Below are 70,878 nucleotides of genomic sequence, written 5' to 3'. Positions count from 1 at the left end.
GCGAGATGAGGCCCATTTCCGCTGAGGCTTATCGAGGCTAATCACATATAACCACTGTAACTTCCAAAGGGTCCTTCACACCCTTGCTGCAACTCAAGAAGTTCCCCGACATACCCGTCTCCACTCGAGAGGAAGCACGTGGGGTCCCGCACACATCCAGGGGAGCCCCGTTTCCGCCTCCTAGCTCGAGATGAGGGATCCTTTCCCTGTTTCGTAGGGAAAGAATTCCCGGCATTCCCGTCGCATCTCAAGAGGAGGCGCTCTCCACAGGAAAGGCGAGAGGAACTCCAGGGTCGTGCCACCATTCCAAGAGTCCCCCAGATGTGTCAGTCCATTCCAGAGGAACCTGTTTTCCCTGCACTGCCTTGACGTTCAAGCCGAGGATCGACTCCCACCACGTGTGCACGTGGGACAGCCCTGTGGGAAAGCCTCGTGGGAAAGCCTCGTGGGAAAGACTCGAGGGAAAACCATAGATCCTTTGATCCACGCGGCGGACTGCGTGACACTGCTGCTACCGCTCTGGAGGAAAGCGCAAGTGCATGCCCGCATTCGAGACGAGGACTGACTCCCCTGGGGAGACTCCAGAAGTACCCCAAGATCCATGTCAGCACTGGAGAGGAATCCTCAGGTTTCGGCCCCGACTCCACACAAGGTCTTAGGCCCCGGCATCGAAGGGAGAGGAATCCCGAGAGGCCCCCGAGGAACTCGCATGGGGACTGGCCTTTCCTGAGGTCACCAGAGCGGGTCCCTGAGGTCCCCGTCGTAAGTCGAGAGCACATGCCGCAGCTCGAGAAAATCCAAGAGGTTTTGCCCTCCAGGCGAGATGAGGCCCATTTCCGCTGAGGCTTCTCGAGGCTAATCACATCTAACCACTGGAACTTCCAAAGGGTCCTTCACACCCTTGCTGCAACTCTAGAAGTTCCCCGACATACCCGTCTCCACTCAAGAGGAAGCACGAGGGTCCCTCACACATCCAGGGGAGTCCCGTTTCGGCCTCCTAGCTCGAGATGAGGGATCCTTTCCCTGTTTCGTAGGGAAAGAATTCCCGGCGTTCCCGTCGCATCTCAAGAGGAGGCGCTCCCACAGAAAAGGCGTGAGGAACTCCAGGGTCGTGCGACCATTTCAAGAGACCCCAGATGTGTCTGTCCATTACAGAGGAACCTGTTTTCCCTGCACTGCCTTGATGTTCAAGCCGAGGATCGACTCCCAACACGTGTGCTCGTTGGACAGCCCAGTGGGAAAGCCTCGTGGGAAAGCCTCGTGGGAAAGACTCGAGGGAAAACCATAGATCCTTTGATCCACGCGGCGGACTGTGTGACACTGCTGCTACCGCTCTGGAGGAAAGCGCAAGTGCATGCCCACATTCGAGACGAGGACTGACTCCCCTGGGGAGACTCCAGAAGTACCCCAAGATCCATGTCAGCACTGGAGAGGAATCCTCAGGTTCCGGCCCCGACTCCACACAAGGTCTTAGGCCCCGGCATCGACGGGAGAGGAATGCCGAGAGGCCCCCGAGGAACTCGCATGGGGACTGGCCTTTCCTGAGGCCACCAGAGCGGGTCCCTGAGGTCCCCGTCGTAAGTCGAGAGCACCTGCCGCAACTCGAGAAAATCCAGGAGGTTTTGCCCTCCAGGCGAGATGAGGCCCATTTCCGCTGAGGCTTCTCGAGGCCAATCACGTCTAACCACTGGAACTTCCAAAGGGTCCTTCACACCCTTGCTGCAACTCAAGAAGTTCCCAGACATACCCGTCTCCACTCGAGAGGAAGCACGTGGGGTCCCGCACACATCCAGGGGAGCCCCGTTTCCGCCTCCTAGCTCGAGATGAGGGATCCTTTCCCTGTTTCGTAGGGAAAGAATTCCCGGCGTTCCCGTCGCATCTCAAGAGGAGGCGCTCTCCACAGGAAAGGCGAGAGGAACTCCAGGGTCGTGCCACCATTCCAAGAGTCCCCCAGATGTGTCAGTCCATTCCAGAGGAACGTGTTTTCCCTGCACTGCCTTGACGTTCAAGCCGAGGATCGACTCCCACCACGTGTGCACGTGGGACAGCCCTGTGGGAAAGCCTCGTGGGAAAGCCTCGTGGGAAAGTCTCGAGGGAAAACCATAGATCCTTTGATCCACGCGGCGGACTGAGTTACACTGCTGCTACCGCTCTGGAGGAAAGCGCAAGTGCATGACCGCATTCGAGACGAGGACTGACTCCCCTGGGGAGACTCCAGAAGTACCCCAAGATCCATGTCAGCACTGGAGAGGAATCCTCAGGTTCCGGCCCCGACTCCACACAAGGTCTTAGGCCCCGGCATCGACGGGAGAGGAATCCCGAGAGGCCCCCGAGGAACTCGCATGGGGACTGGCCTTTCCTGAGGCCACCAGAGCGGGTCCCTGAGGTCCCCGTCGTAAGTCGAGAGCACCTGCCGCAACTCGAGAAAATCCAGGAAGTTTTGCCCTCCAGGCGAGATGAGGCCCATTTCCGCTGAGGCTTCTCGAGCCTAATCACGTCTAACCACTGGAACTTCCAAAGGGTCCTTCACACCCTTGCTGCAACTCAAGAAGTTCCCCGACATACCCGTCTCCACTCGAGAGGAAGCACGTGGGGTCCCGCACACATCCAGGGGAGCCCCGTTTCTGCCTCCTAGCTCGAGATGAGGGATCCTTTCCCTGTTTCGTAGGGAAAGAATTCCCGGCGTTCCCGTCGCATCTCAAGAGGAGGCGCTCTCCACAGGAAAGGCGAGAGGAACTCCAGGGTCGTGCCACCATTCCAAGAGTCCCCCAGATGTGTCAGTCCATTCCAGAGGAACCTGTTTTCCCTGCACTGCCTTGACGTTCAAGCCGAGGATCGACTCCCACCACGTGTGCACGTGGGACAGCCCTGTGGGAAAGCCTCGTGGGAAAGCCTCGTGGGAAAGACTCGAGGGAAAACCATAGATCCTTTGATCCACGCGGCGGACTGCGTGACACTGCTGCTACCGCTCTGGAGGAAAGCGCAAGTGCATGCCCGCATTCGAGACGAGGACTGACTCCCCTGGGGAGACTCCAGAAGTACCCCAAGATCCATGTCAGCACTGGAGAGGAATCCTCAGGTTCCGGCCCCGACTCCACACAAGGTCTTAGGCCCCGGCATCGACGGGAGAGGAATCCCGAGAGGCCCCCGAAGAACTCGCATGGGGACTGGCCTTTCCTGAGGCCACCAGAGCGGGTCCCTGAGGTCCCCGTCGTAAGTCGAGAGCACCTGCCGCAACTCGAGAAAATCCAGGAGGTTTTGCCCTCCAGGCGAGATGAGGCCCATTTCCGCTGAGGCTTCTCGTGGCTAATCACATCTAACCACTGGAACTTCCAAAGGGTCCTTCACACCCTTGCTGCAACTGAAGCAGATCCGCGACATACCCGTCTCCACTCGAGAGGAAGCACGTGGGGTCCCGCACACATCCAGGGGAGCCCCTTTTCCGCCTCCTAGCTCGAGATGAGGGATCCTTTCCCTGTTTCGTAGGGAACGAATTCCCGGCGTTCCCGTCGCATCTCAAGAGGAGGCGCTCTCCACAGGAAAGGCGAGAGGAACTCCAGGGTCGTGCCACCATTCCAAGAGTCCCCCAGATGTGTCAGTCCATTCCAGAGGAACCTGTTTTCCCTGCACTGCCTTGACGTTCAAGCCGAGGATCGACTCCCACCACGTGTGCACGTGGGACAGCCCTGTGGGAAAGCCTCGTGGGAAAGCCTCGTGGGAAAGACTCGAGGGAAAACCATAGATCCTTTGATCCACGCGGCGGACTGCGTGACACTGCTGCTACCGCTCTGGAGGAAAGCGCAAGTGCATGCCCGCATTCGAGACGAGGACTGACTCCCCTGGGGAGACTCCAGAAGTACCCCAAGATCCATGTCAGCACTGGAGAGGAATCCTCAGGTTCCGGCGCCGACTCCACACAAGGTCTTAGGCCCTGGCATCGACGGGAGAGGAATCCCGAGAGGCCACCGAGGAACTCGCATGGGGACTGGCCTTTCCTGAGGCCACCAGAGTGGGTCCCTGAGGTCCCCGTCGTAAGTCGAGAGCACCTGCCGCAACTCGAGAAAATCAAGGAGGTTTTGCCCTCCAGGCGAGATGAGGCCCATTTCCGCTGAGGCTTCTCGAGGCCAATCACGTCTAACCACTGGAACTTCCAAAGGGTCCTTCACACCCTTGCTGCAACTCAAGAAGTTCCCCGACATACCCGTCTCCACTCGAGAGGAAGCACGAGGGTCCCGCACACATCCAGGGGAGCCCCGTTTCCGCCTCCCAGCACGAGAAGAGGGATCCTTTCACTGTTTTGTAGGAAAAGATTTCCCGGCGTTCCCTTCGCATCTCAAGAGGAGGCGCTCTCCACAGGAAAGGCGAGAGGAACTCCAGGTCGTGCCACCATTCCAGGAGTCCCCCAGATATGTCAGTCCATTCCAGAGGAACCTGTTTTCCCTGCACTGCCTTGACGTTCAAGCCGAGGATCGACTCCCACCACGTGTGCACGTGGGACAGCCCTGTGGGAAAGCCTCGTGGGAAAGCCTCGTGGGAAAGACTCGAGGGAAAACGATAGATCCTTTGATCCAGGCGGCGGACTGCGTGACACTGCTGCTACTGCTCTGGAGGATAGCGCAAGTGCATGCCCGCATTCCAGACGAGGACTGACTCCCCTGGGGAGACTCCAGAAGTACCCCAAGACCCATGTCAGCACTGGAGAGGAATCCTCAGGTTCCGGCCCCGACTGCACACAAGGTCTTAGGCCCCGACATCGACGGGAGAGGAATCCCGAGAGGCCCCTGAGGAAGTCGCATGGGGACTGGCCTTTCCTGAGGCCACCAGAGCGGGTCCCTGAGGTCCCCGTCGTAAGTCGAGAGCACCTGCCGCAACTCGAGAAAATCCAGGAGGTTTTGCCCTCCAGGCGAGATGAGGCCCATTTCCGCTGAGGCTTATCGAGGCTAATCACATATAACCACTGTAACTTCCAAAGGGTCCTTCACACCCTTGCTGCAACTCAAGAAGTTCCCCGACATACCCGTCTCCACTCGAGAGGAAGCACGTGGGGTCCCGCACACATCCAGGGGAGCCCCGTTTCCGCCTCCTAGCTCGAGATAGGGATCCTTTCCCTGTTTCGTAGGGAAAGAATTCCCGGCGTTCCCGTCGCATCTCAAGAGGAGGCGCTCTCCACAGGAAAGGGGAGAGGAACTCCAGGGTCGTGGCACCATTCCAAGAGACCCCCAGATGTGTCAGTCCATTCCAGAGGAACCTGTTTTCCCTGCACTGCCTTGACGTTCAAGCCGAGGATCGACTCCCACCACGTGTGCACGTGGGACAGCCCTGTGGGAAAGCCTCGTGGGAAAGCCTCGTGGGAAAGACTCGAGGGAAAACCATAGATCCTTTGATCCAAGCGGCGGACTGCGTGCCACTTCTGCTACCGCTCTGGAGGAAAGCGCAAGTGCATGCCCGCATTCGAGACGAGGACTGACTCCCCTGGGGAGACTCCAGAAATACCCCAAGATCCATGTCAGCACTGGAGAGGAATCCTCAGGTTCCGGCCCCGACTCCACACAAGGTCTTAGGCCCCGGCATCGACGGGAGAGGAATCCCGAGAGGCCCCCGAGGAACTCGCATGGGGACTGGCCTTTCCTGAGGCCACCAGAGCGGGTCCCTGAGGTCCCCGTCGTAAGTCGAGAGCACCTGCCGCAACTCGAGAAAATCCAGGAGGTTTTGCCCTCCAGGCGAGATGAGGCCCATTTCCGCTGAGGCTTCTCGAGGCCAATCACGTCTAACCACTGGAACTTCCAAAGGGTCCTTCACACCCTTGCTGCAACTCAAGAAGTTCCCCGACATACCCGTCTCCACTCGAGAGGAAGCACGTGGGGTCCCGCACACATCCAGGGGAGCCCCGTTTCCGCCTCCTAGCTCGAGATGAGGGATCCTTTCCCTGTTTCGTAGGGAAAGAATTCCCGGCGTTCCCGTCGCATCTCAAGAGGAGGCGCTCTCCACAGGAAAGGCGAGAGGAACTCCAGGGTCGTGCCACCATTCCAAGAGTCCCCCAGATGTGTCAGTCCATTCCAGAGGAACCTGTTTTCCCTGCACTGCCTTGACTTTCAAGCCGAGGATCGACTCCCACCACGTGTGCACGTGGGACAGCCCTGTGGGAAAGCCTCGTGGGAAAGCCTCGTGGGAAAGACTCGAGGGAAAACCATAGATCCTTTGATCCACGCGGCGGACTGAGTTACACTGCTGCTACCGCTCTGGAGGAAAGCGCAAGTGCATGCCCGCATTCGAGACGAGGACTGACTCCCCTGGGGAGACTCCAGAAGTACCCCAAGATCCATGTCAGCACTGGAGAGGAATCCTCAGGTTCCGGCCCCGACTCCACACAAGGTGTTAGGCCCCGGCATCGACGGGAGAGGAATCCCGAGAGGCCCCCGAGGATCTCGCATGGGGACTGGCCTTTCCTGAGGCCACCAGAGCGGGTCCCTGAGGTCCCCGTCGTAAGTCGAGAGCACCTGCCGCAACTCGAGAAAATCCAGGAAGTTTTGCCCTCCAGGCGAGATGAGGCCCATTTCCGCTGAGGCTTCTCGAGCCTAATCACGTCTAACCACTGGAACTTCCAAAGGGTCCTTCACACCCTTGCTGCAACTCAAGAAGTTCCCCGACATACCCGTCTCCACTCGAGAGGAAGCACGTGGGGTCCCGCACACATCCAGGGGAGCCCCGTTTCCGCCTCCTAGCTCGAGATGAGGGATCCTTTCCCTGTTTCGTAGGGAAAGAATTCCCGGCGTTCCCGTCGCATCTCAAGAGGAGGCGCTCTCCACAGGAAAGGCGAGAGGAACTCCAGGGTCGTGCCACCATTCCAAGAGTCCCCCAGATGTGTCAGTCCATTCCAGAGGAACCTGTTTTCCCTGCACTGCCTTGACGTTCAAGCCGAGGATCGACTCCCACCACGTGTGCACGTGGGACAGCCCTGTGGGAAAGCCTCGTGGGAAAGCCTCGTGGGAAAGACTCGAGGGAAAACCATAGATCCTTTGATCCACGCGGCGGACTGCGTGACACTGCTGCTACCGCTCTGGAGGAAAGCGCAAGTGCATGCCCGCATTCGAGACGAGGACTGACTCCCCTGGGGAGACTCCAGAAGTACCCCAAGATCCATGTCAGCACTGGAGAGGAATCCTCAGGTTCCGGCCCCGACTCCACACAAGGTCTTAGGCCCCGGCATCGACGGGAGAGGAATCCCGAGAGGCCCCCTAGGAACTCGCATGGGGACTGGCCTTTCCTGAGGCCACCAGAGCGGGTCCCTGAGGTCCCCGTCGTAAGTCGAGAGCACCTGCCGCAACTCGAGAAAATCCAGGAGGTTTTGCCCTCCAGGCGAGATGAGGCCCATTTCCGCTGAGGCTTCTCGTGGCTAATCATATCTAACCACTGGAACTTCCAAAGGGTCCTTCACACCCTTGCTGCAACTGAAGCAGATCCGCGACATACCCGTCTCCACTCGAGAGGAAGCACGTGGGGTCCCGCACACATCCAGGGGAGCCCCTTTTCCGTCTCCTAGCTCGAGATGAGGGATCCTTTCCCTGTTTCGGAGGGAACGAATTCCCGGCGTTCCCGTCGCATCTCAAGAGGAGGCGCTCTCCACAGGAAAGGCGAGAGGAACTCCAGGGTCGTGACACCATTCCAAGAGTCCCCCAGATGTGTCAGTCCATTCCAGAGGAACGTGTTTTCCCTGCATTACCTTGACGTTCAAGCCGAGGATCGAGTCCCACCACGTGTGCACGTGGGACAGCCCTGTGGAAAGCCTCGTGGTAAAGCCTCGTGGGAAAGACTCGAGGGAAAACCATAGATCCTTTGATCCACGCGGCGGACTGCGTGACACTGCTGCTTCCGCTCTGGAGGAAAGCGCAAGTGCATGCCCGCATTCGAGACGAGGACTGACTCCCCTGGGGAGACTCCAGAAGTACCCCAAGATCCATGTCAGCACTGGAGAGGAATCCTCAGGTTCCGGCCCCGACTCCACACAAGGTCTTAGGCCCCGGCATCGACGGGAGAGGAATCCCGAGAGGCCCCCGAGGAACTCGCATGGGGACTGGCCTTTCCTGAGGCCACCAGAGCGGGTCCCTGAGGTCCCCGTCGTAAGTCGAGAGCACCTGCCGCAACTCGAGAAAATCCAGGAGGTTTTGCCCTCCAGGCGAGATGAGGCCCATTTCCGCTGAGGCTTCTCGAGGCCAATCACGTCTAACCACTGGAACTTCCAAAGGGTCCTTCACACCCTTGCTGCAACTCAAGAAGTTCCCCGACATACCCGTCTCCACTCGAGAGGAAGCACGTGGGGTCCCGCACACATCCAGGGGAGCCCCGTTTCCGCCTCCTAGCTCGAGATGAGGGATCCTTTCCCTGTTTCGTAGGGAAAGAATTCCCGGCGTTCCCGTCGCATCTCAAGAGGAGGCGCTCTCCACAGGAAAGGCGAGAGGAACTCCAGGGTCGTGCCACCATTCCAAGAGTCCCCCAGATGTGTCAGTCCATTCCAGAGGAACCTGTTTTCCCTGCACTGCCTTGACGTTCAAGCCGAGGATCGACTCCCACCACGTGTGCACGTGGGACAGCCCTGTGGGAAAGCCTCGTGGGAAAGCCTCGTGGGAAAGACTCGAGGGAAAACCATAGATCCTTTGATCCACGCGGCGGAATGAGTTACACTGCTGCTACCGCTCTGGAGGAAAGCGCAAGTGCATGCCCGCATTCGAGACGAGGACTGACTCCCCTGGGGAGACTCCAGAAGTACCCCAAGATCCATGTCAGCACTGGAGAGGAATCCTCAGGTTCCGGCCCCGACTCCACATAAGGTGTTAGGCCCCGGCATCGACGGGAGAGGAATCCCGAGAGGCCCCCGAGGAACTCGCATGGGGACTGGCCTTTCCTGAGGCCACCAGAGCGGGTCCCTGAGGTCCCCGTCGTAAGTCGATAGCACCTGCCGCAACTCGAGAAAATCCAGGAAGTTTTGCCCTCCAGGCGAGATGAGGCCCATTTCCGCTGAGGCTTCTCGAGCCTAATCACGTCTAACCACTGGAACTTCCAAAGGGTCCTTCACACCCTTGCTGCAACTCAAGAAGTTCCCCGACATACCCGTCTCCACTCGAGAGGAAGCAGGTGGGGTCCCGCACACATCCAGGGGAGCCCCGTTTCTGCCTCCTAGCTCGAGATGAGGGATCCTTTCCCTGTTTCGTAGGGAAAGAATTCCCGGCGTTCCCGTCGCATCTCAAGAGGAGGCGCTCTCCACAGGAAAGGCGAGAGGAACTCCAGGGTCGTGCCAACATTCCAAGAGTCCCCCAGATGTGTCAGTCCATTCCAGAGGAACCTGTTTTCCCTGCACTGCCTTGACGTTCAAGCCGAGGATCGACTCCCACCACGTGTGCACGTGGGACAGCCCTGTGGGAAAGCCTCGTGGGAAAGCCTCGTGGGAAAGACTCGAGGGAAAACCATAGATCCTTTGATCCACGCGGCGGACTGAGTTACACTGCTGCTACCACTCTGGAGGAAAGCGCAAGTGCATGCCCGCATTCGAGACGAGGACTGACTCCCCTGGGGAGACTCCAGAAGTACCCCAAGATCCATGTCAGCACTGGAGAGGAATCCTCAGGTTCCGGCCCCGACTCCACACAAGGTGTTAGGCCCCGGCATCGACGGGAGAGGAATCCCGAGAGGCCCCCGAGGAACTCGCATGGGGACTGGCCTTTCCTGAGGCCACCAGAGCGGGTCCCTGAGGTCCCCGTCGTAAGTCGAGAGCACCTGCCGCAACTCGAGAAAATCCAGGAAGTTTTGCCCTCCAGGCGAGATGAGGCCCATTTCCGCTGAGGCTTCTCGAGCCTAATCACGTCTAACCACTGGAACTTCCAAAGGGTCCTTCACACCCTTGCTGCAAATCAAGAAGTTCCCCGACATACCCGTCTCGACTCGAGAGGAAGCACGTGGGGTCCCGCACACATCCAGGGGAGCCCCGTTTCCGCCTCCTAGCTCGAGATGAGGGATCCTTTCCCTGTTTCGTAGGGAAAGAATTCCCGGCGTTCCCGTCGCATCTCAAGAGGAGGCGCTCTCCACAGGAAAGGCGAGAGGAACCCCAGGGTCGTGCCAACATTCCAAGAGTCCCCCAGATGTGTCAGTCCATTCCAGAGGAACCTGTTTTCCCTGCACTGCCTTGACGTTCAAGCCGAGGATCGACTCCCACCACGTGTGCACGTGGGACAGCCCTGTGGGAAAGCCTCGTGGGAAAGACTCGAGGGAAAACCATAGATACTTGAATCCACGCGGCGGACTGCGTGACACTGCTACTACCGCTCTGGAGGAAAGCGCAAGTGCATGCCCGCATTCGAGACGAGGACTGACTCCCCTGGGGAGACTCCAGAAGTACCCCAAGATCCATGTCAGCACTGGAGAGGAATCCTCAGGTTCCGGCCCCGACTCCACACAAGGTCTTAGGCCCCGGCATCGACGGGAGAGGAATCCCGAGAGGCCCCCGAGGAACTCGCATGGGGACTGGCCTTTCCTGAGGCCACCAGAGCGGGTCCCTGAGGTCCCCGTCGTAAGTCGAGAGCACCTGCCGCAACTCGAGAAAATCCAGGAGGTTTTGCCCTCCAGGCGAGATGAGGCCCATTTCCGCTGAGGCTTCTCGAGGCCAATCACGACTAACCACTGGAACTTCCAAAGGGTCCTTCACACCCTTGCTGCAACTCAAGAAGTTCCCCGACATACCCGTCTCCACTCGAGAGGAAGCACGTGGGGTCCCGCACACATCCAGGGGAGCCCCGTTTCCGCCTCCTAGCTCGAGATGAGGGATCCTTTCCCTGTTTCGTAGGGAGAGAATTCCCGGCGTTCACGTCGCATCTCAAGAGGAGGCGCTCTCCACAGGAAAGGCGAGAGGAACTGCAGGGTCGTGCCACCATTCCAAGTGTCCCCCAGATGTGTCAGTCCATTCCAGAGGAACCTGTTTTCCCTGCACTGCCTTGACGTTCAAGCCGAGGATCGACTCCCACCACGTGTGCACGTGGGACAGCCCTGTGGGAAAGCCTCTTGGGAAAGCCCCGTGGGAAAGACTCGAGGGACAACCATAGATCCTTTGATCCACGCGGCGGACTGCGTGACACTGCTGCTACCGCTCTGGAGGAAAGCGCAAGTGCATGCCCGCATTCGAGACGAGGACTGACTCCCCTGGGGAGACTCCAGAAGTACCCCAAGATCCATGTCAGCACTGGAGAGGAATCCTCAGGTTCCGGCCCCGACTCCACACAAGGTCTTAGGCCCCTCATCGACGGGAGAGGAATCCCGAGAGGCCCCCGAGGAACTCGCATGGGGACTGGCCTTTCCTGAGGCCACCAGAACGGGTCCCTGAGGTCCCCATCGTAAGTCGGGAGCACTTGCCGCAACTCGAGAACATCCAGGAGGATTTGCCCTCCAGGCGAGATGAGGCCCATTTCCGCTGAGGCTTCTCGAGGCTAATCATATCTAACCACTGGAACTTCCAAAGGGTCTTTCACACCCTTGCTGCAACTCAAGCAGTTCCGCGACATACCCGTCTCAACTCGAGAGGAAGCACGTGGGGTCCCGCACACATCCAGGGGAGCCCCGTTTCCGCCTCCTAGCTCGAGATGAGGGATCCTTTCCCTGTTTCTTAGGGAAAGAATTCCCGGCGTTCCCGTCGCAACTCAAGAGGTGGCGCTCTCCACAGGAAAGGCGAGAGGAACTCCAGGGTCGGGGCACCATTCCAAGAGACCCCCAGATGTGTCAGTCCATTCCAGAGGAACCTGTTTTCCCTGCACTGCCTTGACGTTCAAGCCGAGGATCGACTCCCACCACGTGTGCACGTGGGACAGCCCTGTGGGAAAGCCTCGTGGGAAAGCCTCGTGGGAAAGACTCGAGGGAAAACCATAGATCCTTTGATCCACGCGGCGGACTGCGTGACACTGCTGCTACCGCTCTGGAGGAAAGCGCAAGTGCATGCCCGCATTCGAGACGAGGACTGACTCCCCTGGGGAGACTCCAGAAGTACCCCAAGATCCATGTCAGCACTGGAGAGGAATCCTCAGGTTCCGGCCCCGACTCCACACAAGGTCTTAGGCCCCGGCATCGACGGGAGAGGAATGCCGAGAGGCCCCCGAGGAACTCGCATGGGGACTGGCCTTTCCTGAGGCCACCAGAGCGGGTCCCTGAGGTCCCCGTCGTAAGTCGAGAGCACCTGCCGCAACTCGAGAAAATCCAGGAGGTTTTGCCCTCCAGGCGAGATGAGGCCCATTTCCGCTGAGGCTTCTCGAGGCCAATCACGTCTAACCACTGGAACTTCCAAAGGGTCCTTCACACCCTTGCTGCAACTCAAGAAGTTCCCCGACATACCCGTCTCCACTCGAGAGGAAGCACGAGTGTCCCGCACACATCCAGGGGAGCCCCGTTTCCGCCTCCCAGCACGAGAAGAGGGATCCTTTCACTGTTTTATAGGAAAAGATTTCCCGGCGTTCCCTTCGCATCTCAAGAGGAGGCGCTCTCCACAGGAAAGGCGAGAGGAACTCCAGGTCGTGCCACCATTCCAGGAGTCCCCCAGATATGTCAGTCCATTCCAGAGGAACCTGTTTTCCCTGCACTGCCTTGACGTTCAAGCCGAGGATCGACTCCCACCACGTGTGCACGTGGGACAGCCCTGTGGGAAAGCCTCGTGGGAAAGCCTCGTGGGAAAGACTCGAGGGAAAACGATAGATCCTTTGATCCAGGCGGCGGACTGCGTGACACTGCTGCTACTGCTCTGGAGGATAGCGCAAGTGCATGCCCGCATTCCAGACGAGGACTGACTCCCCTGGGGAGACTCCAGAAGTACCCCAAGACCCATGTCAGCACTGGAGAGGAATCCTCAGGTTCCGGCCCCGACTGCACACAAGGTCTTAGGCCCCGACATCGACGGGAGAGGAATCCCGAGAGGCCCCTGAGGAAGTCGCATGGGGACTGGCCTTTCCTGAGGCCACCAGAGCGGGTCCCTGAGGTCCCCGTCGTAAGTCGAGAGCACCTGCCGCAACTCGAGAAAATCCAGGATGTTTTGCCCTCCAGGCGAGATGAGGCCCATTTCCGCTGAGGCTTATCGAGGCTAATCACATATAACCACTGTAACTTCCAAAGGGTCCTTCACACCCTTGCTGCATCTCAAGCAGTTCCCCGACATACCCGTCTCCACTCGAGAGGAAGCACGTGGGGTCCCGCACACATCCAGGGGAGCCCCGTTTCCGCCTCCTAGCTCGAGATGAGGGATCCTTTCCCTGTTTCGTAGGGAAAGAATTCCCGGCGTTCCCGTCGCATCTCAAGAGGAGGCGCTCTCCACAGGAAAGGGGAGAGGAACTCCAGGGTCGTGGCACCATTCCAAGAGACCCCCAGATGTGTCAGTCCATTCCAGAGGAACCTGTTTTCCCTGCACTGCCTTGACGTTCAAGCCGAGGATCGACTCCCACCACGTGTGCACGTGGGACAGCCCTGTGGGAAAGCTTCGTGGGAAAGCCTCGTGGGAAAGACTCGAGGGAAAACCATAGATCCTTTGATCCAAGCGGCGGACTGGGTGACACGGCTGCTACCGCTCTGGAGGAAAGCGCAAGTGCATGCCCGCATTCGAGACGAGGACTGACTCCCCTGGGGAGACTCCAGAAATACCCCAAGATCCATGTCAGCACTGGAGAGGAATCCTCAGGTTCCGACCCCGACTCCACACAAGGTCTTAGGTCCCGGCATCGACGGGAGAGGAATCCCGAGAGGCCCCCGAAGAACTCGCATGGGGACTGGCCTTTCCTGAGGCCAACAGAGCGGGTCCCTGAGGTCCCCGTCGTAAGTCGAGAGCACCTGCCACAACTCGAGAAAATCCAGGAGGTTTTGCCCTCCAGGCGAGATGAGGCCCATTTCCGCTGAGGCTTCTCGAGGCTAATCACGTCTAACCACTGGAACTTCCAAAGGGTCCTTCACACCCTTGCTGCAACTCAAGAAGTTCCCCGACATACCCGTCTCCACTCTAGAGGAAGCACGTGGGTCCCGCACACATCCAGGGGAGCCCCCTTTCCGCCTCCTAGCTCGAGATGAGGGATCCTTTCCCTGTTTCGTAGGGAAAGAATTCCCGGCGTTCCCGTCGCATCTCAAGAGGAGGCGCTCTCCACAGGAAAGGCGAGAGGAACTCCAGGGTCGTGCCACCATTCCAAGAGTCCCCCAGATGTGTCAGTCCATTCCAGAGGAACCTGTTTTCCCTGCACTTGACGTTCAAGCCGAGGATCGACTCCCACCACGTGTGCACGTGGGACAGCCCTGTGGGAAAGCCTCGTGGGAAAGCCTCTTGGGAAAGACTCGAGGGAAAACCATAGATCCTTTGATCCACGCGGCGGACTGCGTGACACTGCTGCTACCGCTCTGGAGGAAAGCGCAATGCATGCCCGCATTCGAGACGAGGACTGACTCCCCTGGGGAGACTCCAGAAGTACCCCAAGATCCATGTCAGCACTGGAGAGGAATCCTAAGGTTCCGGCCCCGACTCCACACAAGGTCTTAGGCCCCGGCATCGACGGGAGAGGAATCCCGAGAGGTCCCCGAGGAACTCGCATGGGGACTGGCCTTTCCTGAGGCCACCAGAGCGGGTCCCTGAGGTCCCCGTCGTAAGTCGAGAGCACCTGCCGCAACTCGAGAAAATCCAGGAGGTTTTGCCCTCCAGGCGAGATGAGGCCCATTTCCGCTGAGGCTTCTCGAGGCTAATCATATCTAACCACTGGAACTTCCAAAGGGTCCTTCACACCCTTGCTGCAACTCAAGCAGTTCCGCGACATACCCGTCTCCACTCGAGAGGAAGCAGGTGTGGTCCCGCACACATCCAGGGGAGCCCCTTTTTCGCCTCCTAGCTCGAGATGAGGGATCCTTTCCCTGTTTCGTAGGGAAAGAATTCCCGGCGTTCCCGTCGCAACTCAAGAGGTGGCGCTCTCCACAGGAAAGGCGAGAGGAACTCCAGGGTCGGGGCACCATTCCAAGAGACCCCCAGATGTGTCAGTCCATTCCAGAGGAACCTGTTTTCCCTGCACTGCCTTGACGTTCAAGCCGAGGATCGACTCCCACCACGTGTGCACGTGGGACAGCCCTGTGGGAAAGCCTCGTGGGAAAGCCTCGTGGGAAAGACTCGAGGGAAAACCATAGATCCTTTGATCCACGCGGCGGACTGCGTGACACTGCTGCTACCGCTCTGGAGGAAAGCGCAAGTGCATGCCCGCATTCGAGACGAGGACTGACTCCCCTGGGGAGACTCCAGAAGTACCCCAAGATCCATGTCAGCACTGGAGAGGAATCCTCAGGTTCCGGCCCCGACTCCACACAAGGTCTTAGGCCCCGGCATCGACGGGAGAGGAATGCCGAGAGGCCCCCGAGGAACTCGCATGGGGACTGGCCTTTCCTGAGGCCACCAGAGCGGGTCCCTGAGGTCCCCGTCGTAAGTCGAGAGCATCTGCCGCAACTCGAGGAAATCCAGGAGGTTTTGCCCTCCAGGCGAGATGAGGCCCATTTCCGCTGAGGCTTCTCGAGGCTAATCACGTCTAACCACTGGAACTTCCAAAGGGTCCTTCACACCCTTGCTGCAACTCAAGAAGTTCCCCGACATACCCGTCTCCACTCGAGAGGAAGCACGTGGGGTCCCGCACACATCCAGGGGAGCCCCGTTTCCGCCTCCTAGCTCGAGATGAGGGATCCTTTCCCTGTTTCGTAGGGAAAGAATTCCCGGCATTCCCGTCGCATCTCAAGAGGAGGCGCTCTCCACAGGATAGGCGAGAGGAACTCCAGGGTCGTGCCACCATTCCAAGAGTCCCCCAGATGTGTCAGTCCATTCCAGAGGAACCTGTTTTCCCTGCACTGCCTTGACGTTCAAGCCGAGGATCGACTCCCACCACGTGTGCACGTGGGACAGCCCTGTGGGAAAGCCTCGTGGGAAAGCCTCGTGGGAAAGACTCGAGGGAAAACCATAGATCCTTTGATCCACGCGGCGGACTGCGTGACACTGCTGCTACCGCTCTGGAGGAAAGCGCAAGTGCATGCCCGCATTCGAGACGAGGCCTGACTCCCCTGGGGAGACTCCAGAAGTACCCCAAGATCCATGTCAGCACTGGAGAGGAATGCTCAGGTTCCGGCCCCGACTCCACACAAGGTCTTAGGCCCCGGCATCGACGGGAGAGGAATCCCCAGAGGCCCCCGAGGAACTCGCATGGGGACTGGCCTTTCCTGAGGCCACCAGAGCGGGTCCCTGAGGTCCCCGTCGTAAGTCGAGAGCACCTGCCGCAACTCGAGAAAATCCAGGAGGTTTTGCCCTCCAGGCGAGATGAGGCCCATTTCCGCTGAGGCTTCTCGAGGCTAATCACGTCTAACCACTGAAACTTCCAAAGGGTCCTTCACACCCTTGCTGCAACTCAAGAAGTTCCCCGACATACCCGTCTCCACTCGAGAGGAAGCACGTGGGGTCCCGCACACATCCAGGGGAGCCCCGTTTCCGCCTCCTAGCTCGAGATGAGGGATCCTTTCCCTGTTTCGTAGGGAAAGAATTCCCGACGTTCCCGTCGCATCTCAAGGGGAGGTGCTCTCCACAGGAAAGGCGAGAGGAACTCCAGGGTCGTGCCACCATTCCAAGAGTCCCCCAGATGTGTCAGTCCATTCCAGAGGAACGTGTTTTCCCTGCATTACCTTGACGTTCAAGCCGAGGATCGAGTCCCACCACGTGTGCACGTGGGACAGCCCTGTGGAAAGCCTCGTGGGAAAGCCTCGTGGGAAAGACTCGAGGGAAAACCATAGATCCTTTGATCCACGCGGCGGACTGCGTTACACTGCTGCTACCGCTCTGGAGGAAAGCGCAAGTGCATGCCCGTATTCGAGACGAGGACTGACTCCCCTGGGGAGACTCCAGAAGTACCCCAAGATCCATGTCAGCACTGGAGAGGAATCCTCAGGTTCCGGCCCCGACTCCACACAAGGTCTTAGGCCCCTCATCGACGGGAGAGGAATCCCGAGAGGCCCCCGAGGAACTCGCATGGGGACTGGCCTTTCCTGAGGCCACCAGAGCGGGTCCCTGAGGTCCCCATCGTAAGTCGAGAGCACCTGCCGCAACTCGAGAACATCCAGGAGGATTTGCCCTCCAGGCGAGATGAGGCCCATTTCCGCTGAGGCTTCTCGAGGCTAATCATATCTAACCACTGGAACTTCCAAAGGGTCCTTCACACCCTTGCTGCAACTCAAGCAGTTCCGCGACATACCCGTCTCCACTCGAGAGGAACACGTGGGGTCCCGCACACATCCAGGGGAGCCCCGTTTCCGCCTCCTAGCTCGAGATGAGGGATCCTTTCCCTGTTTCGTAGGGAAAGAATTCCCGGCGTTCCCGTCGCAACTCAAGAGGGGGCGCTCTCCACAGGAAAGGCGAGAGGAACTCCAGGGTCGGGGCACCATTCCAAGAGACCCCCAGATGTGTCAGTCCATTCCAGAGGAACCAGTTTTCCCTGCACTGCCTTGACGTTCAAGCCGAGGATCGACCCCCACCACGTGTGCACGTGGCACAGCCCTGTGGGAAAGCCTCGTGGGAAAGCCTCGTGGGAAAGACTCGGGGGAAAACCATAGATCCTTTGATCCACGCGGCGGACTGCGTGACACTGCTGCTACCGCTCTGGAGGAAAGCGCAAGTGCATGCCCGCATTCGAGACGAGGACTGACTCCCCTGGGGAGACTCCAGAAGTACCCCAAGATCCATGTCAGCACTGGAGAGGAATCCTCAGGTTGCGGCCCCGACTCCACACAAGGTCTTAGGCCCCGGCATCGACGGGAGAGGAATCCCGAGAGGCCCCTGAGGAACTCGCATGGGGACTGGCCTTTCCTGAGGCCACCAGAGCGGGTCCCTGACGTCCCCGTCGTAAGTCAAGAGCACCTGCCGCAACTCGAGAAAATCCAGGAGGTTTTGCCCTCCAGGCAAGATGAGGCCCATTTCCGCTGAGGCTTCTCGAGGCCAATCACATCTAACCACTGGAACTTCCAAAGGGTCCTTCACACCCTTGCTGCAACTCAAGAAGTTCCCCGACATACCCGTCTGCACTCGAGAGGAAGCACGTGCGGTCCCGCAAACATCCAGGGGAGCCCCATTTCCGCCTCCTAGCTCGAGATGAGGGATCCTTTCCCTTTTTCGTAGGGAACGAATTCCCGGCGTTCCCGTCGCATCTCAAGAGGAGGCGCTCTCCACAGGAAAGGCGAGAGGAACTCCAGGGTCGTGCCACCATTCCAAGAGTCCCCCAGATGTGTCAGTCCATTCCAGAGGAACGTGTTTTCCCTGCACTACCTTGACGTTCAAGCCGAGGATCGAGTCCCACCACGTGTGCACGTGGGACAGCCCTGTGGAAAGCCTCGTGGGAAAGCCTCGTGGGAAAGACTCGAGGGAAAACCATAGATCCTTTGATCCACGCGGCGGACTGCGGACACTGCTGCTACCGCTCTGGAGGAAAGCGCAAGTGCATGCCCGCATTCGAGACGAGGACTGACTCCCCTGGGGAGACTCCTGAAGTACCCCAAGATACATGTCAGAACTGGAGAGGAATCCTCAGGTTCCGGCCCCAACTCCACACAAGGTCTTAGGCACCGGCATCGAAGGGAGAGGAATCCCGAGAGGCCCCCGAGGAACTCGCATGGGGACTGGCCTTTCCTGAGGTCACCAGAGCGGGTCCCTGAGGTCCCCGTCGTACGTCGAGAGCACATGCCGCAACTCGAGAAAATCCAGGAGGTTTTGCCCTCCAGGCGAGATGAGGCCCATTTCCGCTGAGGCTTCTCGAGGCTAATCACATCTAACCACTGTAACTTCCAAAGGGTCCTTCACACCCTTGCTGCAACTCTAGAAGTTCCCCGACATACCCGTCTCCACTCAAGAGGAAGCACGTGGGGTCCCGCACACATCCAGGGGAGCCCCGTTTCCGCCTCCTAGCTCGAGATGAGGGATCCTTTCCCTGTTTCGTAGGGAAAGAATTCCCGGCGTTACCGTCGCATCTCAAGAGGAGGCGCTCCCACAGAAAAGGCGAGAGGAACTCCAGGGTCGTGCGACCATTCCAAGAGACCCCAGATGTGTCTGTCAATTGCAGAGGAACCTGTTTTCCCTGCAGTGCCTTGATGTTCAAGCCGAGGATCGACTCCCACCACGTGTGCTCGTGGGACAGCCCTGTAGGAAAGCCTCGTGGGAAAGCCTCGTGGGAAAGACTCGAGGGAAAACCATAGATCCTTTGATCCACGCGGCGGACTGCGTGACACTGCTGCTACCGCTCTGGAGGAAAGCGCAAGTGCATGCCCGCATTCGAGACGAGGACTGACTCCCCTGGGGAGACTCCAGAAGTACCCCAAGATCCATGTCAGTACTGGAGAGGAATCCTCAGGTTCCGGCCCCGACTCCACACAAGGTCTTAGACCCCGGCATCGACGGGAGAGGAATCCCGAGAGGCCCCCGAGGAACTCGCATGGGGACTGGCCTTTCCTGAGGCCACCAGAGCGGGTCCCTGAGGTCCCCGTCGTAAGTCGAGAGCACCTGCTGCAACTCTAGAAAATCCAGGAGGTTTTGCCCTCCAGGCGAGATGAGGCCCATTTCCGCTGAGGCTTCTCGAGGCTAATCACGTCTAACCACTGGAACTTCCAAAGGGTCCTTCACACCCTTGCTGCAACTCAAGAAGTTCCCCGACATACCCGTCTCCACTCGAGAGGAAGCACGTGGTGTCCCGCACACATCCAGGGGAGCCCCGTTTCCGCCTCCTAGCTCGAGATGAGGGATCCTTTCCCTGTTTCGTAGGGAAAGAATTCCCGGCGTTCCCGTCGCATCTCAAGAGGAGGCGCTCTCCACAGGAAAGGCGAGAGGAACTCCAGGGTCGTGCCACCATTCCAAGAGACCCCCAGATGTGTCAGTCCATTCCAGAGGAACATGTTTTCCCTGCACTGCCTTGACGTTCAAGCCGAGGATCGACTCCCACCACGTGTGCACGTGGGACAGCCCTGTGGGAAAGCCTCGTGGAAAGCCTCGTGGGAAAGACTCGAGGGAAAACCATAGATCCTTTGATCCACGCGGCGGACTGCGTGACACTGCTGCTACCGCTCTGGAGGAAAGCGCAAGTGCATGCCCGCATTCGAGACGAGGACTGACTCCCCTGGGGAGACTCCAGAAGTACCCCAAGATCCATGTCAGCACTGGAGAGGAATCCTCAGGTTCCGGCCCCGACTCCACACAAGGTCTTAGGCCCCGGCATCGACAGGAGAGGAATGCTGAGAGGCCCCCGAGGAACTCGCATGGGGACTGGCCTTTCCTGAGGCCACCAGAGCGGGTCCCTGAGGTCTCTGTCGTAAGTCGAGAGCACCTGCCGCAACTCGAGAAAATCCAGGAGGTTTTGCCCTCCAGGCGAGATGAGGCCCATTTCCGCTGAGGCTTCTCGAGGCTAATCACGTCTAACCACTGGAACTTCCAAAGGGTCCTTCACACCCTTGCTGCAACTCAAGAAGTTCCCCGACATACCCGTCTCCACTCGAGAGGAAGCACGTGGGGTCCCGCACACATCCAGGGGAGCCCCGTTTCCGCCTCCTAGCTCGAGATGAGGGATCCTTTCCCTGTTTCATAGGGAAAGAATTCTGGCGTTCCCGTCGCATCTCAAGAGGAGGCGCTCTCCACAGGAAAGGCGAGAAGAACTCCAGGGTCGTGACACCATTCCAAGTGTCCCGCAGATGTGTCAGTCCATTCCAGAGGAACCTGTTTTCCCTGCACTGCCTTGACGTTCAAGCCGAGGATCGACTTCCACCACGTGTGCACGTGGGACAGCCCTGTGGGAAAGTCTCGTGGGAAAGCCTCGTGGGAAAGACTCGAGGGAAAAACATAGATCCTTTGATCCACGCGGCGGACTGCGTGACACTGCTGCTACCGCTCTGGAGGAAAGCGCAAGTGCATGCCCGCATTCGAGACGAGGACTGACTCCCCTGGGGAGACTCCAGAAGTACCCCAAGATCCATGTCAGCACTGGAGAGGAATCCTCAGGTTCCGGCCCCGACTCCACACAAGGTCTTAGGCCCCTCATCGACGGGAGAGGAATCCCGAGAGGCCCCCGAGGAACTCGCATGGGGACTGGCCTTTCCTGAGGCCACCAGAGCGGGTCCCTGAGGTCCCCATCGTAAGTCGAGAGCGCCTGCCGCAACTCGAGAACATCCAGGAGGATTTGCCCTCCAGGCGAGATGAGGCCCATTTCCGCTGAGGCTTCTCGAGGCTAATCATATCTAACCACTGGAACTTCCAAAGGGTCCTTCACACCCTTGCTGCAACTCAAGCAGTTCCGCGACATACCCGTCTCCACTCGAGAGGAACACGTGGGGTCCCGCACACATCCAGGGGAGCCCCGTTTCCGCCTCCTAGCTCGAGATGAGGGATCCTTTCCCTGTTTCGTAGGGAAAGAATTCCCGGCGTTCCCGTCGCAACTCAAGAGGGGGCGCTCTCCACAGGAAAGGCGAGAGGAACTCCAGGGTCGGGGCACCATTCCAAGAGACCCCCAGATGTGTCAGTCCATTCCAGAGGAACCAGTTTTCCCTGCACTGCCTTGACGTTCAAGCCGAGGATCGACTCCCACCACGTGTGCACGTGGGACAGCCCTGTGGGAAAGCCTCGTGGGAAAGCCTCGTGGGAAAGACTCGGGGGAAAACCATAGATCCTTTGATCCACGCGGCGGACTGCGTGACACTGCTGCTACCGCTCTGGAGGAAAGCGCAAGTGCATGCCCGCATTCGAGACGAGGACTGACTCCCCTGGGGAGACTCCAGAAGTACCCCAAGATCCATGTCAGCACTGGAGAGGAATCCTCAGGTTGCGGCCCCGACTCCACACAAGGTCTAAGGCCCCGGCATCGACGGGAGAGGAATCCCGAGAGGCCCCCGAGGAACTCGCATGGGGACTGGCCTTTCCTGAGGCCACCAGAGCGGGTCCCTGACGTCCCCGTCGTAAGTCGAGAGCACCTGCCGCAACTCGAGAAAATCCAGGAGGTTTTGCCCTCCAGGCAAGATGAGGCCCATTTCCGCTGAGGCTTCTCGAGGCCAATCACATCTAACCACTGGAACTTCCAAAGGGTCCTTCACACCCTTGCTGCAACTCAAGAAGTTCCCCGACATACCCGTCTGCACTCGAGAGGAAGCACGTGCGGTCCCGCAAACATCCAGGGGAGCCCCATTTCCGCCTCCTAGCTCGAGATGAGGGATCCTTTCCCTTTTTCGCAGGGAACGAATTCCCGGCGTTCCCGTCGCATCTCAAGAGGAGGCGCTCTCCACAGGAAAGGCGAGAGGAACTCCAGGGTCGTGCCACCATTCCAAGAGTCCCCCAGATGTGTCAGTCCATTCCAGAGGAACGTGTTTCCCTGCACTACCTTGACGTTCAAGCCGAGGATCGAGTCCCACCACGTGTGCACGTGGGACAGCCCTGTGGAAAGCCTCGTGGAAAGCCTCGTGGGAAAGACTCGAGGGAAAACCATAGATCCTTTGATCCACGCGGCGGACTGCGGACACTGCTGCTACCGCTCTGGAGGAAAGCGCAAGTGCATGCCCGCATTCGAGACGAGGACTGACTCCCCTGGGGAGACTCCTGAAGTACCCCAAGATCCATGTCAGAACTGGAGAGGAATCCTCAGGTTCCGGCCCCGACTCCACACAAGGTCTTAGGCCCCGGCATCGAAGGGAGAGGAATCCCGAGAGGCCCCCGACGAACTCGCATGGGGACTGGCCTTTCCTGAGGTCACCAGAGCGGGTCCCTGAGGTCCCCGTCGTACGTCGAGAGCACATGCCGCAACTCGAGAAAATCCAGGAGGTTTTGCCCTCCAGGCGAGATGAGGCCCATTTCCGCTGAGGCTTCTCGAGGCTAATCACATCTAACCACTGTAACTTCCAAAGGGTCCTTCACACCCTTGCTGCAACTCTAGAAGTTCCCCGACATACACGTCTCCACTCAAGAGGAAGCACGAGGGTCCCTCACACATCCAGGGGAGCCCCGTTTCCGCCTCCTAGCTCGAGATGAGGGATTCTTTCCCTGTTTCGTAGGGAAAGAATTCCCGGCGTTACCGTCGCATCTCAAGAGGAGGCGCTCCCACAGAAAAGGCGAGAGGAACTCCAGGGTCGTGCGACCATTCCAAGAGACCCCAGATGTGTCTGTCCATTGCAGAGGAACCTGTTTTCCCTGCACTGCCTTGATGTTCAAGCCGAGGATCGACTCCCACCACGTGTGCTCGTGGGACAGCCCTGTGGGAAAGCCTCGTGGGAAAGCCTCGTGGGAAAGACTCGAGGGAAAACCATAGATCCTTTGATCCACGCGGCGGACTGCGTGACACTGCTGCTACCGCTCTGGAGGAAAGCGCAAGTGCATGCCCGCATTCGAGACGAGGACTGACTCCCCTGGGGAGACTCCAGAAGTACCCCAAGATCCATGTCAGTACTGGAGAGGAATCCTCAGGTTCCGGCCCCGACTCCACACAAGGTCTTAGGCCCCGGCATCGACGGGAGAGGAATCCCGAGAGGCCCCCGAGGAACTCGCATGGGGACTGGCCTTTCCTGAGGCCACCAGAGCGGGTCCCTGAGGTCCCAGTCGTAAGTCGAGAGCACCTGCCGCAACTCGAGAAAATCCAGGAGGTTTTGCCCTCCAGGCGAGATGAGGCCCATTTCCGCTGAGGCTTCTCGAGGCTAATCACGTCTAACCACTGGAACTTCCAAAGGGTCCTTCACACCCTTGCTGCAACTCAAGAAGTTCCCCGACATACCCGTCTCCACTCCAGAGGAAGCACGTGGTGTCCCGCACACATCCAGGGGAGCCCCGTTTCCGCCTCCTAGCTCGAGATGAGGGATCCTTTCCCTGTTTCGTAGGGAAAGAATTCCCGGCGTTCCCGTCGCATCTCAAGAGGAGGCGCTCTCCACAGGAAAGGCGAGAGGAACTCCAGGGTCGTGCCACCATTCCAAGAGTCCCCCAGATGTGTCAGTCCATTCCAGAGGAACCTGTTTTCCCTGCACTGCCTTGACGTTCAAGCCGAGGATCGACTCCCACCACGTGTGCACGTGGGACAGCCCTATGTGAAAGCCTCGTGGGAAAGCCTCGTGGGAAAGACTCGAGGGAAAACCATAGATCCTTTGATCCACGCGGCGGACTGCGTGACACTGCTGCTACCGCTCTGGAGGAAAGCACAAGTGCATGCCCGCATTCGAGACGAGGACTGACTCCCCTGGGGAGACTCCAGAAGTACCCCAAGATCCATGTCAGCACTGGAGAGGAATCCTCAGGTTCCGGCCCCGACTCCACACAAGGTCTTAGGCCCCGGCATCGACGGGAGAGGAATCCCGAGAGGCCCCCGAGGAACTCGCATGGGGACTGGCCTTTCCTGAGGCCACCAGAGCGGGTCCCTGAGGTCCCCGTCGTAAGTCGAGAGCACCTGCCGCAACTCGAGAAAATCCAGGAGGTTTTGCTCTCCAGGCGAGATGAGGCCCATTTCCGCTGAGGCTTCTCGAGGCTAATCACGTCTAACCACTGGAACTTCCAAAGGGTCCTTCACACCCTTGCTGCAACTGAAGCAGATCCGCGACATACCCGTCTCCACTCGAGAGGAAGCACGTGGGGTCCCGCACACATCCAGGGGAGCCCCGTTTCCGCCTCCTAGCTCGAGATGAGGGATCCTTTCCCTGTTTCGTAGGGAAAGAATTCCCGGCGTTCCCGTCGCATCTCAAGAGGAGGCGCTCTCCACAGGAAAGGCGAGAGGAACTCCAGGGTCGTGCCACCATTCCAAGAGTCCCCCAGATGTGTCAGTCCATTCCAGAGGAACCTGTTTTCCCTGCACTGCCTTGACGTTCAAGCCGAGGATCCACTCCCACCACGTGTGCACGTGGGACAGCCCTGTGGAAAGCCTCGTGGGAAAGCCTCGTGGGAAAGACTCGAGGGAAAACCATAGATCCTTTGATCCACGCGGCGGACTGCGTGACACTGCTGCTACCGCTCTGGAGGAAAGCGCAAGTGCATGCCCGCATTCGAGACGAGGACTGACTCCCCTGGGGAGACTCCAGAAGTACCCCAAGATCCATGTCAGCACTGGAGAGGAATCCTCAGTTCCCGGCCCCGACTCCACACAAGGTCTTAGGACCCGGCATCGACGGGAGAGGAATCCCGAGAGGCCCCCGAGGATCTCGCATGGGGACGGGCCTTTCCTGAGGCCACCAGAGCGGGTCCCTGAGGTCCCCGTCGTAAGTCGAGAGCACCTGCTGCAACTCGAGAAAATCCAGGAGGTTTTGCCCTCCAGGCGAGATGAGGCCCATTTCCGCTGTGGTTTCTCGAGGCGAATCACGTCTAAGCACTGGAACTTCCAAAGGGTCCTTCACACCCTTGCTGCAACTCAAGAAGTTCCCCGACATACCCGTCTCCACTCGAGAGGAAGCACGTGGGGTCCCGCACACATCCAGGGGAGCCCCGTTTCCGCCTCCTAGCTCGAGATGAGGGATCGTTTCCCTGTTTCGTAGGGAAAGAATTCCCGGCGTTCCCGTCGCATCTCAAGAGGAGGCGCTCTCCACAGGAAAGGCGAGAGGAACTCCAGGGTCGTGCCACCATTCCAAGAGTCCCCCAGATGTGTCAGTCCATTCCAGAGGAACCTGTTTTCCCTGCACTGCCTTGACGTTCAAGCCGAGGATCGACTCCCACCACGTGTGCACGTGGGACAGCCCTGTGGGAAAGCCTCGTGGGAAAGCCTCGTGGGAAAGACTCGAGGGAAAACCATAGATCCTTTGATCCACGCGGCGGACTGCGTGACACTGCTGCTACCGCTCTGGAGGAAAGCGCAAGTGCATGCCCGCATTCGAGACGAGGACTGACTCCCCTGGGGAGACTCCAGAAGTACCCCAAGATCCATGTCAGCACTGGAGAGGAATCCTCAGGTTCCGGCCCCGACTCCACACAAGGTCTTAGGCCCCTCATCGACGGGAGAGGAATCCCGAGAGGCCCCCGAGGAACTCGCATGGGGACTGGCCTTTCCTGAGGCCACCAGAGCGGGTCCCTGAGGTCCCCCCGTAAGTCGGGAGCACTTGCCGCAACTCGAGAACATCCAGGAGGATTTGCCCTCCAGGCGAGATGAGGCCCATTTCCGCTGAGGCTTCTCGAGGCTAATCATATCTAACCACTGGAATTTCCAAAGGGTCCTTCACACCCTTGCTGCAACTCAAGCAGTTCCGCGACATACCCGTCTCCAATCGAGAGGAAGCGCGTGGGGTCCCGCACACATCCAGGGGAGCCCCGTTTCCGCCTCCTAGCTCGAGATGAGGGATCCTTTCCCTGTTTCGTAGGGAAAGAATTCCCGGCGTTCCCGTCGCAACTCAAGAGGTGGCGCACTCCACAGGAAAGGCGAGAGGAACTCCAGGGTCGGGGCACCATTCCAAGAGACCCCCAGATGTGTCAGTCCATTCCAGAGGAACCAGTTTTCCCTGCACTGCCTTGACGTTCAAGCCGAGGATGGACTCCCACCACGTGTGCACGTGGGACAGCCCTGTGGGAAAGCCTCCTGGGAAAGCCTCGTGGGAAAGACTCGAGGGAAAACCATAGATCCTTTGATCCACGCGGCGGACTGCGTGACACTGCTGCTACCGCTCTGGAGGAAAGCGCAAGTGCATGCCCGCATTCGAGACGAGGACTGACTCCCCTGGGGAGACTCCAGAAGTACCCCAAGATCCATGTCAGCACTGGAGAGGAATCCTCAGGTTGCGGCCCCGACTCCACACAAGGTCTTAGGCCCCGGCATCGACGGGAGAGGAATCCCGAGAGGCCCCCGAGGAACTCGCATGGGGACTGGCCTTTCCTGAGGCCACCAGAGAGGGTCCCTGAGGTCCCCATCGTAAGTCGAGAGCACCTGCCGCAACTCGAGAAAATCCAGGAGGTTTTGCCCTCCAGGCGAGATGAGGCCCATTTCCGCAGAGGCTTCTCGAGCCTAATCACGTCTAACCAATGGAACTTCCAAAGGGTCCTTCACACCCTTGCTGCAACTCAAGAAGATCCCCGACATACCCGTCTCCACTCGAGAGGAAGCACGTGGGGTCCCGCACACATCCAGGGGAGCCCCGTTTCCGCCTCCTAGTTCGAGATGAGGGATCCTTTCCCTGTTTCGTAGGGAAAGAATTCCCGGCGTTCCCGTCGCATCTCAAGAGGAGGCGCTCTCCACAGGAAAGGCGAGAGGAACTCCAGGGTCGTGCCACCATTCCAAGAGTCCCCCAGATGTGTCAGTCCATTCCAGAGGAACCTGTTTTCCCTGCACTGCCTTGACGTTCAAGCCGAGGATCGACTCCCACCACGTGTGCACGTGGGACAGCCCTGTGGGAAAACCTCGTGGGAAAGCCTCGTGGGAAAGACTCGAGGGAAAACCATAGATCCTTTGATCCACGCGGCGGACTGCGTGACACTGCTGCTACCGCTCTGGAGGAAAGCGCAAGTGCATGCCCGCATTCGAGACGAGGACTGACTCCCCTGGGGAGACTCCAGAAGTACCCCAAGATCCATGTCAGCACTGAAGAGGAATCCTCAGGTTCCGGCCCCGACTCCACACAAGGTCTTAGGCCCCGGCATCGACGGGAGAGGAATCCCGAGAGGCCCCCGAGGAACTCGCATGGGGACTGGCCTTTCCTGAGGCCACCAGAGCGTGTCCCTGAGGTCCCCGTCGTAAGTCGAGAGCACCTGCCGCAACTCGAGAAAATCCAGGAGGATTTGCCCTCCAGGCGAGATGAGGCCCATTTCCGCTGAGGCTTCTCGAGGCTAATCATATCTAACCACTGAAACTTCCAAAGGGTCCTTCACACCCTTGCTGCAACTCAAGCAGTTCCGCGACATACCCGTCTCCACTCGAGAGGAAGCACGTGGGGTCCCCCACACATCCAGGGGAGCCCCGTTTCCGCCTCCTAGCTCGAGATGAGGGATCCTTTCCCTGTTTCGTAGGGAAAGAATTCCCGGCGTTCCCGTCGCAACTCAAGAGGTGGCGCTCTCCACAGGAAAGGCGAGAGGAACTCCAGGGTCGGGGCACCATTCCAAGAGACCCCCAGATGTGTCAGTCCATTCCAGAGGAACCTGTTTTCCCTGCACTGCCTTGACGTTCAAGCCGAGGATCGACTCCCACCACGTGTGCACGTGGGACAGCCCTGTGGGAAAGCCTCGTGGGAAAGTCTCGTGGGAAAGACTCGAGGGAAAACCATAGATCCTTTGATCCACGCGGCGGACTGCGTGACACTGCTGCTACCGCTCTGGAGGAAAGCGCAAGTGCATGCCCGCATTCGAGACGAGGACTGACTCCCCTGGGGAGACTCCAGAAGTACCCCAAGACCCATGTCAGCACTGGAGAGGAATCCTCAGGTTCCGACCCCGACTCCACACAAGGTCTTAGGCCCCGACATCGACGTGAGAGGTATCCCGAGAGGCCCCTGAGGAAGTCGCATGGGGACTGGCCTTTCCTGAGGCCACCAGAGCGGGTCCCTGAGGTCCCCGTCGTAAGTCGAGAGCACCTGCCGCAACTCGAGAAAATCCAGGAGGTTTTGCCCTCCAGGCGAGATGAGGCCCATTTCCGCTGAGGCTTATAGAGGCTAATCACATATAACCACTGTAACTTCCAAAGGGTCCTTCACACCCTTGCTGCAACTCAAGCAGTTCCGCGACATACCCGTCTCCACTCGAGAGGAAGCACGTGGGGTCCCGCACACATCCAGGTGAGCCCCGTTTCCGCCTCCTAGCTCGAGATGAGGGATCCTTTCCCTGTTTCATAGGGAAAGAATTCCCGGCGTTCCCGTCGCAACTCAAGAGGAGGCGCTCTCCACAGGAAAGGCGAGAGGAACTCCAGGCTCATGCCACCATTCCAAGAGTCCCCCAGATGTGTCAGTCCATTCCAGAGGAACCTGTTTTCCCTGCACTGCCTTGACGTTCAAGCCGAGGATCGACTCCCACCACGTGTGCACGTGGGACAGCCCTGTGGGAAAGCGTCGTGGGAAAGCCTCGTGGGAAAGACTCGAGGGAAAACGATAGATCCTTTGATCCAGGCGGCGGACTGCGTGACACTGCTGCTACTGCTCTGGAGGATAGCGCAAGTGCATGCCCGCATTCCAGACGAGGACTGACTCCCCTGGGGAGACTCCAGAAGTACCCCAAGACCCATGTCAGCACTGGAGAGGAATCCTCAGGTTCCGGCCCCGAGTCCACACAAGGTCTTAGGCCCCGACATCCACGTGAGAGGTATCCCGAGAGGCCCCTGAGGAAGTCGCATGGGGACTGGCCTTTCCTGAGGCCACCAGAGCGGGTCCCTGAGGTCCCCGTCGTAAGTCGAGAGCACCTGCCGCAACTCGAGAAAATCCAGGAGGTTTTGCCCTCCAGGCGAGATGAGGCCCATTTCCGCTGAGGCTTATCGAGGCTAATCACATATAACCACTGTAACTTCCAAAGGGTCCTTCACACCCTTGCTGCAACTCAAGCAGTTCCGCGACATACCCGTCTCCACTCGAGAGGAAGCACGTGGGGTCCCGCACACATCCAGGTGAGCCCCGTTTCCGCCTCCTAGCTCGAGATGAGGGATCCTTTCCCTGTTTCATAGGGAAAGAATTCTGGCGTTCCCGTCGCATCTCAAGAGGAGGCGCTCTCCACAGGAAAGGCGAGAAGAACTCCAGGGTCGTGACACCATTCCAAGAGTCCCGCAGATGTGTCAGTCCATTCCAGAGGAACCTGTTTTCCCTGCACTGCCTTGACGTTCAAGCCTAGGATCGACTTCCACCACGTGTGCACGTGGGACAGCCCTGTGGGAAAGCCTCGTGGGAAAGCCTCGTGGGAAAGACTCGAGGGAAAAACATAGATCCTTTGATCCACGCGGCGGACTGCGTGACACTGCTGCTACCGCTCTGGAGGAAAGCGCAAGTGCATGCCCGCATTCGAGACGAGGACTGACTCCCCTGGGGAGACTCCAGAAGTACCCCAAGATCCATGTCAGCACTGGAGAGGAATCCTCAGGTTACGACCCCGACTCCACACAATGTCTTAGGCCCCTCATCGACGGGAGAGGAATCCCGAGAGGCCCCCGAGGAACTCGCATGGGGACTGGCCTTTCCTGAGGCCACCAGAGCGGGTCCCTGAGGTCCCCATCGTAAGTCGAGAGCACCTGCCGCAACTCGAGAACATCCAGGAGGATTTGCCCTCCAGGCGAGATGAGGCCCATTTCCGCTGAGGCTTCTCGAGGCTAATCATATCTAACCACTGGAACTTCCAAAGGGTCCTTCACACCCTTGCTGCAACTCAAGCAGTTCCGCGACATACCCGTCTCCACTCGAGAGGAACACGTGGGGTCCCGCACACATCCAGGGGAGCCTCGTTTCCGCCTCCTAGCTTGAGATGAGGGATCCTTTCCCTGTTTCGTAGGGAAAGAATTCCCGGCGTTCCCGTCGCAACTCAAGAGGTGGCGCTCTCCACAGGAAAGGCGAGAGGAACTCCAGGGTCGGGGCACCATTCCAAGAGACCCCCAGATGTGTCAGTCCATTCCAGAGGAACCAGTTTTCCCTGCACTGCCTTGACGTTCAAGCCGAGGATCGACTCCCACCACGTGTGCACGTGGGACAGCCCTGTGGGAAAGCCTCGTGGGAAAGCCTCGTGGGAAAGACTCGGGGGAAAACCATAGATCCTTTGATCCACGCGGCGGACTGCGTGACACTGCTGCTACCGCTCTGGAGGAAAGCGCAAGTGCATGCCCGCATTCGAGACGAGGACTGACTCCCCTGGGGAGACTCCAGAAGTACCCCAAGATCCATGTCAGCACTGGAGAGGAATCCTCAGGTTCCGGCCCCGACTCCACACAAGGTCTTCGGCGCCGGCATCGACGGGAGAGGAATCCCGAGAGGCCCCCGAGGAACTCGCATGGGGACTGGCCTTTCCTGAGGCCACCAGATAGGGTCCCTGAGGTCCCCATCATAAGTCGAGAGCACCTGCCGCAACTCGAGAAAATCCAGGAGGTTTTGCCCTCCAGGCGAGATGAGGCCCATTTCCGCTGAGGGTTCTCGAGGCTAATCACGTCTAACCACTGGAACTTCCAAAGGGTCCTTCACACCCTTGCTGCAACTCAAGAAGTTCCCCGACATACCCGTCTCCACTCGAGAGGAAGCACGTGGGGTCCCGCACACATCCAGGGGAGCCCCGTTTCCGCCTCCTAGCTCGAGATGAGGGATCCTTTCCCTGTTTCGTAGGGAAAGAATTCCCGGCGTTCCCGTCGCATCTCAAGAGGAGGCGCTCTCAACAGGAAAGGCGAGAGGAACTCCAGGGTCGTGCCACCATTCCAAGAGTCCCCCAGATGTGTCAGTCCATTCCAGAGGAACCTGTTTTCCCTGCACTGCCTTGACGTTCAAGCCGAGGATCGACTCCCACCACGTGTGCACGTGGGACAGCCCTGTGGGAAAACCTCGTGGGAAAGCCTCGTGGGAAAGACTCGAGGGAAAACCATAGATCCTTTGATCCACGCGGCGGACTACGTGACACTGCTGCTACCGCTCTGGAGGAAAGCGCAAGTGCATGCCCGCATTTGAGACGAGGACTGATTCCCCTGGGGAGACTCCAGAAGTACCACAAGATCCATGTCAGCACTGAAGAGGAATCCTCAGGTTCCGGCCCCGACTCCACACAAGGTCTTAGGCCCCGGCATCGACGGGAGAGGAATCCCGAGAGGCCCCCGAGGAACTCGCATGGGGACTGGCCTTTCCTGAGGCCACCAGAGCGGGTCCCTGAGGTCCCCGTCGTAAGTCGAGAGCACCTGCCGCAACTCGAGAAAACCCAGGAGGTTTTGCCCTCCAGGCGAGATGAGGCCCATTTCCGATGAGGCTTCTCGAGGCCAATCACATCTAACCACTGAAAAATCCAAAGGGTCCTTCACACCCTTGCTGCAACTCAAGAAGTTCCCCAACATACCCGTCTCCACTCGAGAGGAAGCACGTGGGGTCCCGCACACATCCACGGGAGCCCCGTTTCCGCCTCCTAGCTCGAGATGAGGGATCCTTTCCCTGTTTCATAGGGAAAGAATTCCGGCGTTCCCGTGGCATCTCAAGAGGAGGCGCTCTCCACAGGAAAGGCGAGAAGAACTCCAGGGTCTTGACACCATTCCAAGAGTCCCGCAGATGTGTCAGTCCATTCCAGAGGAACCTGTTTTCCCTGCACTGCCTTGACGTTCAAGCCGAGGATCGACTCCCACCACGTGTGCACGTGGGACAGACCTGTGGGAAAGCCTCGTGGGAAAGCCTCGTGGGAAAGACTCGAGGGAAAACCATAGATCCTTTGATCCACGCGGCGGACTGCGTGACACTGCTGCTACCGCTCTGGAGGAAAGCGCAAGTGCATGCCCGCATTCGAGACGAGGACTGACTCCCCTGGGGAGACTCCAGAAGTACCCCAAGATCCATGTCAGCACTGGAGAGGAATCCTCAGGTTCCGGCCCCGACTCCACACAAGGTCTTCGGCGCCGGCATCGACGGGAGAGGAATCCCGAGAGGCCCCCGAGGTACTCGCCTGGGGACTGGCATTTCCTGAGGCCACCAGAGCGGGTCCCTGAGGTCCCCGTCGTAAGTCGAGAGCACCTGCCACAACTCGAGAAAATCCAGGAAGTTTTGCCCTCCAGGCGAGATGAGGCCCATTTCCGCTGAGGCTTCTCGAGGCTAATCACGTCTAACCACTGGAACTTCCAAAGGGTCCTTCACACCCTTGCTGCAACTCAAGAAGTTCCCCGACATACCCGTCTCCACTCGAGAGGAAGCACGTGGGGTCCCGCACACATCCAGGGGAGCCCCGTTTCCGCCTCCTAGCTCGAGATGAGGGATCCTTTCCCTGTTTCGTAGGGAAAGAATTCCCGGCGTTCCCGTCGCATCTCAAGAGGAGGCGCTCTCCACAGGAAAGGCGAGAGGAACTCCAGGGTCGTGACACCATTCCAAGAGTCCCCCAGATGTGTCAGTCCTTTCCAGAGGAACCTGTTTTCCCTGCACTGCCTTGACGTTCAAGCCGAGGATCGACTCCCACCACGTGTGCACGTGGGACAGCCCTGTGGGAAAGCCTCGTGGGAAAGCCTCGTGGGAAAGACTCGAGGGAAAACCATAGATCCTTTGATCCACGCGGCGGACTGCGTGACACTGCTGCTACCGCTCTGGAGGAAAGCGCAAGTGCATGCCCGCATTCGAGACGAGGACTGACTCCCCTGGGGAGACTCCAGAAGTACCCCAAGATCCATGTCAGCACTGGAGAGGAATCCTCAGGTTCCGGCCCCGACTCCACACAAGGTCTTAGGCCCCTCATCGACGGGAGAGGAATCCCGAGAGGCCCCCGAGGAACTCGCATGGGGACTGGCCTTTCCTGAGGCCACCAGAGCGGGTCCCTGAGGTCCCCGTCGTAAGTCGAGAGCACCTACCGCAACTCGAGAAAATCCAGGAGGTTTTGCCCTCCAGGAGAGATGAGGCCCATTTCCGCTGAGGCTTCTCGAGGCCAATCACATCTAAACACTGGAACTTCCAAAGGGTCCTTCACACCCTTGCTGCAACTCAAGAAGTTCCCCGACATACCCGTCTCCACTCGAGAGGAAGCACGTGGGGTCCCGCAAACATCCAGGGGAGCCCCATTTCCGCCTCCTAGCTCGAGATGAGGGATCCTTTCCCTGTTTCATAGGGAACGAATTCCCGGCGTTCCCGTCGCATCTCAAGAGGAGGCGCTCTCTACAGGAAAGCGAGAGGAACTCCAGGGTCATGCCACCATTCCAAGAGTCCCCCAGATGTGTCAGTCCATTCCAGAGGAACCTGTTTTCCCTGCACTACCTTGACGTTCAAGCCGAGGATCGAGTCCCACCACGTGTGCACGTGGGACAGCCCTGTGGAAAGCCTCGTGGGAAAGCCTCGTGGGAAAGACTCGAGGGAAAACCATAGATCCTTTGATCCACGCGGCGGACTGCGTGACACTGCTGCTACCGCTCTGGAGGGAACCGCAAGTGCATGCCCGCATTCGAGACGAGGACTGACTCCCCTGGGGAGACTCCAGAAGTACCCCAAGATCCATGTCAGCACTGGAGAGGAATCCTCAGGTTCCGGCCCCGACTCCACACAAGGTCTTAGGCCCCGGCATCGAAGGGAGAGGAATCCAGAGAGGCCTCCGAGGAACTCGCATGGGGACTGGCCTTTCCTGAGGTCACCAGAGCGGGTCCCTGAGGTCCCCGTCGTAAGTCGAGAGCACATGCCGCAACTCGAGAAAATCCAGGAGGTTTTGCCCTCCAGGCGAGATGAGGCCCATTTCCGCTGAGGCTTCTCGAGGCCAATCACGTCTAACCACTGGAACTTCCAAAGGGTCCTTCACACCCTTGCTGCAACTCAAGAAGTTCCCCGACATACCCGTCTCCACTCGAGAGGAAGCACGTGGGGTCCCGCACACATCCAGGGGAGCCCCGTTTCCGCCTCCTAGCTCGAGATGAGGGATCCTTTCCCTGTTTCGTAGGGAAAGAATTCCCGGCGTTCCCGTCGCATCTCAAGAGGAGGCGCTCTCCACAGGAAAGGCGAGAGGAACTCCAGGGTCGTGCCACCATTCCAAGAGTCCCCCAGATGTGTCAGTCCATTCCAGAGGAACCTGTTTTCCCTGCACTGCCTTGACGTTCAAGCCGAGGATCGACTCCCACCACGTGTGCACGTGGGACAGCCCTGTGGGAAAGCCTCGTGGGAAAGCCTCGTGGGAAAGACTCGAGGGAAAATCATAGATCCTTTGATCCACGCGGTGGACTGAGTGACACTGCTGCTACCGCTCTGGAGGAAAGCGCAAGTGCATGCCCGCATTCGAGACGAGGACTGACTCCCCTGGGGAGACTCCAGAAGTACCCCAAGATCCATGTCAGCACTGGAGAGGAATCCTCAGGTTCCGGCCCCGACTCCACACAAGGTCTTAGGCCCCGGCATCGACGGGAGAGGAATCCCGAGAGGCCCCCGAGGAACTCGCATAGGGACTGGCCTTTCCTGAGGCCACCAGAGCGGGTCCCTGAGGTCACCGTCGTAAGTCGAGAGCACCTGCCGCAACTCGAGAAAATCCAGGAAGTTTTGCCCTCCAGGCGAGATGGGGCCCATTTCCGCTGAGGCTTCTCGAGGCTAATCACATCTAACCGCTGGAACTTCCAAAGGGTCCTTCACACCCTTGCTGCAACTCAAGAAGTTCCCCGACATACCCGTCTCCACTCGAGAGGAAGCACGTGGGGTCCCGCACACATCTAGGGGAGCCCCGTTTCCGCCTCCTAGCTCGAGATGAGGGATCCTTTCCCTGTTTTGTAGGGAAAGAATTCCCGGCGTTCCCGTCGCATCTCAAGAGGAGGCGCTCTCCACAGGAAAGGAGAGAGGAACTCCAGGGTCGTGCCACCATTCCAAGAGTCCCCCAGATGTGTCAGTCCATTCCAGAGGAACCTGTTTTCCCTGCACTGCCTTGACGTTCAAGCCGAGGATCGACTCCCACCACGTGTGCACGTGGGACAGCCCTGTGGGAAAGCCTCGTGGGAAAGACTCGAGGGAAAACCATAGATCCTTTGATCCACGCGGCGGACTGCGTGACACTGCTGCTACCGCTCTGGAGGAAAGCGCAAGTGCATGCCCGCATTCGAGACGAGGACTGACTCCCCTGGGGAGACTCCAGAAGTACCCCAAGATCCATGTCAGCACTGGAGAGGAATCCTCAGGTTCCGGCCCCGACTCCACACAAGGTCTTAGGCCCCGGGATCGACTGGAGAGGAATCCCGAGAGGCCCCCGAGGAACTCGCATGGGGACTGGCCTTTCCTGAGGCCACCAGAGCGGGTCCCTGAGGTCCCCGTCGTAAGTCGAGAGCACCTGCCGCAACTCGAGAAAATCCAGGAGGTTTTGCCCTCCAGGCGAGATGAGGCCCATTTCCGCTGAGGCTTCTCGAGGCCAATCACGTCTAACCACTGGAACTTCCAAAGGGTCCTTCACACCCTTGCTGCAACTCAAGAAGTTCCCCGACATACCTGTCTCCACTCGAGAGGAAGCACGTGTGGTCCCGCACACATCCAGGGGAGCCCCATTTCCGCCTCCTAGCTCGAGATGAGGGATCCTTTCCCTGTTTCGTAGGGAGAGAATTCCCGGCGTTCACGTCGCATCTCAAGAGGAGGCGCTCTCCACAGGAAAGGCGAGAGGAACTCCAGGGTCGTGCCACCATTCCAAGAGTCCCCCAGATGTGTCAGTCCATTGCAGAGGAACCTGTTTTCCCTGCACTGCCTTGACGTTCAAGCCGAGGATCGACTCCCACCACGTGTGCACGTGGGACAGCCCTGTGGGAAAGCCTCGTGGGAAAGCCTCGTGGGAAAGACTCGAGGGAAAACCATAGATCCTTTGATCCACGCGGCGGACTGCGTGACACTGCTGCAACCGCTCTGGAGGAAAGCGCAAGTGCATGCCCGCATTAGAGACGAGGACTGACTCCCCTGGGGAGACTCCAGAAGTACCCCAAGATCCATGTCAGCACTGGAGAGGAATCCTCAGGTTCCGGCCCCGACTCCACACAAGGTCTTAGGCCCCTCATCGACGGGAGAGGAATCCCGAGAGGCCCCCGAGGAACTCGCATGGGGACTGGCCTTTCCTGAGGCCACCAGAGCGGGTCCCTGAGGTCCCCCCGTAAGTCGGGAGCACTTGCCGCAACTCGAGAACATCCAGGAGGGTTTGCCCGACAGGCGAGATGAGGCCCATTTCCGCTGAGGCTTCTCGAGGCTAATCATATCTAACCACTGGAATTTCCAAAGGGTCCTTCACACCCTTGCTGCAACTCAAGCAGTTCCGCGACATACCCGTCTCCAATCGAGAGGAAGCACGTGGGGTCCCGCACACATCCAGGGGAGCCCCGTTTCCGCCTCCTAGCTCGAGATGAGGGATCCTTTCCCTGTTTCGTAGGGAAAGAATTCCCGGCGTTCCCGTCGCAACTCAAGAGGTGGCGCACTCCACAGGAAAGGCGAGAGGAACTCCAGGGTCGGGGCACCATTCCAAGAGACCCCCAGATGTGTCAGTCCATTCCAGAGGAACCAGTTTTCCCTGCACTGCCTTGACGTTCAAGCCGAGGATGGACTCCCACCACGTGTGCACGTGGGACAGCCCTGTGGGAAAGCCTCCTGGGAAAGCCTCGTGGGAAAGACTCGAGGGAAAACCATACATCCTTTGATCCACGCGGCGGACTGCGTGACACTGCTGCTACCGCTCTGGAGGAAAGCGCAAGTGCATGCCCGCATTCGAGACGAGGACTGACTCCCCTGGGGAGACTCCAGAAGTACCCCAAGATCCATGTCAGCACTGGAGAGGAATCCTCAGGTTGCGGCCCCGACTCCACACAAGGTCTTAGGCCCCGGCATCGACGGGAGAGGAATCCCGAGAGGCCCCCGAGGAACTCGCATGGGGACTGGCCTTTCCTGAGGCCACCAGAGAGGGTCCCTGAGGTCCCCATCATAAGTCGAGAGCACCTGCCGCAACTCGAGAAAATCCAGGAGGTTTTGCCCTCCAGGCGAGATGAGGCCCATTTCCGCAGAGGCTTCTCGAGCCTAATCACGTCTAACCACTGGAACTTCCAAAGGGTCCTTCACAGCCTTGCTGCAACTCAAGAAGATCCCCGACATACCCGTCTCCACTCGAGAGGAAGCACGTGGGGTCCCGCACACATCCAGGGGAGCCCCGTTTCCGCCTCCTAGTTCGAGATGAGGGATCCTTTCCCTGTTTCGTAGGGAAAGAATTCCCGGCGTTCCCGTCGCATCTCAAGAGGAGGCGCTCTCCACAGGAAAGGCGAGAGGAACTCCAGGGTCGTGCCACCATTCCAAGAGTCCCCCAGATGTGTCAGTCCATTCCAGAGGAACCTGTTTTCCCTGCACTGCCTTGACGTTCAAGCCGAGGATCGACTCCCACCACGTGTGCACGTGGGACAGCCCTGTGGGAAAACCTCGTGGGAAAGCCTCGTGGGAAAGACTCGAGGGAAAACCATAGATCCTTTGATCCACGCGGCGGACTGCGTGACACTGCTGCTACCGCTCTGGAGGAAAGCGCAAGTGCATGCCCGCATTCGAGACGAGGACTGACTCCCCTGGGGAGACTCCAGAAGTACCCCAAGATCCATGTCAGCACTTAAGAGGAATCCTCAGGTTCCGGCCCCGACTCCACACAAGGTCTTAGGCCCCGGCATCGACGGGAGAGGAATCCCGAGAGGCCCCCGAGGAACTCGCATGGGGACTGGCCTTTCCTGAGGCCACCAGAGCGTGTCCCTGAGGTCCCCGTCGTAAGTCGAGAGCACCTGCCGCAACTCGAGAAAATCCAGGAGGATTTGCCCTCCAGGCGAGATGAGGCCCATTTCCGCTGAGGCTTCTCGAGGCTAATCATATCTAACCACTGAAACTTCCAAAGGGTCCTTCACACCCTTGCTGCAACTCAAGCAGTTCCGCGACATACCCGTCTCCACTCGAGAGGAAGCACGTGGGGTCCCCCACACATCCAGGGGAGCCCCGTTTCCGCCTCCTAGCTCGAGATGAGGGATCCTTTCCCTGTTTCGTAGGGAAAGAATTCCCGGCGTTCCCGTCGCAACTCAAGAGGTGGCGCTCTCCACAGGAAAGGCGAGAGGAACTCCAGGGTCGGGGCACCATTCCAAGAGACCCCCAGATGTGTCAGTCCATTCCAGAGTAACCTGTTTTCCCTGCACTGCCTTGACGTTCAAGCCGAGGATCGACTCCCACCACGTGTGCACGTGGGACAGCCCTGTGGGAAAGCCTCGTGGGAAAGTCTCGTGGGAAAGACTCGAGGGAAAACCATAGATCCTTTGATCCACGCGGCGGACTGCGTGACACTGCTGCTACCGCTCTGGAGGAAAGCGCAAGTGCATGCCCGCATTCGAGACGAGGACTGACTCCCCTGGGGAGACTCCAGAAGTACCCCAAGACCCATGTCAGCACTGGAGAGGAATCCTCAGGTTCCGACCCCGACTCCACACAAGGTCTTAGGCCCCGACATCGACGTGAGAGGTATCCCGAGAGGCCCCTGAGGAAGTCGCATGGGGACTGGCCTTTCCTGAGGCCACCAGAGCGGGTCCCTGAGGTCCCCGTCGTAAGTCGAGAGCACCTGCCGCAACTCGAGAAAATCCAGGAGGTTTTGCCCTCCAGGCGAGATGAGGCCCATTTCCGCTGAGGCTTATAGAGGCTAATCACATATAACCACTGTAACTTCCAAAGGGTCCTTCACACCCTTGCTGCAACTCAAGCAGTTCCGCGACATACCCGTCTCCACTCGAGAGGAAGCACGTGGGGTCCCGCACACATCCAGGTGAGCCCCGTTTCCGCCTCCTAGCTCGAGATGAGGGATCCTTTCCCTGTTTCATAGGGAAAGAATTCTGGCGTTCCCGTCGCAACTCAAGAGGAGGCGCTCTCCACAGGAAAGGCGAGAGGAACTCCAGGCTCATGCCACCATTCCAAGAGTCCCCCAGATGTGTCAGTCCATTCCAGAGGAACCTGTTTTCCCTGCACTGCCTTGACGTTCAAGCCGAGGATCGACTCCCACCACGTGTGCACGTGGGACAGCCCTGTGGGAAAGCGTCGTGGGAAAGCCTCGTGGGAAAGACTCGAGGGAAAACGATAGATCCTTTGATCCAGGCGGCGGACTGCGTGACACTGCTGCTACTGCTCTGGAGGATAGCGCAAGTGCATGCCCGCATTCCAGACGAGGACTGACTCCCCTGGGGAGACTCCAGAAGTACCCCAATACCCATGTCAGCACTGGAGAGGAATCCTCAGGTTCCGGCCCCGAGTCCACACAAGGTCTTATGCCCCGACATCGACGTGAGAGGTATCCCGAGAGGCCCCTGAGGAAGTCGCATGGGGACTGGCCTTTCCTGAGGCCACCAGAGCGGGTCCCTGAGGTCCCCGTCGTAAGTCGAGAGCACCTGCCGCAACTCGAGAAAATCCAGGAGGTTTTGCCCTCCAGGCGAGATGAGGCCCATTTCCGCTGAGGCTTATCGAGGCTAATCACATATAACCACTGTAACTTCCAAAGGGTCCTTCACACCCTTGCTGCAACTCAAGAAGTTCCCCGACATACCCGTCTCCACTCGAGAGGAAGCACGTGGGGTCCCGCACACATCCAGGGGAGCCCCGTTTCCGCCTCCTAGCTCGAGATGAGGGATCCTTTCCCTGTTTCATAGGGAAAGAATTCCGGCGTTCCCGTCGCAACTCAAGAGGAGGCGCTCTCCACAGGAAAGGCGAGAGGAACTCCAGGCTCATGCCACCATTCCAAGAGTCCCCCAGATGTGTCAGTCCATTCCAGAGGAACCTGTTTTCCCTGCACTGCCTTGACGTTCAAGCCGAGGATCGACTCCCACCACGTGTGCACGTGGGACAGCCCTGTGGGAAAGCGTCGTGGGAAAGCCTCGTGGGAAAGACTCGAGGGAAAACGATAGATCCTTTGATCCAGGCGGCGGACTGCGTGACACTGCTACTACTGCTCTGGAGGATAGCGCAAGTGCATGCCCGCATTCCAGACGAGGACTGACTCCCCTGGGGAGACTCCAGAAGTACCCCAAGACCCATGTCAGCACTGGAGAGGAATCCTCAGGTTCCGGCCCCGAGTCCACACAAGGTCTTAGGCCCCGACATCGACGTGAGAGGTATCCCGAGAGGCCCCTGAGGAAGTCGCATGGGGACTGGCCTTTCCTGAGGCCACCAGAGCGGGTCCCTGAGGTCCCCGTCGTAAGTCGAGAGCACCTGCCGCAACTCGAGAAAATCCAGTAGGTTTTGCCCTCCAGGCGAGATGAGGCCCATTTCCGCTGAGGCTTATCGAGGCTAATCACATATAACCACTGTAACTTCCAAAGGGTCCTTCACACCCTTGCTGCAACTCAAGCAGTTCCGCGACATACCCGTCTCCACTCGAGAGGAAGCACGTGGGGTCCCGCACACATCCAGGTGAGCCCCGTTTCCGCCTCCTAGCTCGAGATGAGGGATCCTTTCCCTGTTTCATAGGGAAAGAATTCTGGCGTTCCCGTCGCATCTCAAGAGGAGGCGCTCTCCACAGGAAAGGCGAGAAGAACTCCAGGGTCGTGACACCATTCCAAGAGTCCTGCAGATGTGTCAGTCCATTCCAGAGGAACCTGTTTTCCCTGCACTGCCTTGACGTTCAAGCCTAGGATAGACTTCCACCACGTGTGCACGTGGGACAGCCCTGTGGGAAAGCCTCGTGGGAAAGCCTCGTGGGAAAGACTCGAGGGAAAAACATAGATCCTTTGATCCACGCGGCGGACTGCGTGACACTGCTGCTACCGCTCTGGAGGAAAGCGCAAGTGCATGCCCGCATTCGAGACGAGGACTGACTCCCCTGGGGAGACTCCAGAAGTACCCCAAGATCCATGTCAGCACTGGAGAGGAATCCTCAGGTTACGACCCCGACTCCACACAATGTCTTAGGCCCCTCATCGACGGGAGAGGAATCCCGAGAGGCCCCCGAGGAACTCGCATGGGGACTGGCCTTTCCTGAGGCCACCAGAGCGGGTCCCTGAGGTCCCCATCGTAAGTCGAGAGCACCTGCCGCAACTCGAGAACATCCAGGAGGATTTGCCCTCCAGGCGAGATGAGGCCCATTTCCGCTGAGGCTTCTCGAGGCTAATCATATCTAACCACTGGAACTTCCAAAGGGTCCTTCACACCCTTGCTGCAACTCAAGCAGTTCCGCGACATACCCGTCTCCACTCGAGAGGAACACGTGGGGTCCCGCACACATCCAGGGGAGCCTCGTTTCCGCCTCCTAGCTTGAGATGAGGGATCCTTTCCCTGTTTCGTAGGGAAAGAATTCCCGGCGTTCCCGTCGCAACTCAAGAGGTGGCGCTCTCCACAGGAAAGGCGAGAGGAACTCCAGGGTCGGGGCACCATTCCAAGAGACCCCCAGATGTGTCAGTCCATTCCAGAGGAACCAGTTTTCCCTGCACTGCCTTGACGTTCAAGCCGAGGATCGACTCCCACCACGTGTGCACGTGGGACAGCCCTGTGGGAAAGCCTCGTGGGAAAGCCTCGTGGGAAAGACTCGGGGGAAAACCATAGATCCTTTGATCCACGCGGCGGACTGCGTGACACTGCTGCTACCGCTCTGGAGGAAAGCGCAAGTGCATGCCCGCATTCGAGACGAGGACTGACTCCCCTGGGGAGACTCCAGAAGTACCCCAAGATCCATGTCAGCACTGGAGAGGAATCCTCAGGTTCCGGCCCCGACTCCACACAAGGTCTTCGGCGCCGGCATCGACGGGAGAGGAATCCCGAGAGGCCCCCGAGGAACTCGCATGGGGACTGGCCTTTCCTGAGGCCACCAGAGCGGGTCCCTGAGGTCCCCGTCGTAAGTCGAGAGCACCTGCCGCAACTCGAGAAAACCCAGGAGGTTTTGCCCTCCAGGCGAGATGAGGCCCATTTCCGATGAGGCTTCTCGAGGCCAATCACATCTAACCACTGAAAATTCCAAAGGGTCCTTCACACCCTTGCTGCAACTCAAGAAGTTCCCCAACATACCCGTCTCCACTCGAGAGGAAGCACGTGGGGTCCCGCACACATCCAGGGGAGCCCCGTTTCCGCCTCCTAGCTCGAGATGAGGGATCCTTTCCGTGTTTCATAGGGAAAGAATTCCGGCGTTCCCGTCGCATCTCAAGAGGAGGCGCTCTCCATAGGAAAGGCGAGAAGAACTCCAGGGTCGTGACACCATTCCAAGAGTCCCGCAGATGTGTCAGTCCATTCCAGAGGAACCTGTTTTCCCTGCACTGCCTTGACGTTCAAGCCGAGGATCGACTCCCACCACGTGTGCACGTGGGACAGACCTGTGGGAAAGCGTCGTGGGAAAGCCTCGTGGGAAAGACTCGAGGGAAAACCATAGATCCTTTGATCCACGCGGCGGACTGCGTGACACTGCTGCTACCGCTCTGGAGGAAAGCGCAAGTGCATGCCCGCATTCGAGACGAGGACTGACTCCCCTGGGGAGACTCCAGAAGTACCCCAAGATCCATGTCAGCACTGGAGAGGAATCCTCAGGTTGCGGCCCCGACTCCACACAAGGTCTTCGGCGCCGGCATCGACGGGAGAGGAATCCCGAGAGGCCCCCGAGGAACTCGCATGGGGACTGGCATTTCCTGAGGCCACCAGAGCGGGTCCCTGAGGTCCCCGTCGTAAGTCTAGAGCACCTGCCACAACTCGAGAAAATCCAGGAAGTTTTGCCCTCCAGGCGAGATGAGGCCCATTTCCGCTGAGGCTTCTCGAGGCTAATCACGTCTAACCACTGGAACTTCCAAAGGGTCCTTCACACCCTTGCTGCAACTCAAGAAGTTCCCCGACATACCCGTCTCCACTCGAGAGGAAGCACGTGGGGTCCCGCACACATCCAGGGGAGCCCCGTTTCCGCCTCCTAGCTCGAGATGAGGGATCCTTTCCCTGTTTCGTAGGGAAAGAATTCCCGGCGTTCCCGTCGCATCTCAAGAGGAGGCGCTCTCCACAGGAAAGGCGAGAGGAACTCCAGGGTCGTGACACCATTCCAAGAGTCCCCCAGATGTGTCAGTCCTTTCCAGAGGAACCTGTTTTCCCTGCACTGCCTTGACGTTCAAGCCGAGGATCGACTCCCACCACGTGTGCACGTGGGACAGCCCTGTGGGAAAGCCTCGTGGGAAAGCCTCGTGGGAAAGACTCGAGGGAAAACCATAGATCCTTTGATCCACGCGGCGGACTGCGTGACACTGCTGCTACCGCTCTGGAGGAAAGCGCAAGTGCATGCCCGCATTCGAGACGAGGACTGACTCCCCTGGGGAGACTCCAGAAGTACCCCAAGATCCATGTCAGCACTGGAGAGGAATCCTCAGGTTCCGGCCCCGACTCCACACAAGGTCTTAGGCCCCTCATCGACGGGAGAGGAATCCCGAGAGGCCCCCGAGGAACTCGCATGGGGACTGGCCTTTCCTGAGGCCACCAGAGCGGGTCCCTGAGGTCCCCGTCGTAAGTCGAGAGCACCTACCGCAACTCGAGAAAACCCAGGAGGTTTTGCCCTCCAGGCGAGATGAGGCCCATTTCCGCTGAGGCTTCTCGAGGCCAATCACATCTAAACACTGGAACTTCCAAAGGGTCCTTCACACCCTTGCTGCAACTCAAGAAGTTCCCCGACATACCCGTCTCCACTCGAGAGGAAGCACGTGGGGTCCCGCAAACATCCAGGGGAGCCCCATTTCCGCCTCCTAGCTCGAGATGAGGGATCCTTTCCCTGTTTCATAGGGAACGAATTCCCGGCGTTCCCGTCGCATCTCAAGAGGAGGCGCTCTCTACAGGAAAGCGAGAGGAACTCCAGGGTCATGCCACCATTCCAAGAGTCCCCCAGATGTGTCAGTCCATTCCAGAGGAACCTGTTTTCCCTGCACTACCTTGACGTTCAAGCCGAGGATCGAGTCCCACCACGTGTGCACGTGGGACAGCCCTGTGGAAAGCCTCGTGGGAAAGCCTCGTGGGAAAGACTCGAGGGAAAACCATAGATCCTTTGATCCACGCGGCGGACTGCGTGACACTGCTGCTACCGCTCTGGAGGGAACCGCAAGTGCATGCCCGCATTCGAGACGAGGACTGACTCCCCTGGGGAGACTCCAGAAGTACCCCAAGATCCATGTCAGCACTGGAGAGGAATCCTCAGGTTCCGGCCCCGACTCCACACAAGGTCTTAGGCCCCGGCATCGAAGGGAGAGGAATCCAGAGAGGCCCCCGAGGAACTCGCATGGGGACTGGCCTTTCCTGAGGTCACCAGAGCGGGTCCCTGAGGTCCCCGTCGTAAGTCGAGAGCACATGCCGCAACTCGAGAAAATCCAGGAGGTTTTGCCCTCCAGGCGAGATGAGGCCCATTTCCGATGAGGCTTCTCGAGGCTAATCACGTCTAACCACTGGAACTTCCAAAGGGTCCTTCACACCCTTGCTGCAACTCAAGAAGTTCCCCGACATACCCGTCTCCACTCGAGAGGAATCACGTGGGGTCCCGCACACATCCAGGGGAGCCCCGTTTCCGCCTCCTAGCTCGAGATGAGGGATCCTTTCCCTGTTTCGTAGGGAAAGAATTCCCGGCGTTCCCGTCGCATCTCAAGAGGAGGCGCTCTCCACAGGAAAGGCGAGAGGAACTCCAGGGTCGTGCCACCATTCCAAGAGTCCCCCAGATGTGTCAGTCCATTCCAGAGGAACCTGTTTTCCCTGCACTGCCTTGACGTTCAAGCCGAGGATCGACTCCCACCACGTGTGCACGTGGGACAGCCCTGTGGGAAAGCCTCGTGGGAAAGCCTCGTGGGAAAGACTCGAGGGAAAACCATAGATCCTTTGATCCACGCGGTGGACTGAGTGACACTGCTGCTACCGCTCTGGAGGAAAGCGCAAGTGCATGCCCGCATTGGAGACGAGGACTGACTTCCCTGGGGAGACTCCAGAAGTACCCCAAGATCCATGTCAGCACTGGAGAGGAATCCTCAGGTTCCGGCCCCGACTCCACACAAGGTCTTAGGCCCCGGCATCGACGGGAGAGGAATCCCGAGAGGCCCCCGAGGAACTCGCATGGGGACTGGCCTTTCCTGAGGCCACCAGAGCGTGTCCCTGAGGTCCCCGTCGTAAGTCGAGAGCACCTGCCGCAACTCGAGAAAATCCAGGAAGTTTTGCCCTCCAGGCGAGATGGGGCCCATTTCCGCTGAGGCTTCTCGAGGCTAATCACATCTAACCGCTGGAACTTCCAAAGGGTCCTTCACACCCTTGCTGCAACTCAAGAAGTTCCCCGACATACCCGTCTCCACTCGAGAGGAAGCACGTGGGGTCCCGCACACATCTAGGGGAGCCCCGTTTCCGCCTCCTAGCTCGAGATGAGGGATCCTTTCCCTGTTTTGTAGGGAAAGAATTCCCGGCGTTCCCGTCGCATCTCAAGAGGAGGCGCTCTCCACAGGAAAGGAGAGAGGAACTCCAGGGTCGTGCCACCATTCCAAGAGTCCCCCAGATGTGTCAGTCCATTCCAGAGGAACCTGTTTTCCCTGCACTGCCTTGACGTTCAAGCCGAGGATCGACTCCCACCACGTGTGCACGTGGGACAGCCCTGTGGGAAAGCCTCGTGGGAAAGACTCGAGGGAAAACCATAGATCCTTTGATCCACGCGGCGGACTGCGTGACACTGCTGCTACCGCTCTGGAGGAAAGCGCAAGTGCATGCCCGCATTCGAGACGAGGACTGACTCCCCTGGGGAGACTCCAGAAGTACCCCAAGATCCATGTCAGCACTGGAGAGGAATCCTCAGGTTCCGGCCCCGACTCCACACAAGGTCTTAGGCCCCGGCATCGACGGGAGAGGAATCCCGAGAGGCCCCCGAGGAACTCGCATGGGGACTGGCCTTTCCTGAGGCCACCAGAGCGGGTCCCTGAGGTCCCCGTCGTAAGTCGAGAGCACCTGCCGCAACTCGAGAAAATCCAGGAGGTTTTGCCCTCCAGGCGAGATGAGGCCCATTTCCGCTGAGGCTTCTCGAGGCCAATCACGTCTAACCACTGGAACTTCCAAAGGGTCCTTCACACCCTTGCTGCAACTCAAGAAGTTCCCCGACATACCTGTCTCCACTCGAGAGGAAGCACGTGGGGTCCCGCACACATCCAGGGGAGCCCCATTTCCGCCTCCTAGCTCGAGATGAGGGATCCTTTCCCTTTTTCGTAGGGAGAGAATTCCCGGCGTTCACGTCGCATCTCAAGAGGAGGCGCTCTCCACAGGAAAGGCGAGAGGAACTCCAGGGTCGTGCCACCATTCCAAGAGTCCCCCAGATGTGTCAGTCCATTGCAGAGGAACCTGTTTTCCCTGCACTGCCTTGACGTTCAAGCCGAGGATCGACTCCCACCACGTGTGCACGTGGGACAGCCCTGTGGGAAAGCCTCGTGGGAAAGCCTCGTGGGAAAGACTCGAGGGAAAACCATAGATCCTTTGATCCACGCGGCGGACTGCGTGACACTGCTGCTACCGCTCTGGAGGAAAGCGCAAGTGCATGCCCGCATTCGAGACGAGGACTGACTCCCCTGGGGAGACTCCAGAAGTACCCCAAGATCCATGTCAGCACTGGAGAGGAATCCTCAGGTTCCGGCCCCGACTCCACACAAGGTCTTAGGCCCCTCATCGACGGGAGAGGAATCCCGAGAGGCCCCCGAGGAACTCGCATGGGGACTGGCCTTTCCTGAGGCCACCAGAGCGGGTCCCTGAGGTCCCCCCGTAAGTCGGGAGCACTTGCCGCAACTCGAGAACATCCAGGAGGATTTGCCCTCCAGGCGAGATGAGGCCCATTTCCGCTGAGGCTTCTCGAGGCTAATCATATCTAACCACTGGAATTTCCAAAGGGTCCTTCACACCCTTGCTGCAACTCAAGCAGTTCCGCGACATACCCGTCTCCAATCGAGAGGAAGCACGTGGGGTCCCGCACACATCCAGGGGAGCCCCGTTTCCGCCTCCTAGCTCGAGATGAGGGATCCTTTCCCTGTTTCGTAGGGAAAGAATTCCCGGCGTTCCCGTCGCAACTCAAGAGGTGGCGCACTCCACAGGAAAGGCGAGAGGAACTCCAGGGTCGGGGCACCATTCCAAGAGACCCCCAGATGTGTCAGTCCATTCCAGAGGAACCAGTTTTCCCTGCACTGCCTTGACGTTCAAGCCGAGGATGGACTCCCACCACGTGTGCACGTGGGACAGCCCTGTGGGAAAGCCTCGTGGGAAAGCCTCGTGGGAAAGACTCGAGGGAAAACCATAGATCCTTTGATCCACGCGGCGGACTGCGTGACACTGCTGCTACCGCTCTGGAGGAAAGCGCAAGTGCATGCCCGCATTCGAGACGAGGACTGACTCCCCTGGGGAGACTCCAGAAGTACCCCAAGATCCATGTCAGCACTGGAGAGGAATCCTCAGGTTGCGGCCCCGACTCCACACAAGGTCTTAGGCCCCGGCATCGACGGGAGAGGAATCCCGAGAGGCCCCCGAGGAACTCGCATGGGGACTGGCCTTTCCTGAGGCCACCAGAGAGGGTCCCTGAGGTCCCCATCATAAGTCGAGAGCACCTGCCGCAACTCGAGAAAATCCAGGAGGTTTTGCCCTCCAGGCGAGATGAGGCCCATTTCCGCAGAGGCTTCTCGAGCCTAATCACGTCTAACCACTGGAACTTCCAAAGGGTCCTTCACACCCTTGCTGCAACTCAAGAAGATCCCCGACATACCCGTCTCCACTCGAGAGGAAGCACGTGGGGTCCCGCACACATCCAGGGGAGCCCCGTTTCCGCCTCCTAGTTCGAGATGAGGGATCCTTTCCCTGTTTCGTAGGGAAAGAATTCCCGGCGTTCCCGTCGCATCTCAAGAGGAGGCGCTCTCCACAGGAAAGGCGAGAGGAACTCCAGGGTCGTGCCACCATTCCAAGAGTCCCCCAGATGTGTCAGTCCATTCCAGAGGAACCTGTTTTCCCTGCACTGCCTTGACGTTCAAGCCGAGGATCGACTCCCACCACGTGTGCACGTGGGACAGCCCTGTGGGAAAACCTCGTGGGAAAGCCTCGTGGGAAAGACTCGAGGGAAAACCATAGATCCTTTGATCCACGCGGCGGACTGCGTGACACTGCTGCTACCGCTCTGGAGGAAAGCGCAAGTGCATGCCCGCATTCGAGACGAGGACTGACTCCCCTGGGGAGACTCCAGAAGTACCCCAAGATCCATGTCAGCACTGAAGAGGAATCCTCAGGTTCCGGCCCCGACTCCACACAAGGTCTTAGGCCCCGGCATCGACGGGAGAGGAATCCCGAGAGGCCCCCGAGGAACTCGCATGGGGACTGGCCTTTCCTGAGGCCACCAGAGCGTGTCCCTGAGGTCCCCGTCGTAAGTCGAGAGCACCTGCCGCAACACGAGAAAATCCAGGAGGATTTGCCCTCCAGGCGAGATGAGGCCCATTTCCGCTGAGGCTTCTCGAGGCTAATCATATCTAACCACTGAAACTTCCAAAGGGTCCTTCACACCCTTGCTGCAACTCAAGCAGTTCCGCGACATACCCGTCTCCACTCGAGAGGAAGCACGTGGGGTCCCCCACACATCCAGGGGAGCCCCGTTTCCGCCTCCTAGCTCGAGATGAGGGATCCTTTCCCTGTTTCGTAGGGAAAGAATTCCCGGCGTTCCCGTCGCAACTCAAGAGGTGGCGCTCTCCACAGGAAAGGCGAGAGGAACTCCAGGGTCGGGGCACCTTTCCAAGAGACCCCCAGATGTGTCAGTCCCTTCCAGAGTAACCTGTTTTCCCTGCACTGCCTTGACGTTCAAGCCGAGGATCGACTCCCACCACGTGTGCACGTGGGACAGCCCTGTGGGAAAGCCTCGTGGGAAAGTCTCGTGGGAAAGACTCGAGGGAAAACCATAGATCCTTTGATCCACGCGGCGGACTGCGTGACACTGCTGCTACCGCTCTGGAGGAAAGCGCAAGTGCATGCCCGCATTCGAGACGAGGACTGACTCCCCTGGGGAGACTCCAGAAGTACCCCAAGACCCATGTCAGCACTGGAGAGGAATCCTCAGGTTCCGACCCCGACTCCACACAAGGTCTTAGGCCCCGACATCGACGTGAGAGGTATCCCGAGAGGCCCCTGAGGAAGTCGCATGGGGACTGGCCTTTCCTGAGGCCACCAGAGCGGGTCCCTGAGGTCCCCGTCGTAAGTCGAGAGCACCTGCCGCAACTCGAGAAAATCCAGGAGGTTTTGCCCTCCAGGCGAGATGAGGCCCATTTCCGCTGAGGCTTCTCGAGGCTAATCACATATAACCACTGTAACTTCCAAAGGGTCCTTCACACCCTTGCTGCAACTCAAGCAGTTCCGCGACATACCCGTCTCCACTCGAGAGGAAGCACGTGGGGTCCCGCACACATCCAGGTGAGCCCCGTTTCCGCCTCCTAGCTCGAGATGAGGGATCCTTTCCCTGTTTCATATGGAAAGAATTCCGGCGTTCCCGTCGCAACTCAAGAGGAGGCGCTCTCCACAGGAAAGGCGAGAGGAACTCCAGGCTCATGCCACCATTCCAAGAGTCCCCCAGATGTGTCAGTCCATTCCAGAGGAACCTGTTTTCCCTGCACTGCCTTGACGTTCAAGCCGAGGATCGACTCCCACCACGTGTGCACGTGGGACAGCCCTGTGGGAAAGCGTCGTGGGAAAGCCTCGTGGGAAAGACTCGAGGGAAAACGATAGATCCTTTGATCCAGGCGGCGGACTGCGTGACACTGCTGCTACTGCTCTGGAGGATAGCGCAAGTGCATGCCCGCATTCCAGACGAGGACTGACTCCCCTGGGGAGACTCCAGAAGTACCCCAAGACCCATGTCAGCACTGGAGAGGAATCCTCAGGTTCCGGCCCCGAGTCCACACAAGGTCTTAGGCCCCGACATCGACGTGAGAGGTATCCCGAGAGGCCCCTGAGGAAGTCGCATGGGGACTGGCCTTTCCTGAGGCCACCAGAGCGGGTCCCTGAGGTCCCCGTCGTAAGTCGAGAGCACCTGCCGCAACTCGAGAAAATCCAGGAGGTTTTGCCCTCCAGGCGAGATGAGGCCCATTTCCGCTGAGGCTTATCGAGGCTAATCACATATAACCACTGTAACTTCCAAAGGGTCCTTCACACCCTTGCTGCAACTCAAGAAGTTCCCCGACATACCCGTCTCCACTCGAGAGGAAGCACGTGGGGTCCCGCACACATCCAGGGGAGCCCCGTTTCCGCCTCCTAGCTCGAGATGAGGGATCCTTTCCCTGTTTCATAGGGAAAGAATTCCGGCGTTCCCGTCGCAACTCAAGAGGAGGCGCTCTCCACAGGAAAGGCGAGAGGAACTCCAGGCTCATGCCACCATTCCAAGAGTCCCCCAGATGTGTCAGTCCATTCCAGAGGAACCTGTTTTCCCTGCACTGCCTTGACGTTCAAGCCGAGGATCGACTCCCACCACGTGTGCACGTGGGACAGCCCTGTGGGAAAGCGTCGTGGGAAAGCCTCGTGGGAAAGACTCGAGGGAAAACGATAGATCCTTTGATCCAGGCGGCGGACTGCGTGACACTGCTGCTACTGCTCTGGAGGATAGCGCAAGTGCATGCCCGCATTCCAGACGAGGACTGACTCCCCTGGGGAGACTCCAGAAGTACCCCAAGACCCATGTCAGCACTGGAGAGGAATCCTCAGGTTCCGGCCCCGAGTCCACACAAGGTCTTAGGCCCCGACATCGACGTGAGAGGTATCCCGAGAGGCCCCTGAGGAAGTCGCATGGGGACTGGCCTTTCCTGAGGCCACCAGAGCGGGTCCCTGAGGTCCCCGTCGTAAGTCGAGAGCACCTGCCGCAACTCGAGAAAATCCAGGAGGTTTTGCCCTCCAGGCGAGATGAGGCCCATTTCCGCTGAGGCTTATCGAGGCTAATCACATATAACCACTGTAACTTCCAAAGGGTCCTTCACACCCTTGCTGCAACTCAAGCAGTTCCGCGACATACCCGTCTCCACTCGAGAGGAAGCACGTGGGGTCCCGCACACATCCAGGTGAGCCCAGTTTCCGCCTCCTAGCTCGAGATGAGGGATCCTTTCCCTGTTTCATAGGGAAAGAATTCTGGCGTTCCCGTCGCATCTCAAGAGGAGGCGCTCTCCACAGGAAAGGCGAGAAGAACTCCAGGGTCGTGACACCATTCCAAGAGTCCCGCAGATGTGTCAGTCCATTCCAGAGGAACCTGTTTTCCCTGCACTGCCTTGACGTTCAAGCCTAGGATAGACTTCCACCACGTGTGCACGTGGGACAGCCCTGTGGGAAAGCCTCGTGGGAAAGCCTCGTGGGAAAGACTCGAGGGAAAAACATAGATCCTTTGATCCACGCGGCGGACTGCGTGACACTGCTGCTACCGCTCTGGAGGAAAGCGCAAGTGCATGCCCGCATTCGAGACGAGGACTGACTCCCCTGGGGAGACTCCAGAAGTACCCCAAGATCCATGTCAGCACTGGAGAGGAATCCTCAGGTTACGACCCCGACTCCACACAATGTCTTAGGCCCCTCATCGACGGGAGAGGAATCCCGAGAGGCCCCCGAGGAACTCGCATGGGGACTGGCCTTTCCTGAGGCCACCAGAGCGGGTCCCTGAGGTCCCCATCGTAAGTCGAGAGCACCTGCCGCAACTCGAGAACGTCCAGGAGGATTTGCCCTCCAGGCGAGATGAGGCCCATTTCCGCTGAGGCTTCTCGAGGCTAATCATATCTAACCACTGGAACTTCCAAAGGGTCCTTCACACCCTTGCTGCAACTCAAGCAGTTCCGCGACATACCCGTCTCCACTCGAGAGGAACACGTGGGGTCCCGCACACATCCAGGGGAGCCTCGTTTCCGCCTCCTAGCTTGAGATGAGGGATCCTTTCCCTGTTTCGTAGGGAAAGAATTCCCGGCGTTCCCGTCGCAACTCAAGAGGTGGCGCTCTCCACAGGAAAGGCGAGAGGAACTCCAGGGTCGGGGCACCATTCCAAGAGACCCCCAGATGTGTCAGTCCATTCCAGAGGAACCAGTTTTCCCTGCACTGCCTTGACGTTCAAGCCGAGGATCGAGTCCCACCACGTGTGCACGTGGGACAGCCCTGTGGGAAAGCCTCGTGGGAAAGCCTCGTGGGAAAGACTCGGGGGAAAACCATAGATCCTTTGATCCACGCGGCGGACTGCGTGACACTGCTGCTACCGCTCTGGAGGAAAGCGCAAGTGCATGCCCGCATTCGAGACGAGGACTGACTCCCCTGGGGAGACTCCAGAAGTACCCCAAGATCCATGTCAGCACTGGAGAGGAATCCTCAGGTTCCGGCCCCGACTCCACACAAGGTCTTCGGCGCCGGCATCGACGGGAGAGGAATCCCGAGAGGCCCCCGAGGAACTCGCATGGGGACTGGCCTTTCCTGAGGCCACCAGATAGGGTCCCTGAGGTCCCCATCATAAGTCGAGAGCACCTGCCGCAACTCGAGAAAATCCAGGAGGTTTTGCCCTCCAGGCGAGATGAGGCCCATTTCCGCTGAGGCTTCTCGAGGCTAATCACGTCTAACCACTGGAACTTCCAAAGGGTCCTTCACACCCTTGCTGCAACTCAAGAAGTTCCCCGACATACCCGTCTCCACTCGAGAGGAAGCACGTGGGGTCCCGCACACATCCAGGGGAGCCCCGTTTCCGCCTCCTAGCTCGAGATGAGGGATCCTTTCCCTGTTTCGTAGGGAAAGAATTCCCGGCGTTCCCGTCGCATCTCAAGAGGAGGCGCTCTCCACAGGAAAGGCGAGAGGAACTCCAGGGTCGTGCCACCATTCCAAGAGTCCCCCAGATGTGTCAGTCCATTCCAGAGGAACCTGTTTTCCCTGCACTGCCTTGACGTTCAAGCCGAGGATCGACTCCCACCACGTGTGCACGTGGGACAGCCCTGTGGGAAAACCTCGTGGGAAAGCCTCGTGGGAAAGACTCGAGGGAAAACCATAGATCCTTTGATCCACGCGGCGGACTGCGTGACACTGCTGCTACCGCTCTGGAGGAAAGCGCAAGTGCATGCCCGCATTCGAGACGAGGACTGACTCCCCTGGGGAGACACCAGAAGTACCCCAAGATCCATGTCAGCACTGAAGAGGAATCCTCAGGTTCCGGCCCCGACTCCACACAAGGTCTTAGGCCCCGGCATCGACGGGAGAGGAATCCCGAGAGGCCCCCGAGGAACTCGCATGGGGACTGGCCTTTCCTGAGGCCACCAGAGCGGGTCCCTGAGGTCCCCGTCGTAAGTCGAGAGCACCTGCCGCAACTCGAGAAAACCCAGGAGGTTTTGCCCTCCAGGCGAGATGAGGCCCATTTCCGATGAGGCTTCTCGAGGCCAATCACATCTAACCACTGAAAATTCCAAAGGGTCCTTCACACCCTTGCTGCAACTCAAGAAGTTCCCCAACATACCCGTCTCCACTCGAGAGGAAGCACGTGGGGTCCCGCACACATCCAGGGGAGCCCCGTTTCCGCCTCCTAGCTCGAGATGAGGGATCCTTTCCCTGTTTCATAAGGAAAGAATTCCGGCGTTCCCGTCGCATCTCAAGAGGAGGCGCTCTCCACAGGAAAGGCGAGAAGAACTCCAGGGTATTGACACCATTCCAAGAGTCCCGCAGATGTGTCAGTCCATTCCAGAGGAACCTGTTTTCCCTGCACTGCCTTGACGTTCAAGCCGAGGATCGACTCCCACCACGTGTGCACGTGGGACAGCCCTGTGGGAAAGCCTCGTGGGAAAGCCTCGTGGGAAAGACTCGAGGGAAAACCATAGATCCTTTGATCCACGCGGCGGAGTGCGTGACACTGCTGCTACCGCTCTGGAGGAAAGCGCAAGTGCATGCCCGCATTCGAGACGAGGACTGACTCCCCTGGGGAGACTCCAGAAGTACCCCAAGATCCATGTCAGCACTGGAGAGGAATCCTCAGGTTCCGGCCCCGACTCCACACAAAGCCTCAGGCCCCGGGTTCGATGGGAGAGGAATCCCGAGAGGCCCCCGAGGAACTCGCATGGGGATTGGCCTTTCATGAGGCCACCAGAGCGGGTCCCTGAGGTCCCCGTCGTAAGTCGAGAGCACCTGCCGTAAGTCGAGAAAATCCAGGAGGCTTTGCCCTCCAGGCGAGATGAAGCCCATTTCCGCTGAGGCTTCTCGAGGCCAATCACGTCTAACCACTGGAACTTCCAAAGCGTCCTTCACACCCTTGCTGCAACTCAAGAAGTTCCCCGACATACCCGTCTGCACTCGAGAGGAAGCACGTGGTGTCCCGCACACATCCAGGGGAGACCCGTTTCCGCCTCCTAGCTCGAGATGAGGGATCCTTTCCCTGTTTCGTAGGGAAAGAATTCCCGGCGTTCCCGTCGCATCTCAAGAGGAGGCGCTCTCCACAGGAAAGGCGAGAGGAACTCCAGGGTCGTGCCACCATTCCAAGAGTCCCCCAGATGGGTCAGTCCATTCCAGAGGAACCTGTTTTCCCTGCACTGCCTTGAAGTTCAAGCCGAGGATCGACTCCCACCACGTGTGCACGTGGGACAGCCCTGTGGGAAAGCCTCGTGGGAAAGCCTCGTGGGAAAGACTCGAGGGAAAACCATAGATCCTTTGATCCACACGGCGGACTGCGTGACACTGCTGCTACGGCTCTGGAGGAAAGCGCAAGTGCATGCCCGCATTCGAGACGAGGACTGACGCCCCTGGGGAGACTCCAGAAGTACCCCAAGATCCATGTCAGCACTGGAGAGGAATCCTCAGGTTCCGGCCCCGACTCCACACAAGGTCTTAGGCCCCGGCATCGACGGGAGAGGAATCCCGAGACGCCCCCGAGGAACTCGCATGGGGACTGGCCTTTCCTGAGGCCACAAGAGCGGGTCCCTGAGGTCCCCGTCGTAAGTCGAGAGCACCTGCCGCAACTCGAGAAAATCCAGGAGGTTTTGCCCTCCAGGCGAGATGAGGCCCATTTCCGCTGAGGCTTCTCGAGGCCAATCACATCTAACCACTGGAACTTCCAAAGGGTCCTTCACACCATTGCTGCAACTCAAGAAGTTCCCCGACATACCCGTCTCCACTCGAGAGGAAGCACGTGGGGTCCCGCACACATCCAGGGGAGCCCCGTTTCCGCCTCCTAGCTCGAAATTAGGGATCCTTTCCCTGTTTCATAGGGAAAGAATTCCCGGCGTACCCGTCGCATCTCAAGAGGAGGCGCTCTCCACAGGAAAGGCGAGAGGAACTCCAGGGTCGTGACACCATTCCAAGAGTCCCCCAGATGTGTCAGTCCATTCCAGAGGAACCTGTTTTCCCTGCACTGCCTTGTCGTTCAAGCCGAGGATCGACTCCCACCACGTGTGCACGTGGGACAGCCCTGTGGGAAAGCCTCGTGGGAAAGCCTCGTGGGAAAGACTCGAGGGAAAACCATAGATCCTTTGATCCACGCGGCGGACTGCGTGACACTGCTGCTACCGCTCTGGAGGAAAGCGCAATGCATGCCCGCATTCGAGACGAGGACTGACTCCCCTGGGGAGACTCCAGACGTACCCCAAGATCCATGTCAGCCCTGGAGAGGAATCCTCAGGTTCCGGCCCCGACTCCACACAAGGTCTTAGGCCCCGGCATCGACGGGAGAGGAATCCCGAGAGGCCCCCGAGGAACTCGCATGGGGACTGGCCTTTAATGAGGCCACCAGAGCGGGTCCCTGAGGTCCCCGTCGTAAGTCGAGAGCACCTGCCGCAACTCGAGAAAATCCAGGAGGTTTTGCCCTCCAGGCGAGATGAGGCCCATTTCCGCTGAGGCTTCTCCAGGCCAATCACGTCTAACCACTGGAACTTCCAAAGGGTCCTTCACACCCTTGCTGCAACTCAAGAAGTTCCCCGACATACCCCTCTGCACTCGAGAGGAAGCACGTGGTGTCCCGCACACATCCAGGGGAGACCCGTTTCCGCCTCCTAGCTCGAGATGAGTGATCCTTCCCTTTTTCGTAGGGAAAGAATTCCCGGCGTTCCAGTCGCATCTCAAGAGAAGGCGCGCTCCACAGGAAAGGCGATAGGAACTCCAGGGTCGTGACACCATTCCAAGAGTCCCCCAGATGTGTCAGTCCATTCCAGAGGAACCTGTTTTCCCTGCACTGCCTTGACGTTCAAGCCGAGGATCGACTCCCACCACATGTGCACGTGGGACTGTCCTGTGGGAAAGCCTCGTGGGAAAGCCTCGTGGGAAAGACTCGAGGGAAAACCATAGAGCCTTTGATCCACGCGGCGGACTGCGTGACACTGCTGCTACCGCTCTGGAGGAAAGCGCAAGTACATGCCCGCATTCGAGACGAGGACTGACTACCCTGGGGAGACTCCAGAAGTACCCCAAGATCCATGTCAGCACTGGAGAGGAATCCTAAGGTTCCGGCCCCGACTCCACACAAGGTCTTAGGCCCCGACATCGACGGGAGATGAATCCCGAGACGCCCCCGAGGAACTCGCATGGGGACTGGCCTTTCCTGAGGCCACCAGAGCGGGTCCCTGAGCGCCCCATCGTAAGTCGAGAGCACCTGCCGCAACTCGAGAAAATCCAGGCGGTTTTGCCCTCCAGGCGAGATGAGGCCCATTTCCGCTGAGGCTTCTCGAGGCTAATCACGTCTAACCACTGGAACTTCCAAAGGGTCCTTCACACCCTTGCTGCAACTCAAGAAGTTCCCCGACATACCCGTCTCCACTCGAGAGGAAGCACGTGGGTCCCGCACACATCCAGGGGAGCCCCGTTACCGCCTCCTAGCTCGAGATGAGGGATCCTTTCCCTGTTTCGTAGGGAAAGAATTCCCGGCGTTCCCATCGCATCTCAAGAGGAGGCGCTCTCCACAGGAAAGGCGAGAGGAACTCCAGGGTCGTGCCACCATTCCAAGAGTCCCCCAGATGTGTCAGTCCATTCCAGAGGAACCTGTTTTCCCTGCACTGCCTTGACGTTCAAGCCGAGGATCGACTCCCACCACGTGTGCACGTGGGACAGCCCTGTGGGAAAGCCTCGTGGGAAAGCCTCGTGGGAAAGACTCGAGGGAAAACCATAGATCCTTTGATCCACGCGGCGGACTGCGTGACACTGCTGCTACCGCTCTGGAGGAAAGCGCAAGTGCATGCCCGCATTCGAGACGAGGACTGACTCCCCTGGGGAGACTCCAGAAGTACCCCAAGATCCATGTCAGCACTGGAGAGGAATCCTCAGGTTCCGGCCCCGACTCCACACAAGGTCTTAGGCCCCGGCATCGACGGGAGAGGAATCCCGAGAGGCCCCCGAGGAACTCGCATGGGGACTGGCCTTTCCTGAGGCCACAAGAGCGGGTCCCTGAGGTCCCCGTCGTAAGTCGAGAGCACCTGCCGCAACTCGAGAAAATCCAGGAGGTTTTGCCCTCCAGGCGAGATGAGGCCCATTTCCGCTGAGGATTCTCGAGGTCAATCACATCTAACCACTGGAACTTCCAAAGGGTCCTTCACACCATTGCTGCAACTCAAGAAGTTCCCCGACATACCCGTCTCCACTCGAGAGGAAGCACGTGGGGTCCCGCACACATCCAGGGGAGCCCCGTTTCCGCCTCCTAGCTCGAAATGAGGGATCCTTTCCCTGTTTCATAGGGAAAGAATTCCCGGCGTTCCCGTAGCCTCTCAAGAGGAGGCGCTCTCCACAGGAAAGGCGAGAGGAACTCCAGGGTCGTGCCACCATTCCAAGAGTCCCCCAGATGTGTCAGTCCATTCCAGAGGAACCTGTTTTCCCTGCACTGCCTTGACGTTCAAGCCGAGGATCGACTCCCACCATGTGTGCACGTGGGACAGCCCTGTGGGAAAGCCTCGTGGGAAAGCCTCGTGGGAAAGACTCGAGGGAAAATCATAGATCCTTTGATCCACGCGGCGGACTGCGTGACACTGCTGCTACCGCTCTGGAGGAAAGCGCAATGCATGCCCGCATTCGAGACGAGGACTGACTCCCCTGGGGAGACTCCAGACGTACCCCAAGATCCATGTCAGCACTGGAGAGGAATCCTCAGGTTCCGGCCCCGACTCCACACAAGGTCTTAGGCCCCGGCATCGACGGGAGAGGAATCCCGAGAGGCCCCCGAGGAACTCGCATGGGGACTGGCCTTTAATGAGGCCACCAGAGCGGGTCCCTCAGGTCCCCGTCGTAAGTCGAGAGCACCTGCCGCAACTCGAGAAAATCCAGGAGGTTTTGCCCTCCAGGCGAGATGAGGCCCATTTCCGCTGAGGCTTCTCCAGGCCAATCACGTCTAACCACTGGAACTTCCAAAGGGTCCTTCACACCCTTGCTGCAACTCAAGAAGTTCCCCGACATACCCGTCTGCACTCGAGAGGAAGCACGTGGTGTCCCGCACACATCCAGGGGAGACCCGTTTCCGCCTCCTAGCTCGAGATGAGGGATCCTTTCCCTGTTTCGTAGGGAAAGAATTCCCGGCGTTCCCGTCGCATCTCAAGAGGAGGCGCTCTCCACAGGAAAGGCGAGAGGAACTCCAGGGTCGTGCCACCATTCCAAGAGTCCCCCAGATGTGTCAGTCCATTCCAGAGGAACCTGTTTTCCCTGCACTGCCTTGACGTTCAAGCCGAGGATCGACTCCCACCACGTGTGAACGTGGGACAGCCCTGTGGGAAAGCCTCGGGGGAAAGCCTCGTGGGAAAGACTCGAGGGAAAACCATAGATCCTTTGATCCACGCGGCGGACTGCCTTACACTGCTGATACCGCTCTGGAGGAAAGCGCAAGTGCATGCCCGCATTCGAGACGAGGACTGACGCCCCTGGGGAGACTCCAGAAGTACCCCAAGATCCATGTCAGCACTGGAGAGGAATCCTCAGTTTCCGGCCCCGACTCCACACAAGGTCTTAGGCCCCGGCATCGACGGGAGAGGAATCCCGAGACGCCCCCGAGGAACTCGCATGGGGACTGGCCTTTCCTGAGGCCACCAGAGCGGGTCCCTGAGGTCCCCGTGGTAAGTCGAGAGCACCTGCCACAACTCGAGAAAATCCAGGAGGTTTTGCCCTCCAGGCGAGATGAGGCCCATTTCCGCTGAGGCTTCTCGAGGCTAATCACGTCTAACCACTGGAACTTCCAAAGGGTCCTTCACACCCTTGCTGCAACTCAAGAAGTTCCCCGACATACACGTCTCCACTCGAGAGGAAGCACGTGGGTCCCGCACACATCCAGGGGAGCCCCGTTTCCGCCTCCTAGCTCGAGATGAGGGATCCTTTCCCTGTTTCGTAGGGAAAGGATTCCCGGCGTTCCCGTCGCATCTCAAGAGGAGGCGCTCTCCACAGGAAAGGCGAGAGGAACTCCAGCGTCGTGCCACCATTCCAAGAGTCCCCCAGATGTGTCAGTCCATTCCAGAGGAACCTGTTTTCCCTGCACTGCCTTGACGTTCAAGCCGAGGATCGACTCCCACCACGTGTGCACGTGGGACAGCCCTGTGGGAAAGCCTCGTGGGAAAGCCTCGTGGGAAAGACTCGAGGGAAAACCATAGATCCTTTGATCCACGCGGCGGACTGCGTGACACTGCTGCTACCGCTCTGGAGGAAAGCGCAAGTGCATGCCCGCATTCGAGACGAGGACTGACGCCCCTGGGGAGACTCCAGAAGTACCCCAAGATCCATGTCAGCACTGGAGAGGAATCCTCAGGTTCCGGCCCCGACTCCACACAAGGTCTTAGGCCCCGGCATCGACGGGAGAGGAATCCCGAGAGGCCCCCGAGGAACTCGCATGGGGACTGGCCTTTAATGAGGCCACCAGAGCGGGTCCCTGAGGTCCCCGTCGTAAGTCGAGAGCACCTGCCGCAACTCGAGAAAATCCAGGAGGTTTTGCCCTCCAGGCGAGATGAGGCCCATTTCCGCTGAGGATTCTCGAGGCCAATCACATCTAACCACTGGAACTTCCAAAGGGTCCTTCACACCATTGCTGCAACTCAAGAAGTTCCCCGACATACCCGTCTCCACTCGAGAGGAAGCACGTGGGGTCCCGCACACATCCAGGGGAGCCCCGTTTCCGCCTCCTAGCTCGAAATGAGGGATCCTTTCCCTGTTTCATAGGGAAAGAATTCCCGGCGTACCCGTCGCATCTCAAGAGGAGGCGCTCTCCACAGGAAAGGCGAGAGGAACTCCAGGGTCGTGACACCATTCCAAGAGTCCCCCAGATGTGTCAGTCCATTCCAGAGGAACCTGTTTTCCCTGCACTGCCTTGTCGTTCAAGCCGAGGATCGACTCCCACCACGTGTGCACGTGGGACAGCCCTGTGGGAAAGCCTCGTGGGAAAGCCTCGTGGGAAAGACTCGAGGGAAAACCATAGATCCTTTGATCCACGCGGCGGACTGCGTGACACTGCTGCTACCGCTCTGGAGGAAAGCGCAATGCATGCCCGCATTCGAGACGAGGACTGACTCCCCTGGGGAGACTCCAGACGTACCCCAAGATCCATGTCAGCACTGGAGAGGAATCCTCAGGTTCCGGCCCCGACTCCACACAAGGTCTTAGGCCCCGGCATCGACGGGAGAGGAATCCCGAGAGGCCCCCGAGGAACTCGCATGGGGACTGGCCTTTAATGAGGCCACCAGAGCGGGTCCCTGAGGTCCCCGTCGTAAGTCGAGAGCACCTGCCGCAACTCGAGAAAATCCAGGAGGTTTTGCCCTCCAGGCGAGATGAGGCCCATTTCCGCTGAGGCTTCTCCAGGCCAATCACGTCTAACCACTGGAACTTCCAAAGGGTCCTTCACACCCTTGCTGCAACTCAAGAAGTTCCCCGACATACCCCTCTGCACTCGAGAGGAAGCACGTGGTGTCCCGCACACATCCAGGGGAGACCCGTTTCCGCCTCCTAGCTCGAGATGAGGGATCCTTCCCTTTTTCGTAGGGAAAGAATTCCCGGCGTTCCAGTCGCATCTCAAGAGGAGGCGCGCTCCACAGGAAAGGCGATAGGAACTCCAGGGTCGTGACACCATTCCAAGAGTCCCCCAGATGTGTCAGTCCATTCCAGAGGAACCTGTTTTCCCTGCACTGCCTTGACGTTCAAGCCGAGGATCGACTCCCACCACATGTGCACGTGGGACTGTCCTGTGGGAAAGCCTCGTGGGAAAGCCTCGTGGGAAAGACTCGAGGGAAAACCATAGAGCCTTTGATCCACGCGGCGGACTGCGTGACACTGCTGCTACCGCTCTGGAGGAAAGCGCAAGTGCATGCCCGCATTCGAGACGAGGACTGACTACCCTGGGGAGACTCCAGAAGTACCCCAAGATCCATGTCAGCACTGGAGAGGAATCCTAAGGTTCCGGCCCCGACTCCACACAAGGTCTTAGGCCCCGACATCGATGGGAGATGAATCCCGAGACGCCCCCGAGGAACTCGCATGGGGACTGGCCTTTCCTGAGGCCACCAGAGCGGGTCCCTGAGCGCCCCATCGTAAGTCGAGAGCACCTGCCGCAACTCGAGAAAATCCAGGCGGTTTTGCCCTCCAGGCGAGATGAGGCCCATTTCCGCTGAGGCTTCTCGAGGCTAATCACGTCTAACCACTGGAACTTCCAAAGGGTCCTTCACACCCTTGCTGCAACTCAAGAAGTTCCCCGACATACCCGTCTCCACTCGAGAGGAAGCACGTGGGTCCCGCACACATCCAGGGGAGCCCCGTTACCGCCTCCTAGCTCGAGATGAGGGATCCTTTCCCTGTTTCGTAGGGAAAGAATTCCCGGCGTTCCCATCGCATCTCAAGAGGAGGCGCTCTCCACAGGAAAGGCGAGAGGAACTCCAGGGTCGTGCCACCATTCCAAGAGTCCCCCAGATGTGTCAGTCCATTCCAGAGGAACCTGTTTTCCCTGCACTGCCTTGACGTTCAAGCCGAGGATCGACTCCCACCACGTGTGCACGTGGGACAGCCCTGTGGGAAAGCCTCGTGGGAAAGCCTCGTGGGAAAGACTCGAGGGAAAACCATAGATCCTTTGATCCACGCGGCGGACTGCGTGACACTGCTGCTACCGCTCTGGAGGAAAGCGCAAGTGCATGCCCGCATTCGAGACGAGGACTGACTCCCCTGGGGAGACTCCAGAAGTACCCCAAGATCCATGTCAGCACTGGAGAGTAATACTCAGGTTCCGGCCCCGACTCCACACAAGGTCTTAGGCCCCGGCATCGACGGGAGAGGAATCCCGAGAGGCCCCCGAGGAACTCGCATGGGGATTGGCCTTTCCTGAGGCCACCAGAGCGGGTCCCTGAGGTCCCCGTCGTAAGTCGAGAGCACCTGCCGTAAGTCGAGAAAATCCAGGAGGCTTTGCCCTCCAGGCGAGATGAAGCCCATTTCCGCTGAGGCTTCTCGAGGCCAATCACGTCTAACCACTGGAACTTCCAAAGGGTCCTTCACACCCTTGCTGCAACTCAAGAAGTTCCCCGACATACCCGTCTGCACTCGAGAGGAAGCACGTGGTGTCCCGCACACATCCAGGGGAGACCCGTTTCCGCCTCCTAGCTCGAGATGAGGGATCCTTTCCCTGTTTCGTAGGGAAAGAATTCCCGGCGTTCCCGTCGCATCTCAAGAGGAGGCGCTCTCCACAGGAAAGGCGATAGGAACTCCAGGGTCGTGCCACCATTCCAAGAGTCCCCCAGATGTGTCAGTCCATTCCAGAGGAACCTGTTTTCCCTGCACTGCCTTGACGTTCAAGCCGAGGATCGACTCCCACCACGTGTGCACGTGGGACAGCCCTGTGGGAAAGCCTCGTGGGAAAGCCTCGTGGGAAAGACTCGAGGGAAAACCATAGATCCTTTGATCCACACGGCGGACTGCGTGACAATGCTGCTACGGCTCTGGAGGAAAGCCCAAGTGCATGCCCGCATTCGAGACGAGGACTGACGCCCCTGGGGAGACTCCAGAAGTACCCCAAGATCCATGTCAGCACTGGAGAGGAATCCTCAGGTTCCGGCCCCGACTCCACACAAGGTCTTAGGCCCCGGCATCGACGGGAGAGGAATCCCGAGAGGCCCCCGAGGAACTCGCATGGGGACTGGCCTTTCCTGAGGCCACAAGAGCGGGTCCCTGAGGTCCCCGTCGTAAGTCGAGAGCACCTGCCGCAACTCGAGAAAATCCAGGAGGTTTTGCCCTCCAGGCGAGATGAGGCCCATTTCCGCTGAGGATTCTCGAGGTCAATCACATCTAACCACTGGAACTTCCAAAGGGTCCTTCACACCATTGCTGCAACTCAAGAAGTTCCCCGACATACCCGTCTCCACTCGAGAGGAAGCACGTGGGGTCCCGCACACATCCAGGGGAGCCCCGTTTCCGCCTCCTAGCTCGAAATGAGGGATCCTTTCCCTGTTTCATAGGGAAAGAATTCCCGGCGTACCCGTCGCATCTCAAGAGGAAGCGCTCTCCACAGGAAAGGCGAGAGGAACTCCAGGGTCGTGCCACCATTCCAAGAGTCCCCCAGATGTGTCAGTCCATTCCAGAGGAACCTGTTTTCCCTGCACTGCCTTGACGTTCAAGCCGAGGATCGACTCCCACCATGTGTGCACGTGGGACAGCCCTGTGGGAAAGCCTCGTGGGAAAGCCTCGTGGGAAAGACTCGAGGGAAAATCATAGATCCTTTGATCCACGCGGCGGACTGCGTGACACTGCTGCTACCGCTCTGGAGGAAAGCGCAATGCATGCCCGCATTCGAGACGAGGACTGACTCCCCTGGGGAGACTCCAGACGTACCCCAAGATCCATGTCAGCACTGGAGAGGAATCCTCAGGTTCCGGCCCCGACTCCACACAAGGTCTTAGGCCCCGGCATCGACGGGAGAGGAATCCCGAGAGGCCCCCGAGGAACTCGCATGGGGACTGGCCTTTAATGAGGCCACCAGAGCGGGTCCCTCAGGTCCCCGTCGTAAGTCGAGAGCACCTGCCGCAACTCGAGAAAATCCAGGAGGTTTTGCCCTCCAGGCGAGATGAGGCCCATTTCCGCTGAGGCTTCTCCAGGCCAATCACGTCTAACCACTGGAACTTCCAAAGGGTCCTTCACACCCTTGCTGCAACTCAAGAAGTTCCCCGACATACCCGTCTGCACTCGAGAGGAAGCACGTGGTGTCCCGCACACATCCAGGGGAGACCCGTTTCCGCCTCCTAGCTCGAGATGAGGGATCCTTTCCCTGTTTCGTAGGGAAAGAATTCCCGGCGTTCCCGTCGCATCTCAAGAGGAGGCGCTCTCCACAGGAAAGGCGAGAGGAACTCCAGGGTCGTGCCACCATTCCAAGAGTCCCCCAGATGTGTCAGTCCATTCCAGAGGAACCTGTTTTCCCTGCACTGCCTTGACGTTCAAGCCGAGGATCGACTCCCACCACGTGTGAACGTGGGACAGCCCTGTGGGAAAGCCTCGGGGGAAAGCCTCGTGGGAAAGACTCGAGGGAAAACCATAGATCCTTTGATCCACGCGGCGGACTGCGTTACACTGCTGCTACCGCTCTGGAGGAAAGCGCAAGTGCATGCCCGCATTCGAGACGAGGACTGACGCCCCTGGGGAGACTCCAGAAGTACCCCAAGATCCCTGTCAGCACTGGAGAGGAATCCTCAGTTTCCGGCCCCGACTCCACACAAGGTCTTAGGCCCCGGCATCGACGGGAGAGGAATCCCGAGACGCCCCCGAGGAACTCGCATGGGGACTGGCCTTTCCTGAGGCCACCAGAGCGGGTCCCTGAGGTCCCCGTGGTAAGTCGAGAGCACCTGCCACAACTCGAGAAAATCCAGGAGGTTTTGCCCTCCAGGCGAGATGAGGCCCATTTCCGCTGAGGCTTCTCGAGGCTAATCACGTCTAACCACTGGAACTTCCAAAGGGTCCTTCACACCCTTGCTGCAACTCAAGAAGTTCCCCGACATACACGTCTCCACTCGAGAGGAAGCACGTGGGTCCCGCACACATCCAGGGGAGCCCCGTTTCCGCCTCCTAGCTCGAGATGAGGGATCCTTTCCCTGTTTCGTAGGGAAAGGATTCCCGTCGTTCCCGTCGCATCTCAAGAGGAGGCGCTCTCCACAGGAAAGGCGAGAGGAACTCCAGCGTCGTGCCACCATTCCAAGAGTCCCCCAGATGTGTCAGTCCATTCCAGAGGAACCTGTTTTCCCTGCACTGCCTTGACGTTCAAGCCGAGGATCGACTCCCACCACGTGTGCACGTGGGACAGCCCTGTGGGAAAGCCTCGTGGGAAAGCCTCGTGGGAAAGACTCGAGGGAAAACCATAGATCCTTTGATCCACGCGGCGGACTGCGTGACACTGCTGCTACCGCTCTGGAGGAAAGCGCAATGCATGCCCGCATTCGAGACGAGGACTGACTCCCCTGGGGAGACTCCAGAAGTACCCCAAGATCCATGTCAGCACTGGAGAGGAATCCTCAGCTTCCGGCCCCAACTCCACACAAGGTCTTAGGCCCCGGCATCAACGGGAGAGGAATCCCGAGAGGCCCCCGAGGAACTCGCATGGGGACTGGCCTTTCCTGAGGCCACCAGAGCGTTTCCCTGAGGTCCCCGTCGTAAGTCGAGAGCACCTGCCGCAACTCGAGAAAATCCCGGAGGTTTTGCCCTCCAGGCGAGATGAGGCCCATTTCCGCTGAGGCTTCTCGAGGCCAATCACATCTAACCACTGGAACTTCCAAAGGGTCCTTCACACCATTGCTGCAACTCAAGAAGTTCCCCGACATACCCGTCTGCACTCGAGAGGAAGCACGTGGTGTCCCGCACACATCCAGGGGAGCCCCGTTTCCGCCTCCTAGCTCGAGATGAGGGATCCTTTCCCTGTTTCGTAGGGAAAGAATTCCCGGCGTTCCCGTCGCATCTCAAGAGGAGGCGCTCTCCACAGGAAAGGCGATAGGAACTCCAGGGTCGTGCCACCATTCCAAGAGTCCCCCAGATGTGTCAGTCCATTCCAGAGGAACCTGTTTTCCCTGCACTGCCTTGACGTTCAAGCCGATGATCGACTCCCACCACGTGTGCACGTGGGACAGCCCTGTGGGAAAGCCTCGTGGGAAAGCCTCGTGGGAAAGACTCGAGGGAAAACCATAGATCCTTTGATCCACGCGGCGGACTGCGTGACACTACTGCTACCGCTCTGGAGGAAGGCGCAATGCATGCCCGCATTCGAGACGAGGACTGACTCCGCTGGGGAGACTCCAGACGTACCCCTAGATCCATGTCAGCAGTAGAGAGGAATCCTCAGGTTCCGGCCCCGACTCCAGACAAGGTATTAGGCCCCGGCATCGACGGGAGAGGAATCCCGAGAGGCCCCCGAGGAACTCGCATGGGGACTGGCCTTTCCTGAGGCCACCAGAGCGGTTCCCTGAGGTCCCCGTCGTAAGTCGAGAGCACCTGCCGCAATTCGAGAAAATCCATGAGGTTTTGCCCTCCAGGCGAGATGAGGCCCATTTCCGCTGAGGCTTCTCGAGCCCAATCACATCTAACCACTGGAACTTCCAAAGGGTCCTTCACACCATTGCTGCAACTCAAGAAGTTCCCCGACATACCCGTCTCCACTCGAGAGGAAGCACGTGGGTCCCGCACACATCCAGGGGAGCCCCGTTTCCGCCTCCTAGCTCGAGATGAGGGATCCTTTCCCTGTTTCGTAGGGAAAGAATTCCCGGCGTTCCCGTCGCATCTCAAGAGGAGGCGCTCTCCACAGGAAATGCGAGAGGAACTCCAGGGTCGTGACACCATTCCAAGAGTCCCCCAGATGTGTCAGTCCATTCCAGAGTAACCTGTTTTCCCTGCACTGCCTTGACGTTCAAGCCGAGGATCGACTCCCACCACGTGTGCACGTGGGACAGCCCTGTGGGAAAGCCTCGTGGGAAAGCCTCGTGGGAAAGACTCGAGGGAAAACCATAGATCCTTTGATCCACGCGGCGGACTGCGTGACACTGCTGCTACCGCTCTGGAGGAAAGCGCAAGTGCATGCCCGCATTCGAGACGAGGACTGACTCCCCTGGGGAGACTCCAGAAGTACCCCAAGATCCATGTCAGCACTGGAGAGGAATCCTCAGGTTCCGGCCCCGACTCCACACAAGGTCTTAGGCCCCGGCATCGACGGCAGAGGAATCCTGAGAGGCCCCCGAGGAACTCGCATGGGGACTGGCCTTTCCTGAGGCCATCAGAGCGGGTCCCTGAGGTCCCCGTCGAAAGTCGAGAGCACCTGCCGCAACTCGAGAAAATCCAGGAGGTTTTGCCCTCCAGGCGAGATGAGGCCCATTTCCGCTGAGGCTTCTCCAGGCCAATCACGTCTAACCACTGGAACTTCCAAAGGGTCCTTCACACCCTTGCTGCAACTCAAGAAGTTCCCCGACATACCCGTCTGCACTCGAGAGGAAGCACGTGGTGTCCCGCACACATCCAGGGGAGACCCGTTTCCGCCTCCTAGCTCGAGATGAGGGATCCTTTCCCTGTTTCGTAGGGAAAGAATTCCCGGCGTTCCCGTCGCATCTCAAGAGGAGGCGCTCTCCACAGGAAAGGCGAGAGGAACTCCAGGGTCGTGCCACCATTCCAAGAGTCCCCCAGATGTGTCAGTCCATTCCAGAGGAACCTGTTTTCCCTGCACTGCCTTGACGTTCAAGCCGAGGATCGACTCCCACCACGTGTGAACGTGGGACAGCCCTGTGGGAAAGCCTCGGGGGAAAGCCTCGTGGGAAAGACTCGAGGGAAAACCATAGATCCTTTGATCCACGCGGCGGACTGCGTTACACTGCTGCTACCGCTCTGGAGGAAAGCGCAAGTGCATGCCCGCATTCGAGACGAGGACTGACGCCCCTGGGGAGACTCCAGAAGTACCCCAAGATCCATGTCAGCACTGGAGAGGAATCCTCAGCTTCCGGCCCCAACTCCACACAAGGTCTTAGGCCCCGGCATCAACTGGAGAGGAATCCCGAGAGGCCCCCGAGGAACTCGCATGGGGACTGGCCTTTCCTGAGGCCACCAGAGCGTTTCCCTGAGGTCCCCGTCGTAAGTCGAGAGCACCTGCCGCAACTCGAGAAAATCCCGGAGGTTTTGCCCTCCAGGCGAGATGAGGCCCATTTCCGCTGAGGCTTCTCGAGGCCAATCACATCTAACCACTGGAACTTCCAAAGGGTCCTTCACACCATTGCTGCAACTCAAGAAGTTCCCCGACATACCCGTCTGCACTCGAGAGGAAGCACGTGGTGTCCCGCACACATCCAGGGGAGCCCCGTTTCCGCCTCCTAGCTCGAGATGAGGGATCCTTTCCCTGTTTCGTAGGGAAAGAATTCCCGGCGTTCCCGTCGCATCTCAAGAGGAGGCGCTCTCCACAGGAAAGGCGATAGGAACTCCAGGGTCGTGCCACCATTCCAAGAGTCCCCCAGATGTGTCAGTCCATTCCAGAGGAACCTGTTTTCCCTGCACTGCCTTGACGTTCAAGCCGATGATCGACTCCCACCACGTGTGCACGTGGGACAGCCCTGTGGGAAAGCCTCGTGGGAAAGCCTCGTGGGAAAGACTCGAGGGAAAACCATAGATCCTTTGATCCACGCGGCGGACTGCGTGACACTACTGCTACCGCTCTGGAGGAAGGCGCAATGCATGCCCGCATTCGAGACGAGGACTGACTCCGCTGGGGAGACTCCAGACGTACCCCTAGATCCATGTCAGCAGTAGAGAGGAATCCTCAGGTTCCGGCCCCGACTCCAGACAAGGTATTAGGCCCCGGCATCGACGGGAGAGGAATCCCGAGAGGCCCCCGAGGAACTCGCATGGGGACTGGCCTTTCCTGAGGCCACCAGAGCGGTTCCCTGAGGTCCCCGTCGTAAGTCGAGAGCACCTGCCGCAATTCGAGAAAATCCAGGAGGTTTTGCCCTCCAGGCGAGATGAGGCCCATTTCCGCTGAGGCTTCTCGAGCCCAATCACATCTAACCACTGGAACTTCCAAAGGGTCCTTCACACCATTGCTGCAACTCAAGAAGTTCCCCGACATACCCGTCTCCACTCGAGAGGAAGCACGTGGGTCCCGCACACATCCAGGGGAGCCCCGTTTCCGCCTCCTAGCTCGAGATGAGGGATCCTTTCCCTGTTTCGTAGGGAAAGAATTCCCGGCGTTCCCGTCGCATCTCAAGAGGAGGCGCTCTCCACAGGAAATGCGAGAGGAACTCCAGGGTCGTGACACCATTCCAAGAGTCCCCCAGATGTGTCAGTCCATTCCAGAGTAACCTGTTTTCCCTGCACTGCCTTGACGTTCAAGCCGAGGATCGACTCCCACCACGTGTGCACGTGGGACAGCCCTGTGGGAAAGCCTCGTGGGAAAGCCTCGTGGGAAAGACTCGAGGGAAAACCATAGATCCTTTGATCCACGCGGCGGACTGCGTGACACTGCTGCTACCGCTCTGGAGGAAAGCGCAAGTGCATGCCCGCATTCGAGACGAGGACTGACTCCCCTGGGGAGACTCCAGAAGTACCCCAAGATCCATGTCAGCACTGGAGAGGAATCCTCAGGTTCCGGCCCCGACTCCACACAAGGTCTTAGGCCCCGGCATCGACGGGAGAGGAATCCTGAGAGGCCCCCGAGGAACTCGCATGAGGACTGGCCTTTCCTGAGGCCATCAGAGCGGGTCCCTGAGGTCCCCGTCGAAAGTCGAGAGCACCTGCCGCAACTCGAGAAAATCCAGGAGGTTTTGCCCTCCAGGCGAGATGAGGCCCATTTCCGCTGAGGCTTCTCGAGGCTAATCACGTCTAACCACTGGAACTTCCAAAGGGTCCTTCACACCCTTGCTGCAACTCAAGAAGTTCCCCGACATACCCGTCTCCACTCGAGAGGAAGCACGTGGGTCCCGCACACATCCAGGGGAGCCCCGTTTCCGCCTCCTAGCTCGAGATGAGGGATCCTTTCCCTGTTTCGTAGGGAAAGAATTCCCGGCGTTCCCGTCGCATCTCAAGAGGAGGCGCTCTCCACAGGAAAGGCGAGAGGAACTCCAGGGTCGTGCCACCATTCCAAGAGTCCCCCAGATGTGTCAGTCCTTTCCAGAGGAAACTGTTTCCCCTGCACTGCCTTGACGTTCAAGCCGAGGATCGACTCCCACCACGTGTGCACGTGGGACAGCCCTGTGGGAAAGCCTCGTGGGAAAGTCTCGAGGGAAAAGCAAACATCCTTTGATCCACGCGGCGGACTGCGTGACACTGCTGCTACCGCTCTGGAGGAAAGCGCAAGTGCATGCCCGCATTCGAGACGAGGACTGACTCCCCTGGGGAGACTCCAGAAGTACCCCAAGATCCATGTCAGCACTGGAGAGGAATCCTCAGGTTCCGGCCCCGACTCCACACAAGGTCTTAGGC

Source organism: Ovis canadensis, chromosome 26 (genome assembly GCF_042477335.2).
Source record: "Ovis canadensis isolate MfBH-ARS-UI-01 breed Bighorn chromosome 26, ARS-UI_OviCan_v2, whole genome shotgun sequence".
In the NCBI taxonomy this organism is placed as follows: Eukaryota; Metazoa; Chordata; class Mammalia; order Artiodactyla; family Bovidae; genus Ovis; species Ovis canadensis.
Note: the sequence above shows the minus strand (reverse complement) of the source record.